Source organism: Adiantum capillus-veneris, chromosome 1, assembly GCF_014529385.1.
Source record: "Adiantum capillus-veneris isolate H3 chromosome 1, ASM1452938v2, whole genome shotgun sequence".
Taxonomy (NCBI): domain Eukaryota; kingdom Viridiplantae; phylum Streptophyta; class Polypodiopsida; order Polypodiales; family Pteridaceae; genus Adiantum; species Adiantum capillus-veneris.
Genome location: NC_140931.1, coordinates 140,427,656 through 140,499,744, shown reverse-complemented (window position 1 = coordinate 140,499,744; position 72,089 = coordinate 140,427,656). Strand labels below are relative to the sequence as shown.

General features: G+C 40.9%; 1 protein-coding gene and 1 pseudogene across 1 annotated transcript; one reads left to right on the top strand and one right to left on the bottom strand.

Moving 5' to 3' along the window:
- Positions 1-12,895: 12,895 nt before the first annotated feature.
- On the top strand, positions 12,896-13,301 carry LOC147465691 (large ribosomal subunit protein eL42 pseudogene; annotated as a pseudogene).
- A 16,688-nt stretch (positions 13,302-29,989) lies between these two features.
- Positions 29,990-30,997, bottom strand: LOC147465690 (uncharacterized). Its single transcript, XM_086512131.1, has 2 exons — positions 30,690-30,997; positions 29,990-30,583 (listed from the first exon to the last, which is right to left on the bottom strand). Exons 1-2 carry the CDS (start codon positions 30,720-30,722, stop codon positions 30,101-30,103), a joined length of 516 nt encoding a protein of 171 aa, XP_086368257.1. The 5' UTR covers positions 30,723-30,997; the 3' UTR covers positions 29,990-30,100.
- Positions 30,998-72,089: the final 41,092 nt, after the last annotated feature.

The window sequence follows — 72,089 nt, the reverse complement described above, 5'->3', positions numbered from 1 at the left end:
TACACTGAGCATCTATCTTCACAAAAATTGATCTTAAGTCAGGGTATTACCAAATCCAAATCAAGGAGAAGGACATACCAAAGGTAGGATTTAATACTTGTTTTGGACAATATGAAGTTACAGTTATGCCTTTTGGACTTGCCAATGCTCCTGTAACTTTTAATCATCTCATGGCCGATTTGTTTTGAGAGCATCTTGATGATTTTGTTCTTGTCTTCTTTGATGATATCCTGGTTAAGTCAAGAAACAGAGAAGAATACGAACACCATGTGTGACGAGTACTTGAACTTCTTTGTCAAGATCAACTTTATGCTAAACGTAGCAAATGCACTCTGTTCACTGACAAGGTGGAATATTTGGAATTTATTATATCTAAGGATGGTGTTTCTACTGATCCAAATAAGATTGAAGCTGTTATAGCTTGTCTTACACCAAAAGTAGTACGAGAAGTACGTGGCTTTCTTGGTTTAACACGATGGTATCGTACATTTATTCAAGGCTACGCCAAGATTGCATCTCCATTGACTAATACACTTAAGAAGGCTAAAGTGTTTACTTGGAATGAACGTGCTCAAGCTAGTTTTGAGAAACTCAAAGAAGCTTTGGTGAATGCTTCAATACTACAACTTCCAGACTTCTCAAAGACATTCACTATGCTCACTGATACAAGTGGACAAGCAATCGGTGGTGTTCTATATCAAGAAGGAAAACTAGTAGCTTATGAATCTCGTCGGTTATGTATACATGAGTTAAATTATCCTATGTATGACATGGAATTATTGGCCATTGTACGTGCTCTTAAAGTATGGCACCATTATCTTCTTGGAAGGAGATTTAAACTACATACCGATCATAAAAGTCTGAAGTGGATCTACACCCAACCTGAACTTAATATATGGTAACAAATATGGATGGAATTATTATGAAAACATGATTTTGGAATCAAATATAAACATGGGAAGGAAAATTTTGTGGCCGATATCTTAAGCAGGAAGAGTATTGTAGCTGCTGTCACAACTTCTACTACCTCCTTATTTGACCTCATTCGAGAAGGTATGTCTGAGAACCCATATTACATAGAAATCCAGTATTTGATGAATTTAAATAATCGCATGGAGAAGCAAGAGAGGAAAATCAAAGGCTTCCACGTTGAAGACGATGACCTCTACTTTAGAAACCATCTTTGTATCCCAAATCAAGGAGGGATCAAACTTAAGATACTACAGGAAGCTCATGATATACCTATAGTAGGACACCCAAGATACATTAAGACTTACTCTACTAGAAGGAAGAGTTTATTTTGGCCAGGACTAAAGCGTGATGTGTTGAACTATGTTACAAGATGTTTAACATGTCAACATATTAAAGATGAACGAGTTCGATACCCCGGTAAGCTTCAACCTATTGATGCACTACAAATGCAATGGGAATGCATATCTATGGATTTTATTATAGGTTTTCCTACATCTCTGGGATATGACTCTATTTTTGTGGTTGTTGATATGCTTACAAAAATTAGCCATTTATTTCTAGTCAAGACAACGTTTACGGCTAAGGATATAGCTCAAGTCTTCATGAAAGGTGTCTTCATGTATCATGGTTTACCTCGCCGGATAAATATTTATCGCGATGAAAAATTCACCTCAAAATTTTGGAAAGACTTATTCTTAGCTAGAGAAACCCAGTTGTCCTTTAGTAGTGCTTATCTCCCTCAAATTGGTGGGCAGACAGAAAGAACCAATCAAATCATTGAAGACATGTTAAGAGCTTATTGTATGTATGAGCAGAGTAAATGGACTAGATATTTGTATTAGGTTGAATTTGCGTATAATTACTTATTCCAATGCTCAATTGGGATGTCTCCTTTTCAAACATTGTATGGACAAGAGTGTCTCAACTCCCAACGACCTGGTTCTATCACTGAAGTAATCCACCACACTATGGTTGTTTTGCGCATCAATTTCCAACAAGGGGCTAGAAGGAATGTCAAGCCCATGGAAAGCAAAGACAAAAGTGATGCAAAGGAAAAAACAAATGCCCAAAATTCTTCCCAATCCAATTCCAACAACAACAACAACAACGACAACAACAATCGGTCCAAGGAGAAAAGAGTTTATAAAGGTAAAAAAAACTCTCTCCTAAAGAGCTTGAAGCTTTTCACAAGGATCATAAATGCTTGAAGTGTGGGGAGCAAGGACATCGTTCTTGCCCCAAGAGAAATGTCCACAATGAGACTCCTAGAGCTTCCACCATCGAAGCTCCAAAAGAGGATGTTGTTTGCAAAGGATTACCTTTATCCTACGCTTGGAGAAAGGTAAGGGAACATGATGCCTTCATCTTGTTCGATTCTCACTCTACTCACAACTTCATACCAATGGAGTTGGCCACGAAGTTGGGAATTCAAGCTTTCGAGATGAGAGATACTGTAACGGCCGACACAGCTTTCAAGGGACAACAAGCCTCCGATACTCCCTTGGTTGGGAAATTGAGACTTACTTTTCAAAGCTACATCGGCAAAGAAGACTTTTTCATCTCTCGTCTGCAACATGAGGATGCTATCCTAGGGGCACAATGGTTCAACCGCATGGCTGCCAGCATGAAGTTCCCTGAAAGCAGAATCTACTTCATCTACAGGGAAAAGAGCACGTATATAGATGCTAGTGATTCAAGTCGTACTATACCATTAGTAAATCTTCCTACTTTTGATAAATCAATGAGGAGCTTAGTTTCTATGTACATGATTTTTGTCAAAGAGTCCCTAAAAAGTACTAATGTTTCATCAAATGTAAATGGTAGGAATCAAGAAGAGTTAGAGTTGTCTAATTTTCTAAAAGGATTCCAAGATGTGTTCATCGATGATATCCCTATGGATTTACCTCCAAAACGAGGGGATAATGACCATTGAATTGAGCTCCTACGAGGAAGCTCACCGCCTAACAAGCCTCCTTATCGAGTTTCCCAAGCTCAACAAGAGGAGATCATGAGGCAACTAGAAGAATTGGTAGACAAAGGGATGGTGAGGCCTAGATCCTCTCCCTTTTGTTCTCCAGCCCTTTTAGTGCAAAAGAAAGATGGTACATACCGTATGTGTGTGGACTATCAAGCACTAAACCATATCACTATTAAAACTACATATCTCGTACCTTGGGTAGAAGATCGGTTTGATAAGCTACAAGGCTCTACCTACTTCATGTAAGATCCCCAATCTTTGGGTCTCTTTTAAAAATAAAAAAATAGCTTTCAATATCTATTTTGTCAAATTTTGATTTAAGATGCTTGATTAAAAGCATTGTAGGGGTCTAAAGTAAAAAGCAAGGTTGTATGTTCCAGTAGGTCAGACGGATGTTTGGTTCAGTTTTGGAAAAATCTGCTATTTTTAGCTTTTTCATGCTTTTTACGCTTTTAGGTGCTTTGTTGCAAAAACCACGGTCGGATCCTTAATCTACGTGTTCGGGCGAAGCTATGGTTCTATTTTGTAAAAAATTGCTTTTCAAGTGCTTTTAACACTATTTTTAGCTTTTCATATTTTTTGTGCTTTTTAGTGTAACATTCTGCAAGATGCTAACATGGGTGAGAAAATTCACAATGGAGTTGCATGGCGCTATCACAAAAGCATAAGGAGTTCTTGATAGGCATCGTCATCGAAGTGTACTCACTTGGATGTGTTGATTCTTCAAGAATGAGGTACATGGCACTAATTTGGTTGATATGTATGCCAAATGTGGTGTCATCAAAAACACAAATTTTATTGATGTTACTCTTCTCTTGAATGTCAACACTTGGAACGTGTTGATTGGAAGACATGCCCAACATAAATGTAGCAAGGAAGTAAGGTATGAGCTAGTTTAGCATGCAGGGGGGAAGTCTTTTATCCAAATGAATTCACCCATTCATGCACCAAGTAAGCATTGGGATTCTTTAACCAAATGCAAAGGATAGTTATTTCTCCAATTACAATCATCTATGCTTGCACCTTATGCAAGAATCACAACTACTATAGGTCCAAATCCTCATTAGAGGGTGTTACTATTGTATTGATGAATAAAATTATGAATCTAAATGTCATGAGATATTCTCAAACAAAAGAGTAGATGATTCATTCCTCCTCCACAAATTTGACTAAGAATTCTTATTCACATTCTAGATAAATGCTTTCATTATGTTGGCCACCCTAGCACTCACCGCAACCTAACAACAACAACCCAAGTGATGATTGACCCATCAAATATATATCATTCTAGACAGCACGTGGGATGTAGAGGTACTCGATGACATACAAAAAAGGATTGCTAAAAGGTCTAATGAATATGCAATCCCACTCAATTCACATATGTACCATGCTCTTCTTATCCCTAGCATACCCACAACCTACAAGATATTAACAAAATTATTGCATACACAAGCTCTTTTATATCAAGAAAATCGAAGCCAATGTTGTCTCAACTCTTAATGATTGATTGAAGATTCAAGCTAAGAGGATGTAAGCTCAACAAGCCCTTGGCTTACATCTTTTAATTCATTCTCTCAAACAACAATACCAAGCTTTATCACCACAAAAAATTTAGATAATTTTTGTTGTTACTGGCAATCAACTCCCTCAAGACTCCACCTTCCTTTCCCAACTCATCATGATCAACTACCGATTCCTTCTCGATAGGAGACATACCAAAGAACTCCACAATCATTTCCAATGAAATGTCTGTTTCTAGAAATTTCACTAGCACAAATATCCACGCTATGAAGTAGAAAATTGCAAAGAATGCTACGGTTGGTGCGATGTCAAGTGATGAATCTAGTTTAGGGAAACACTCTATCACCAAGACATTTGTTATCCACATAGCTCCTAGGAAAATTCCTGGGCCAAACCCCCTTACTCTTGTGGGGAAGATATTTGCACAAATCATGTTGGAAATGGGTCCAAGGCCCGTAACAAAGATCACAAAGGCAAACATTCAACACATACATTGTAGCAAAGAGAACATCGCTTGTAACGGAGGATCGATGATGATAAGAAACAAAAGACCGATAACTAGGATTTTAAGTATAGTTGAAAGAATTCTCCTGCAACTAGCATGTGTTAGTCAAAGGCAAGAGAAACTTCAAAGACATAAGGAGGAGCTACTGTCACTCTGCTAGTCCAACCCCAACACCACCTAAAATGCGAGCAACTAAGAGCATGTACACATTAGGAGACCAGAACGCGAGTAGAGCACCCCAGCATGTACAGATTAGGAGACCAAAGCATGAGTAGAGCACCTAGGTAGTAATTATTGTAGAAATGCATATTGTTCATAGACATCTAGGTGAGTATGCTCCCGACCCTGCAAAGGGGGTACTTAAAGTAGCTGCAACAAAACCTTCCAAAATTGGCTGTGTATCAAGCCAAAACTCTAGCTCAATATATAGTAGAGCACATGCATATTAAAAATGAAGGGTCATATTTTGAGATAAGCTTACGTCATGGTTGTCTTTCTTGACTGCCACATTCAAAACATGTCTTCTGAAATCGGCTTGTAACCCTTCCTTACTGGGTGATCAATAGTTATTTCTGCCCGAAACACTTTGTATATGCAAGTTTCAAACTCCTACAAAATGCAAAACCAACAAAGATGTAAATGATCAGCCATTAGATAGGAAAAATTGTCTTATTTTGCATTCTTCAATATGCAGAGTAAGAGAGTGTTTTTGACTTTGAGAGAAATCACTTTTGCTCCACCCATGTTGTATCAATAATTAATGAATTGCATGATCATTAAACTTTTGAATGCAAATATTATCCCATTATACTTGTCATAATTTGCAACTCTCACCACAAGCATGGGAGATGTGGGTGTGGGACAGGTGTCTAACCTCACTCCTATCTTATTGCAGACATAGCAAGAACCACGAATATAATTGTCAATCCATGGGACGAAGCTGACTCGACTAGTGCATAGAGGCTACAAAAGGTTGTCAATCTCTTGGAAAACAACAAACAACTCGCATCTAACTCGGGCTACACTCAAATGACTGAAATCACCAAAAGCTAATCGCTCATCGGCAAACAAATCACATCCGTTACAGCATCAAACGACATCCAAACATGACAAAACTTCTAGGACATGTTTATAAGACCTAAGAACACATGCTTATGGTCTCAAATCTCAATTTAGGTCAAGTGCAAAAATCACGATTATTAACAGCAGCAAGTTTTTGACCTAGTCGTTTTCGACCCAGAATGCATCGAAATGCTTTGCAATGATGCCCCAATACCCCGCCTATACTTAGTTTTTGATTTTATAACTTAAATTTCTACTTATAATGAAATTAGTCCATGGGTCAGCGATGCCAAAAGCTACAAAATACCATGAAATGCTTATGTCAATGTGTAGAGCTCTTACTTGCGGTTGCAACGCAACAGATGCGACTGCAATGTGACAACCGGGGAGGGAGTAGGAAGCGCGAGAAGGAGAGAAGTGAGTGTCATTAGCTCACACTGTATTTCATTATCCAAAACTTAATCAAAACTTTACAAAGTTGGCTTTTATACCTTAGCCAAGGTCTAAAATGTGTAATGTCCGATGCCCAAGACCTTTGAGGCTCCACACTTATTGTATCTGCAACCTAGGTACACTAAGTGACCTATGCTTTACATCTTGGAACTCTAATTGAGCCCGTAACACGTTAAAATTATCACAATGGCTAAATAAATCGGAAAATTACAATACATGGACATTTTGGAAAAAAATGTGAAAAGTGTGTAACTCCAATCTTCACTGCTTCTTCATATTCATCTTCGATGTGCATTCATAAGGCTTTGATCTTTAGCAGCTCCTTCTAATAAACGTCGGCTCAGTTAACATTCCCACCTTTCGATTTTAGTGCCCGTCCTCGGGTACTGTTGAGAAGTGTCCATGGAGACTGTGGAAGGTTTTTGATTGGTTATTGATGGGCTGATTGTCTTCATCTGTCGTTGAATTTGTTGATGAGATTCAATTTGCTGCAACATCTTGATTGGTCCGAATATGTCTGATGTGAGAGATGATGTTGCATTTGCCTGTTGTAATAGCATAATGATGAGGCTGCTATTTATTTATGAAAAGTATGTACAAGAGAAGTAAAATGATGAGGATCTAAATCAGGGTCTAATAGCTAGATGACCAAAGGGAAAAAACCCAGTGGGAAAAAAGTACCTTTGGGATACGCACATTATTGGAGTACTTATTAGCATGGGAAATATTAATAAAGTACTCAAGGGATTATTTGCTGATAGATATGGAATTAAAAAGGTAGCAAATATGAGAGGGTGGTTTGCCTGTTATAGTCCACTCAAGGTGCATAGGTGGAAGCAAAAAAGAGTGTCTAATGCATACATCCAATGGTGGACATCCTATAGATGCATAGACAGAAATGCATGGAAAACAATATGCTGCACCCAGAAGGATTTTGAGGTGTTCTTCAGAAAGATGTTGTAGCTATAAAAGCATATGACATGGCTTTGCAAGTTGGCACCCCTTTAAGAATGGTTTTAGTTGACGAGGATATGTGCTCTTATCTTACTATGCGCTATGCGTAAGTGTTGGGCTGTATGACACTCCACCAATTGTAAGTTAATAGACTTCGACTCTTATACTCATCTCATCCAGCATGAGAGACATGACTTTAGATATGCTCAACTCTTCTAGCTTGAGCGTAAGCCTAATAACTACGACTCTTAGTACAAAGTTTATTATGACTTGAAGCTTTGGGAGTAATGCTTTGCTCATTTTATGGCTCAATAGCCCGCCGACTCTGATTATGCCAAGGAGTGTTTTTTGCACCCTGGCGACTTGACTTTGTACAGTCTTGTGCTTACTACAAACATTTCTTCAGGCAAAAATATCAAGAAGATCTCAAAGGCGCATACATGTGGTTTGATGGCATTGTGACAGACCAGGACACATGAGGAGACGTTGTTTCAGGTGTTGGAGACAACGGAGGATTCCCTTGGTCGTTGCTTATAGTACGCGTGTGGTAGACATTCCTACTTTTGCAGGTTCACCTAGACATGCATGGACTTTGTCTCATGATTGGAAACTGGACATTAGTGCTTTACACCATGTTACTCCTTGTAGGGAGTGGTTTAGCACGTATTCAGCTCTGAGACATGATGGTGTTCATGGTGTGGGTGACATTCATTTGCGCTTTTCCAGTCGGAGTATGCTTGTGATCCATGATGTTCAATATGTGCCTGATGCTCATAGGATTTTGATCTCCATTTTGCAGCTTAGAGATCATGGGTGTCATGTTCAGTTGACTGATGAGTCTTACTTGTTGAGGAGAGGCTCGCTTGTGATAGCGCAAGGTCATCGTGATTCTCCTTCAACTCTTCTATATGTTCTTGGTGTCAAAGACGCCATAATCTCTGTGAGTCTATTGCCATATAGACATTTCTAGTCTAGGCGAGTACACTTTGCTGATGAGTAGCATGACACTTTGCTCGTTGTGCATGCAAGGTCTGAGGATAGACATGTGGAGCAGAATAGCCCCTTGAGTGCACAACTAGAGGAGTCATTGGTGGTGGTAATGGATTTTGATGCTTTGCAAGTTAGAGAGCAGAGCAGGGAGTCACATGTGCAAGACAATTCCATCTCCGTGACTTTGCAGACATGTTCTTTTGGGGATGAGCTCCAGAGTGTTGTGCATGACATGTCTATAGATGTAGAGTTAGAGCGGCCATGCTCTAGCAAGACACAGTGGATTGATCCTCTTACGATAGAGATGCCTCCTACCATGGAGATGAGTGATATGGAGTTCTGTGACATGCTCATGCTAGAGGTTGATATGGTGATGCCAGGATATGAGGATACAGTCCCTATGGATGATGAGGGAGTGACAACTACCTTGGAGTCAGGATTGACGCGTTCATATGTGACTAGTTCTGGTGGTGATCCAGTGAGGGTTGAGATACCTACTACAGATAGACTGGCAGAGGTCACTACTCATGGCGTTGATGCAATTGGCATGGATATGCTGGCAGAGATTACGCGTTTGTCATCAGTCTTTGGAACTCTCATGTATGACCTCTTAGTGTCGAGACCCAACATAGCAACTGCAATCAGAGCGTTTGTAGTTGGGCTTGTTAGTCGTGCTATGACTCACACTAGCATGATGCATCATGGAGCAGTGCAGGTCATTACAGAATACCTACAGGATATGCATGTTGATTCTAGTAGAGATATACGCTTTCGCACACCACTAAAGTCTACATGAGGGCATGCATTGGCTTTGAGAGAGCCAATGGGCATAGGTTGAGACGAGCTTCCTCCTTACCTACTGTACATACTACTAGATCCTATAGTAGTACCAATTATCGACACATTCCCATTTAAGTGGGAGGTTGTTGGGGTAAAGGCGTTGTGCCTTTAACCTTGGTCGGACACGTCAGAGACAGTCGACCGCCCATTACTTGTACACATCTTTTCTTTACTAGATAGAAGAATAAGGGGCTCTCTCACACACATAGCGTTGAGTTGCTCCACCCACATACTACTCTCTCTCTCTCTCTCTCTCTCTCTCTCTCTCTCTCTCTCTCTCTCTCTCTGCACATTCACCGCATTCACGCACTCACAGGGAAAAGTTAAAAGATTCACGTTGAAGAGGGGGAATGGGGGAACACACCCATTACACACACAAATGCCTATCTATAGGGTATCCACAATACCCCTATCCTCTCATAAACACCTTCAAAATATATAATTTGCACTAGAAGGCCACTGCCTACACACTTCACAATGCTCACACTCTTGCAAACCACAATGCAACTCACACCCACTGCCATAGTCCATCGCTACCCTCACACGTGCACACAACCGATCAATCTCACTCTCTTACACAAAGCACCACTAGTCTGGTGGGGCACACACATCCAATCTACCGGCACTGTGGGATAACGCAAGAGCAGGAGAAAGAGAAGGGGGGAAGGGAAAACGACAACAAGACTGGAAACATCGGCTTGATTATGCTTCAAAAGCACACTGACAAATATTTTGAGGTCATCAGCATGGCAATTTTTGTGACAAAACACAAAAAGGGGTTTGACATGCACACTTCTCTATCAAAAACTGAGGAATCCCAATCCTCGAGCGAGTACTTCCGAGCGAACAAGTAACCGAGCGAGTATATAAAATTAAAAAAATCAAGATCAAGACCTCAATAGTGACTCTATAGAGGATAATGTAGCAAAGTAAATGCAAAACCAAACATAACCCTCCACAACCCCCATGGGGTTCAAACGGGATGGGATGTATTTTTTGCAACCCCAAAAACATGGTGTGACAACTCGGTGCTTAATATCATGTAAGCCATCATTAATTAATTGCACACATATGCTTGTTTGATTTTGTAGAATCCCAAAACATGTCATCTTACATTGACTTTGCAAACCCATTTTTGTCATCGACTTCGTAAACCCTTTTTTGCCATTGATGAATTGTTGAGACTGACCAAATTTCTAGCATCCAAGGCAACAGATCATTGCTTTAATAATCTCTAGGCAAGGACTTGCATACCACGGGCATTGCTCGTCTTTGCCCCTTTAAGGTAGAAATTACACTTAACACTCGGAAGCATGACCATTGCCACGTCTGCTGCAGCAAATTCATATAAATAAGCTTGTGGCCATGCTCTGGTCCATAAATGGTTATGTCCCTAATCATTCTTGACTTCAGGCTCAATCAAGATGGATTATTGGAGTTCTAAATCGTCCAAAACACTAAAATGCTTTACAGATCCTAAATTTTAAAGACACTAAAATATATAAAAATATAAACCAATTTTTAAAATGCAAGATCCTTAATTTTGAAGACGCTAAAATATTTTATTTTTTAAAAAAATAAATAAATTATGTCCAATCAATTAACACAATTTTGATTGAAACTACTTTGACCCAATAAAATGTCTCAATTGTGAATTTTGTTTCCTTAGGGTTGTGGAGCACTTGGTTCATGTAAAAGGAAAAGAGTACCTTGAGAGTGGGCAAGATTTGTGAGAGATCTTCAGTTTGCACAGGACATAAGATGACTCATTTATAGTTAATGCTCAGAAAACCTAGGTTAAGTGTGATCCCACCTAAAATTTTAAGATTTACCTCTAAATTTTAGATTTGAGGGTAAGAAAACCTACAAATTTTGGAGAAATTTAGTGTAATTTAGTGTGAAAACCTTCAAAAGGTGCACGTCAGTGTCGTGCACTGTGAGAGAGAGAGAGAGAGAGAGAGAGAGAGAGAGAGAGAGAGAGAGAGAGAGAGAGAGAGAGATGTTGAAGCATCTAATCAAGGTAAAGATCGAGTTCAACGCCTTTGATGTGAGGTCTGCATTAGTCATGGAATTTCTAGCGCAACTCCAGCAACCCCAAGTGCCAAATTCTCATCAAGCACCGTACAGACAAGACCCCTCCCCTTGTGTCTACTACTTACACTAACAACAAGGAGGAGATCCGCCTTGATGGCTTAGTCCTCCATGCTCAAGACATCCACAAATCCATCCTTAAGCAGTTGTTGCAGGCCATTGAAACCGAGGAAATGTTCAAGGAGGTTGTCATCCCTTGACTTGTCATCATCCCTCTTGAAGAGGTTGTACTCGTCAAGAATACTCCATACGTAGGCCAAATCGCCAATTCTATTTTGTGCTATGTAAGACATGAATGTCTCTAATGCAACCTTTGGGAGAGAGAGAGAGAGAGAGAGAGAGAGAGAGAGAGAGAGAGAGAGAGAGAGAGAGAGAGAGAGAGAGAGAGAGAGAGAGAGAGGGAACCAGTTCATTTGAACAGGGCTTTGGACTGCCTTCACAAGTGTACGCCGGTGCGAGGAGAGAGAGAGTGAGAGAGAGAGAGCGAAAGAGAGAGAGGGAGGGAGGGAGAAAGAGGAGAAGAACAAGAAGTTTTAACTTCGCAGGAAACTATTCTAAGAGACTGTAAAGATCGAGGAGAGTCGTGTGTTTTCTCAAGACTTGAACTCGAGTGCTCGAAAAAAACCTAGGTTTAGTGTAATCCCACCTACAAATTTTTAAATTTACCTCTAAATTTTATTTTTGAAGGTGAGAAAACCTACAAAATTTGAAAAAAATATTGTAATTGGGTGTAAAAACCTTCAAATTTTATCAATTTACCTTTGTTGTTTCACAATATGTCGGTTTGTTTTTTTCGTGGTTAACTCCCTTTAAGGGCGCGCGCCGACGCGCGGTGCTAGAGAGAGATCATGGTTGCTCACAACATTGAACGATGCTTATAGTAAGAATGTAGCCTTTGATGCACATTTGCAGAGAGATTTTCTCCCACAGCATTTATTGATTGAGCAAGTTCTCGTGGATTTGTCATGTTTTGCCTAGGGGATAATTGTATGGTGTATTCTCATTACTTGGCTCTCAAACTTCAATACAAGTACGTGGGCATTGCATGTGTGGTTGTTAGGCAGGGGTGATGGCAATGACATGCTAAAGTTTCTAGCAATGTGGGGTCTTGTAGATGATGATGATGACAATGATGATAAATGGCTGCAATTCCTCACAAAATGAATGTGTGAAGGTTTGCCAATTCATAAAATAGCGAATATATAAAGGCAATGTTCTGATTTTTGAAGAGTTTTGAAGGAAAGATCTTACTTTCCACCCTCTTAGAAACTTAGAAGTCAAATTTGGAATAATATGATCCTTAGTTGATCTGGAAGTTGAAACCTTAGCCGTGATTGTGATGGTTTCCAATATCTTGTCAGTCACGTATGTCGGTTTGCCAAGTTTTTGGCAAAAAGTTTTTTTCGAACTCCCTTTAAGGGCGTGCGGTGCTAGAGAGAGAGAGAGAGAGAGAGAGAGAGAGAGAGAGAGAGAGAGAGAGAGAGAGAGAGAGAGAGAGAGAGAGAGAGAGAGCGCTCTTCTCATCTCCTTCCGATCGTCAATGCTGCTTCAGCAAACCAACGGCCATGGTGAACGTTCAAAAGACGAAGAAGTCCTTTTGCAAGGGCAAGGACTGCAAGAAGCACACCTTGCATAAGGTGACTCAATACAAGAAGGGCAAGGACATTCTCTATGTGCAAGGAAAGAGGTGTTATGACAGGTAGCAATCTAGCTATGGTGGCCAAACAAAGCCGGTCTTCCACAAGAAGGCTAAGACTACAAAGAAAATTGTGTTAAGGTTGCAATGTCAGAGCTGCAAGCATGTAACTGAGCATCCAATCAATCGATGCAAGCACTTTGAGATTGGTGGTGACAAGAAGCGCAAGGGTGCCATGTACTAGGTCAATTTTTGCAGCATCATGATGAATCGAAGAGTTTTGCTCAAGACCTTTGCACTGTTTTAAGAGAGAGAGAGAGAGAGAGAGAGAGAGAGAGAGAGAGAGAGAGAGAGAGAGAGAGAGAGAGAGAGAGAGAGAGAGAGAGAGAGAGAGAGAGAACCGCACCAACTTGACGAAGCGCCCGTCGATCATGGCAGTTACGGAGACCAAGCTGGCCATCAGCCGCAACCGTCACCTTCGTCAAATGGTATTACAACGGTTGCCAGCAGAACCCAGGAAACAGACCCCCTTTTGGGCTAGCCGAAAATTTTATGTCGCACCTCTTGCTCCAGTCGTGATGCATGATCTGTGTGTGTGGAAAAAAAAACACTCCCCAGTTGGTCAAGCGATGGCCCGTACCTTTACATAGACGCTGCTTAGTAAATGGAGCATTGCGATGTACTCCATTGATGTTCGATCGTAGACGCAATTGCATGTGTGTGTGTGTTTGTTGTGTGAGTGTGTGTGTGTGTACGTGGAGGGTGCCAACGAGGCTCAGAAGTCAACACGCGTATGTAAGGCTAGCGTGGGCGGTTATTGCGCAACCTCTCGGCTACAGTGCCAACTTCTTGTGTGTAGGCCTTTTGAGAAGGCAGAAGCGGGCGTGGCTACGTAGGGTACGAGCATGGGTACGGGTACAAGCGAGCGTATGGGTATAACAGTAGGGGTACGAGCATGTTTTTAGTTTGACACAACGACTGCTATTGGACCACATGATTGCTATTGGACCGCACGTCCTTCCTGTAAATTTAAATTTTTTTATTTTCTTAAAGGCAAGTTTGAAATCTAACGATTAAAAAACATTGGACCCGTGAACAATATTTTCATGTTTTGAAAACAAAAATCCCCAGTGTTGTTCATAGTGGACCGCACACCGGCGTGTGGTCCTTGGTGTAGGAGGTGATGTCGTAAAATACATCCCAAAAGCACGCTAGAGCACCGACAGGTTCTAGAGACCCACATTAACGCTGCCACTGTCATGTGCTTTGTACAGCTTCCCCATCGCTCTCCTCTTTCCCCTGCTCGGCCTATGGCCTATGATGTGTTGCGTTCACAAATCCACAAATCAAGACATATAGGATTCCTATACAAATCCACAAGAGTTCAAGACATGTAGTCTTCTTTCATGCACTCACTTATTGTAGTTGGCCGCTTCACTCACAAGTTGACCGGCCTCTCTTGCTCGGGTTTTAGTTCGCTCGAGAAATCTCGCTCGGGCTATGGTAAGACTCGCGATTAGGCCTCAAACGATTCCAAAAAATCCCCTAAAATGATTAAAAAATGACTTTTATACATGGGCCCCTACTGCTTTGGAAACTGCCTTTGATTGGGCCACTTGGCACTTCATTTTGGGAAATTTTTGGATAAGTGGTTACTCTCTCGCTTGCTCTCTCCAGGTGCTCCTCTTTGCTTTGAGGGGGGGGGGGGGGGGGGGGGCGGGGGGCACTAGCGATGTCACTTGTGCCCCTTGCTTTTTTCAAATTTTTATATTATTATTATTATCATCTTTTTATTTTTATTTTCTATAGATATTTTTATATTTTATCTCTCGTCTTCTACCTTTTTGCCACCTTGCATCCTTGGGATTTCTCCCTCTCGCTGCACACTTTGGAGCTTCCTCTTTGACCAGCCTTTACCTTACCCTTTGAACCCACCTTGGAGCTACCCTTTCTGTCCAGCTTGCTTTGAAGCTCCTGTGACACACACACACACACACACACACACACACACACACACACACACACACACACACACACACACACACAATCTCTCCCTCGTCGAGCACTAGCGAGGTCACGGGGGGGGGGGGGGGGGGGGGGGGGGGGGGGAGGGGAGCTAACTACTTGATTTTCACCTTGAAAAAGTAGGGCCTTGAAGGCTGTGGGAACAGGCCCGTATAGGGGCACACTTTGCCACATCAATACCAATGACGAATGCCAACACCAAGAGCCACCATCAACAGTGCTCCTAGCGGCCAAAACCACCACCAACATAACCAAGATCGCTGCCCACAACAGCGCAACACGCATGCACATGGGGGAGGGAAGGAGAGCTCCATGAGCCTTGTCCTTCTCCTCTTACATCAAATGAAGGTGTGGAGACTTGGGATATATCTCATGAACTCCTAGCCCTCTACAATGCATATTGTATTTTTGCTTGCCACATGGCATTTCCACAGTGCACCAATTCCTCAAACTAAAAAAAAAACCCCCAAAGCCTTAGAAAACCTTCCTTCCTTCCATTCCCTGATCACCCCTGAGCTGCAAAGCCCAGCTAGTAGTCTTGGCTGCCATCCACAGACTCCACAATCCCCGCTGCAATCCAAAACATCCAAGCCTATAAACCGAGGCCACCAAAACAACAAACTTCATATGGCGCCTCCTCTGAGAAAATGCACTTAACTCACTCTCTCTCAACACTCTTCTTATTCTTCTTCTTCCTCTCTCTCTCTCTCTCCTTTCCCCCTATCTCTCTGTACAAGGCAACATTGTTGCACCATCCCCTCTTGAAACCGGGCCCGCCATACGGTTGTGAAGGACGGTGGCTATCTGCTCCAAACCCTATAAAAAGGTGATCTTACATGCTCACTTAGCATTGGTTGTGTGTGTTCTTGGGAGTTGTTGTCTGTACATTGAAACTATGAAGGTTTTACCTGCAAGAGATAATGTTAAGTGTCGGATCTATGGCAAAGGGCATGGATAAGCAAGCTATTGTGGAGTTGGCTGCTCCAACTCAATCTCAGGTGACATTTTGGATTTGAAATGGACTGTTGTCCAAACTAATTGATGGGTTGTAATTCACGTGTTGGTATAGGAAAACTCTCATGCATATGACAATAGAGGTACTTTAATGGCAACTTCTATTGAGATGTTTTTGTATTTACAACACTTGTTTTTTACTCACATTGTGAGTTAGGAATCGCTTTTTCCTATCATATGCATGTATATGAATACCCTTTCGGTGTCTATGACTTTGAGTTAAAGTTCACTTTTGAGTTTAGGGATATTTGTCAATACATTTTTGCGGTTTGTTATAAGCATGTAAAGAAGCATTGATAGGTTGTATCTTCTTAAATGTGACCTTGAAATGCGGTTTTGTTTTTTAAGAAGGGGTGTACTGATAGAGGCTTTGCCTAAATATCTGATGTATGACCCTATATAGTGGGGTTGACACACTTGTGGGGCTTAAAACAGCGGCCTATATGGTCTGGCCTTATCTCATGAGAGCTTGCAAAGCTAAAGAGGCTTGTTTATGAAAACATCTCTGAATATATGACTAGATTCTCATTTCTTATTATTTATCTTTGAAAAAAAATTAGTTGGGTGACATCTATAACATGTGGGATACCCATGAATCACCTGCATACGTTACCAATGCTAACTAAAAGTTGTGTTGTTTCCATGGGTGCAGGTGAGGGTTACCTTCTCAACTATGGTTTTCAAAGTTCCTTGGGTTGAAGATGACGGACTATTATATCTTTTGGCCCTTCATTTTAGCACGTGTATAAATACTGTTCTGTACTATGAATGGGAATTATACCACCTTTCATTGACATAGTTTCTAGTGTCTTTTGTAATTCGAAAGGATTCTTTGGTGTATTTGTTATATTGATATTGGAACACACACATGCACATATGCCTCGACCCATGCGATGAGGTAGTCAATGGCTACCACAATGTATTTCTTACCACCCGTAGACTTAGGAAGTGGAGAGACGGCATCCAAACTCCACTTCTCAAAAGCAACTTGTGTAATAATAGCCCCCTGCAACTCGGCTACTAGTCGTCTTTCACCCATGTCTTGCACTCATGATAGGTCTTGCACCAATAGTGCACATGCCTTAGCGTTGAAGGCCACTAGGAACCTACTCTTAGCACTCAAAATAGCACCTGGTCCTTAACTTGATGTCCGCTCTCTTCATGGCATTGCTCTAGCACCATATCTTTATACAACACCCTCCTTAGAACTGCATCTCACCCATAATTCCTCAGATATTTACCTACCAATGTGAACTTGCAAGACTTTTGCACAATTCTTCTTCTCTACAACTTGGACAAACCCTCTGGACACTAGCTCTCCCTCCCTACATAAGTGGTTGGGGACACATATAGGCCTGCAACATGCACATGTACCCTGCTACTTGCTAGCTTTTTTGCCTCTTGGTTCTGCTCTCTCTTGACATGCTTAAACTGAATTGCTTCAAAGAATTTCAGCTGCTTCTTAATGGAAAATAACCAATGCTTCAAAGAATCCCGGTTTACTTGCCATTGGCCTAACAATTGTTTGATGACCAATAATGCATCTCCTTTCACCATTAACCTAGAAATGCCAAACTTTATATGCTACTTTAAATCCAAATGAGGAGTAAGGTACTCTCCTTCATTATTGGCATGGACATCCTCCAGATCATAAGCCCTCGAAAAAATAACTTTGTCATGTGGGTCTTGTATCACCACACCACCACCTACTTTCTGAACCACCCTCCGATATGCTCCATCAAACCACATGCTAAAACAATTCTCCAAGGTTGTGGCTCCTCTCTAGCTTCATCCCGTACTAGCAAATCAATGCCCTTATTGACCAAAATATTGGCCAAGTGAGACCGACTAGTGTGGCAAATCATGAACTAGAACTCAAACTCTTGTAGGTCTAATACCCACTTCATAATCCGCTTCCCTGGATTTAAATGCAGCACCACTTTGGGCAACAAATTGTTAGACATCAACACAAAAAATTTACATACAATCAAGGCAATTTGAACTTTCTACAAGCAAAGACTAAACCCGACACCCACTACTTTGAGATTTTACTGGCAATGTGCAAGGAAAGATGAGGTGGGGATTCCTTTGAGTTTGAAATCTATCTTCTTGGCTAAGAATTGAGAGAGACTATCTTTTCCATCCGCTAGCTTTACCCTTAATTTCTTGATTAGGAACTAACTTAACTTTAGATTCCTTAAGTATTATGGAAAAAGAAAATATTATATACTATTACAATATACAAGTAACTCAAATTTTTAGTGTTTCATAGTGGTTCAGATAACTAGCTACTATTGTTGAGCTCTAGGATTACTAACTCTGGCCAAACAAATGGTTTTCATCTTCCTCATTCATTAAGGTTCGTTCTCCCATGGCTTGCTCCTCTTTCTCTTCCTCTGTCATGTCCTCCATTTCTACCTCCTCTTATATTGTCCCCTTCATTTATTTGAGGTTGACGAATGGTTCTGGTGGTAAATCTAGTATTTTTCTCTTCTCAACGTTTGTTTTTATAGTCCCATCTGATTTCATCCATAATACTTTGACTTTTGGGAAGGTGTGCTCCAAGTTTACTACAACAATCCTACTCCACGATGTTGATACCCTTGCTTGGAAGCTCCCCTAGCTCTTCCCTTGAAGTTGTTAAAACTATTAAAGCTCCTTGTAGGGGTGATTCCTTTTGTTGCAAGAGATTTGGCTTTGAGAAGGTCATTCTGAATCGATGTAGGCCTCATAGATTTAAGGCACGTGCTCAAGGGTTTGTTAAGGCCCTGACAAAAACGGACAATCTATTGCTCCATTGTTATCTGGGTAGCATAGCATCATAAAGACACAAACTTGGTGTATTATTCCTCCAATGAAAGCCCTTGTTGGCGTAGACCAAAAAATTCATTCATCTTAATAGCATGATGTGCAAGATGAAGATAGTGTTCTTTAACTACCTGCTTCATCTTCTCCAAAGATGGGCTACTTGTGGGATTGTTGCTACAATGTTTTTTCCACCATGTCTCCATTAAGAAGAAACATACCTAGCATCACTCGGTTATCCTGAGTAGTCCCTACTGCCAGAAAGTAGTCATCCATAGCATCCAACCATGCTTCAACATCACGCTCAAGGTTGGGTCCTTCTCCCTTGAAGATGGGGAGCTGGACTTGCTTTAGTAATAGTTTCTTTGCTTGTGTAATTATGAAAGGCTATTCATGCGAGTGTTATCTTGGGGTTGAATAGTGGAATTTAATACCAAATGGAGATCTATCTTGTTTATGCCTTCAAACTTATCTCATACTCAAAACAATTGCACACTAAATGAAACAATGGCCAAACCATAAACAAAATAGCCTATAGCATCCCCATGAAAACAATAGTATGTACAAGAGCTGATAAAATCCATGAAGATCCTACTATGTACAATAATCCTATACTAGAATCATGTGGAATATGGGTGGGTCAGATATAGGATCAAAACATACATCATTTGTTGTACCTCTAAAACAAGGGCCTGTACCATGGGCCTAATCCTACCTGAGTAGATTAATTTAGACACCTTATCAAACACCCATTGATTCTATGATACTTAAACATTATCTACTATAATGGTTTCATCTGGACTCTCTATTCCAATGAAGAAGTAGACTTCAATAACCCAAAGTTCTTCAACCCACTTGAGCCTCTTCAAATTTTGTGCAAGGCCTTCTAACTCTCCCCCATCAATGAAAGAGATTCCACAACAATGAAAGAGATTCTCCTTCAAATGGGAGGAGAAAACATATTTTTTAACAATTTCATCACAATTTTTGCATTGAATAGCGTTGGGATGTGCATGCTCCCATAAATGTGAGACTGAGGGGACTAGAGCTTGCAACTCTCCACCCAAAAATGCCCTATATAAGACCTCCCTTGCTAATAATAGGGCCCCCTTGACCGCGTGGCTTTGTCCTAGCCCTTGGCTTGCCCGATCTTACCCTATGCCTGACATTACTTCCCCTTGGAGAAGCGTTTTTTTCCTCAAAAACAAAAGTGGTTGTATCTTCCTAAGAACACTAATGTTTTCCGCAGTGGCATCCTTCATGGATCCAACTATTCGTTTTATCGGAACATGGTTCAATAGGAGGTTCAATGAAATCAAGAATAACAGCTTGGGTTTCCACAGTTGTCCCTTTGCAATCATCTTGTGTAACCACCCCATGTATAAAATAGCCTATAAACTCCATTTAGAAGGCAAATGAGCATGCTAAATGAGTTATCACAACAAAGATGTATCGCAAAGAGTACCTCTTTTCATTTTCCATGGAAGGAACTGGCTGACGTAACTCATCAAAAAAACTTAAGTCCTTGACTTGGTATCTCATCAAATCGTAAACAAACCCATCATAACTAGTATTCAAGGTTGAGAACCTAACTTACATATGAAGAGACTAAATCTAGTTGCAAACATGCTTGACATTATGGTTAGCATCAACTACTCATCTCCCCTTGATGCTAGCTGGCATGCACTCACTACCCTTAGTCAAGCTGTCTCGTCTTTTATCAAACCCTTCTGCTCCATGACTTGTGCATGAACTGCATGAGCATGCAAAGGGAGACCACACCCTCCTCCTTTCCTAAAATAGCATGAGGCTCTGATACCAGTGTCTGACTAAGGGGACTAGAGCATGCAACTCTCCACCTAGCCATGCCCTATATAGGCCCTACCTTGCTAATAATAGGGGCCCCTTGATCATATGGCTCCATCCTGGCCCTTGACCTGCCCGGTCTTACCCTAAGCCTGACAATCAACATGACATTGAAAACCATGAACTTGTGATAGGCCTAATGGGGATCCTCCTCCAAAGATGGAAAAAAATTATCTCTCTTTCTTCCTCTATTTCTCAATTGAAATTTTCAAAAACCACTTATTTTACATACCTCAAACTTTTCCTAAGTTCAAGATCTCCATTAACACATGCTATGATACCAAGTGTGAGGTCCCCAAGGGTCCTTGACAAGTCTCTAGGTCTAATAAAAACTAAAGACTTTAAGTAAGAAAAATTTGGGGAATAGACCTTTTCCATTGGCAATGGAAGGGGACTAAAGCCATAGAAAAATACCTAGTCCTATCCTACAAGCAAAAACGGAACAAAATCTTTAAAAATCCAAAACTTTTTTGACCCTAAAACTTTTGCAGATGGGGTAAGGTATCCTTGTCCAACCTTCTTTTTCCTCTATGTGTGTGAGGACATAGCCGTTGACAAACTCCTCTTCCACTGTAGAAGTCTTCTAACGTTAGTGCACACGGATGGATAGTTACCCGACTAATCCGGTCCACCTAGTCAATCCCCACTTACCACACCGCACTCACTCATGCTTTATTACTTTCTAATTACCACCACATTGTTTTGACACTTAAAATAACAATTCCGTTTAATTTTTTGTCACAGTGATTCGTTAGAACAAGTATTGAAAACAATTTCAAACTGAAGGCAGGGGTACTATCAACCAAAACATTGACCATACTAACCATGGCCGGTACTCTTCTAAAAAACGACACCCATTTCTTATTCATAATTCAGTGTGACAATTTTCGGGGTTCCCAAGCCCCATATACTAAAACTAGTTTCCTATACAGTCGAGCGGCTCCCTTAGGATAAGAAAATGGTATTCTAACTTATGTAGAAACATCAAGACATGAAGAAGTAGAGACTCATCATTCATGGGGGTGGCCGACTTGGGGGGGGGCTTGCTTGATTTTCACCTTCAAAAAGTAGGGCCTTGAAGGCCGTGGATGATGGGCCCGTAAAGGGGCGCCCTTTGCCACATCAACACCAACAGTGAATGCCAATACCGACAGCCACCATCAGTAACGCTGCTAGAGGACCCGATCGCTGCGTGACTGCGATTGATATGTTGTCAATTTCTATTGATTTAACCTAATGCGCACTCCCTTCTTGGACCTAGTCAAACAAAAAAAACCTCCAGATGGCACGTTTACCAAGTCAATCAAGTTGGGCCATAAGTGGCCCCCGACAAACTTTCAACTAGCCACCATAGCTTGCACTCTAGAGCTTTGATTGATGATCCACAAAAACCTGCATGCTCCACAAGACCAGTACTCCACATCTATTTACTCACATCATCTTTGGCCACATTTCTCCACTTGCCTCATTAGGATGAGAATGGGGTCTAGGAAGGCCTCTTGATTTGGCAGTTTAAGGGAGTCAAAGCTCAAGTATTAAGAAAGAAATCAAAGAACAGCTTCTGAATTCAAACAGGCAAAACGGCTAGTTTATTTGAATTCAAATTTTCCCCCCAAAATGAAATTCAAAATCTAGCGGGCGAAACTATATAATGTAACATATCTACGAAAAGAACTCGGCATGTAGATTACAAATCTGTAATCTTCGCTCAAATCAAAGATCATATGTAGGAGTTATGGAAGCCAAAAATCATAATGTTGTCCCCCCATTTTGGGGGGAAAAAGTGCATCCTTTGACCGTTCTTACACCTCTCTTACACACCCACCATTCTTGCACACATGGCATGCACCTATTCGTCAAAATGTTAATCACCTCCATAATCTCATGGCAAATAAAGAGGCCCTCCTAGCCTCATCCTCTCCCTAATGTGATTGTCTTGGCGGGGATTTGCAAAACCTTTCAACTTTGAACAACCAGATCTTTTACATCGGCCATCAAGACCAACTTATAGAGCATCTCAAATAGTACATTTCAGAGCATAATTCCAACACTTCAGACACCTTCACCCCATCCCAATTGGCCATTTTTGGAGTCCTTTTTGACCTCAAAAACCACATTAACTATACTCTTCACCTATCACCTACCTGCCTAGGGCTTCCACATTTGCTCCTCCACTATTCCATGCACCGGTTGGCACCCTTAGAATTGCATAACATAGTTCACAACACAGACCAACTTTAATTGCACCAACATTTCACACATTACACCACACATGTTTCCCCAACTACAAAACCATCTTCTTTGCCAAACGATTGAATGCCACCAATCCTTATATGCTTCAATTCATCCCCTTGTTTGTGATCCAAACCATCCCATCCATTTGGCTAAGATCTCACTCACTCAAATGCGAGATAGGGAGTTGGGGAACTAGAAAGCAATCCCATTGACTATGCACTTAACACCACACATGTTGTCCCAACTACAAAACCATCTTATTTGCCACAATGAGGGGATGACATCAACCCTAATTACTTGAGCTCAGCCCTTTGTGTGTCTCACTCCTTTCAATATGAGATAGGGCGTTGGGTTACTAGCAAGCAATCCCATCAACTTTACACCCCGAGCAAGTTCATGAGACCAATCACCTCACACTACTTGAATGCTCATCTTTTGTTCATATTAAAACTTGTTTCCTCCACATTTTCAAGCATGATCTATGTCTACACAATTTCCTCTCCCAATCGTAATATGGAGTCTCCATTGCAATGCTCATTGCCATAGTTTTGGCGTGTCAAGAATATTTCATCACCCCTACACACACCCCTTGATATGTAGTTTTTGCTCCCATAAGTTGTATTTGACCTACACATATATGTGTATTGTTGTATAATTCTAATTACTTAAACACAAAGAACACTTTTTACAGAAAACAGATCACTTCGGACTTCAAGACATATAAGTACAAAAATGTTTTTTGTATTTCAAGGTCCTATTCATCATGACATTGTGTAAATCAAAAGAAGATGACTTATGTCTTAGTCACGAGTGTTAAAAGAAACCAATCTCAACTCCTTTAAAAGGGATAGAACTCTTACTTGCATCCATGTCAATTAATTAGTTATTCATATGTTTTAGCAAGACCTATCAATTGTTATTCATGTCAAACTTAAGAAAGCAAATGATTAGTTATTGTCTTGAAGGTGAATTGAAAAGTAAAGAAGTGTAGAATATTTGAAAATAGAAAGTCTTCTTCTCCTTGCAGACAGAGGCAATGGCCTTCTCTATCCGTCTTTTTTGATAATTCACATTTCCGTAAAGGTCTCTTCTCAATATTATTGAAAAAAAGCAGCCAATAGGTGGTGAAATCCTCTATGGACCTTTTAATGCGTTCCTTTTAATAATAAAATTCCGAAAAGGTTTGAATCCCATAGAGCTAGCTTGCATATCTTGAGCACACACCCATCAACATTAATCAATGCCTTATAAAAATCAGCAATTATAGATCCAAAGCACTGTTTGTATGTTTAGAGTAGCAATCTTAACAAGGCTCCGAATACCAAAGACATAGTTGTTTCTTAGGTCATAAGTACTCTTTAAGTCATGATAGTGAGTATAATCTTAAAAAAGCTCCTGATACCAAAGACATCGTTGTTTTTCAGGTCATAAGTCCTCTTTAAGTCATGATAGTGTTCTTAATAGGTCGGCACGCATGTCTGATTAAGGGGAATCAAGCGAGATACCTCGCTTGAAAAGGCAAAAGAGGAAAAAGACAAAAGAAAAGGCCTTTCCACGTGCAGGCATGGGAAAATTACCAAAATATCTCTCGAATTTCAAAAATTCCCAAAATAACCTTGTAAATTTATGAGAAAATATTGGGGACTCTCTCTCTCTCTCTCTCTCTCTCTCTCTCTCTCTCTCTGTGTCCATCGTGACGCCTGGATCTGTGTCCGCACTGCAGGAGAGAGATGATGTGCGTCAAGAGCAACATGAGACATGAGTTTTAGAGGGATTCTCTCTTTCTCTTGTTCTACCCCTCTCTCTCTCTCTCCCTCCCTCTCTCTCTCCCTCTCTCTCTCTCTCTCTCTCTCTCTCGCGCGTGTGCGGCCACTGAGGACGTATGTCTTTTCTTACTGCCCTGCATGGTTGAGGACGTCCCTCCTTTGCTGTTGTTGCTGCTGTGGTGCACATCCCTCGTTCCGTACTACCATGCGCAATACAGAGGAGGCGTTTGTGTGGAGGCGGGCTGCAGAACGCAAAGCAACGGGAACACTCATCGAATAGCCTTGGAGAGGGGAGGGATGTGACACATGGGGATCTTTTCTGACGCACAGACATAGCCATGCCGATTGAGGAGGTGGGAGTAGAAGATGATCAATCACGTCTGCAATTTTCTGTGATCTCTCTCTCTCTCTCTCTCTCTCTCACACACACACACACACACACACACAGCGCGTGCAGCGTGTGGCCATGTCCGTAGCGGGTGGATAATCTGCTGTGCTAGGCTCAAGACTCGAGATCAAGCACGTAGGGCAGGGCTTGGACCTACGACGATGCAGTAGGAGATTCTTCTGACGAGGGTGTTAAAGAGAGCAGTCAACGCACAATGTTGCAGGTGAGCATGGCAAGGAAAAGCTATGCATCATCGCCATGGCAACAGGGGCAGGAGATCAACGAGGTGCGTGAGAACAGGAAAAGACATAGATGTTTCGAGTGGTGTGTCCCCTTTTGCGAGGGAAATTGACTTGACGAAAACAGAATCTTCAAAGATTCTATCCAATGAAGAGGAACCCAGTAGGAGTCAAAGCATATAGGAGTTAATAGAGCACAAGAAGGCTAATCTCTAGGTAAGTGCAAAGTGAACATAAAGAACGAGTGACTAGTTTGGCGTAAAGAATAGTCCTCTTGAGGGGAATCAAACTCATAAAAAAAAGTATCGATCGTTTGCGGTGCCAAGCGACATGGTGACAATGCCATTCTGGCGACTATTCTCGCGGTCCAAAGGGGTGCGTGGTGCCGTGACAACAAGGGAGGCCTTCCCATGTGCCTTGGGGCTCAAAGATTGCCAAGAATAAGGGCGTTGCACATGCAAAATTTGAGCTAAAAAAAATAAAAGCTGTCGACCAAAATAATAGTTGGTCACACGCCTTGCAGATTTGACAGCAGTCTTTGTTGAAGAGGAGTTTCTTGGAAAAGCTTGGGGCCAATGAGGGCACCAAATATTAGCAAGTTTTATTTCCTTTCTTATTCTTTCACAAGCCTTAAGCTTCCAACCTCAACCCCCCCCCCCCCCCCCCCCCCTCCCTCGCCCTTCCCTTTCACAGCTCAACTAAGCTCTTTTGTAAGCCGCCATAGCCATCTCTCTCTCTCTCTCTCTCTCTCTCTCTCTCTCTCTCTCTCTGTGTGTGTGTGTGTGTGTGTGTGTGTGTGTGTGTGTGTGTGTGTGTGCGCTCGTTCATAGAGAATATAGTGATTGATTATGCATTATCTTCATCATCATCATCTTCAGAAGGAGTAGGAGGCGGCATAGGGCTTGTAAGGAACCCTCTTCTACAATTGATTCCCGTTTATCGCAAAGGCTGTGGACAAGAGGGGGAAGGAGGGGTTCAGGGGCAGGAAGAAGCATGCATCAAAAGGGAAGAAGGCTCCAATTCAAGTCCAATTCCCTCCTCAACCAAAGCATTTCGCAAAATCCCTCTTCTTACCCAAGTACGCCCATCTCCCAAAGAAGCTATGATGGTCCCTACTCTTCTCTTTTGCAGTGGCCAGACATGACTCCCATAATCTAGGACTTTAGTAGAAGAGTGGTGATGCACCTTCAGGATTCCTTCCGTTTGCAGGTATTCAAGAAGTTGGTCTCTTGTGTTAAATGTTGAAGCATTGTATAAATTTATCTTCCCTTATAATAGTTGTGTATGGCTCATTGATTCCTTTTGAGGATTCCATTTGTATTGATTTCTTTATAAGTCCATTGATTGAAATAGGAATCCTCTAATTTTAGTGGAATTTGAGGATTCCTTTTGTGTTTGCTGCTTTTGGGCTACTGTTGTAGCTTTCCCCCCTTCACAATTGTCGTCAATCGATGTGCATCATTCTCTGGCTCGAACGGTGTACACATTTGGCAATATTGTATCGAACACAATACATGTTTGGCAATATTGCACTGAACGCAGTGCATATACACTTTGTATGTTGAACCTTATATTATATGCAAATTTATATAAATTGCCATTTTTAGCACTCGTACACGAAAATCTTCAAAGTTTTAATACACCCAGTTTTGTGCTAGGTGTACTATACACTATGCATGCTCACAACTATGCTATGAGGGAGACACAAATTATGTAGGATTCTTCATGTTCCAACCTTGCTTTGTCACCAATGGCTGACGTGGCAATAGACCCTGCACACACACACACTGCGCGGATAGTGACACATGGTAGGCTAGTATGAAAATCTCAGAAAAAGCAACGCATAACACACTGATAGATTGACGTGTCCGCAAATTACGGAGGCTGCTTTTTGTGCTGGCTGAATTTTCTCGCTGATTTTAGCAGTGCTTTTGGGCTATTGCTTTTGAATATTAAAAGCTTTTTACTTACTGCTTTTGGGCATCACTTGTACCAATAAATAAGTGGGCAGGGCCTCACTTCTCAGAGCATCTAGACGTAGAGTCTGAAGTGAGCACCTACCCACTCTCTTGTACTTTGAACACATATTAATACAGAAATAAAAACCGAAAGGGGCACCAGTCTTTGGGGACAATATCTCTAGGCATGGAACCATGCCGCAGTCCGTAACGAATCAAGTCAAAATTGTGAACTGTTTTGAAGTGAATCTATGCTGTGTTGTGGTAGAATCTTGACTTAGGGTGTCCAAGTTTGTTATAGTGGTATCAGAGCACAAAAAGATTCTTCTTCAACGGAGGACCAATCCTTTTTGCAGCCCACACAGATTTTGGGAAAGAATTTGTGTCCCAACCCTGGACTTATTAGCCACTCCCACCCTTCATACATTGCACATCTAGCGCGCTCCCGTCTTTATTGCTCTGTCTTACAGGGCATAAAGCCATAAAGAATCCAAGAACACATAGGTTCTAATGAAGAATCGGATAGAGATAACACCTCTCAATGGGAAGGCAAAGAAAAATTAAAAGTCCGACGCGGGAACTCAAGAAAAGAATGAAGATTTGGGCAAATTTTTTTGGACAAGTTTGCAAGAAAGGAGTACAAACGTCAATTGTAGATTGGCATATGTGTGAACAGATTGATTAAGTACTCCAAGGACCCGAGATTGGCAAAACACCTGAAGAATTACCCGATTGTTAAGATTTACTCGAGATGGCGTGTGGCCATCGCTTCTCTCAGGTAGGGAGGAAAGCTGAAAAGACAGACGAGTGCAAAAAAACAGAACCTGTACTTGCAGAAAGACATGGACAAGCACTCTTGAAAATAAGCACTTCTATAGAGCCAACCAATATGACTTCCTCGAAGACAAGAGCAAGAAAACAAAATAATTTAAAGAAGGTGGACAGTCAATTACATTTGAATCCTTTTCTGGGTTGCGAGATGCTCGAACATGGTGGTCCACTCTTCTTCTGAGGAAGGAAGCTCCAGTTACATGGCTGAAATTCAAAAGTCTCGTTATTTTCTTCTTGGCTCACTCGGGCATACAAACGAGATATACCAATCGCTTGGAATCATCTTCGGATGACCAAGGGAGATTCTTTGGACGCTTATTACGAGATATTTTGAAACTCTTTTCTACCAACCTCTTCATTTATAAATGTTTCTTTTAAGGAACAGATTGAGATATAGAGATCCGAGACTACTGCCTGGAACAAAAGTCAAATTCTATTCAAGAATTGATGGATCATGCAAAATGGGGTTTTGCGATACATTCAGGAAATTTGGCTTACCGCACTTATGAGATCTTTACTCAGAGAACCCAACAGACCTCTCACAATGAAATTAGAAAGAGAAAGAGTTCCTACAGTAAAGAAAAGAAAGATACACGCCCCCTACTGACTCTTAGAGAAAGGGCTATCTATCTCAAAGAGGGAAAGTGTTTTGGTTGCGGGGTATTTGGACACATCTCTGTAAAGTGCCCCAAAAGGCATAGCAAGAACAGATTGAAGATAGGCCAGAGAATTCTACAGCAACAAAGGAACGTGGAAGAAAAGGCAGATAAAGCAAAACTGGTACCACATTGCGTGGGGCCCTAACTGAATCAGATGAATGAAAGTACAAAACCTTGCCACACTTAGGGAAAAGTGAAAGATCAGGAAGCCCTCATTTTTCTTTGATGGAGGAGCCAAGTCCAAATTCTTGAATTAGTGGATTGAATTGGAATTACGCTTGGCAGGCTAAGGCCACAGGGGGAGACAGTTCTAGCGGCACCCGGATGGGATGTTTCCATTACACCAATCATTGGAAAACTTTGTTTGCAATGTCAGGGGTATGTAGGGCACAAGGACTTATACGTAATGCCCTTAGGAAGGTTGTGAAATCCTCCTCAAAATCCCTTGGTACCACAAGAACAACGCCCTGGTTGACTATCAGGCTGAGAAAGCGACTTTGACAAATGAAGAGCAAAGAGATTTTACTTGATGAAATTCAGTTTCTTTACTCAATCTTTTGGAAGATAATTGAATGATGATTGAAGGCTGAATATGTTTTGACCTTGATAAAGAACGCCAAGATTTTCTTCACACTCATGCCGATTGCTTTTCTGAGGGCCTACCAGGCGAGTTGCCACTAGCTCATCCTGAGGATCATACTATTGATCTGATACCTGGAAGCACATCACCAAACCAGCCACCTTACCGTGTGAGCCGAGCCTAGGATGAAGAGATTATGAACCAAGTGAAAGACCTCTCGGAAAAGGGTCTTGTCCAGCCGAGTACTTCACCCTACTGCTCGCCGGTATTGTTGGTTTAAAAGAAAGACGGATCTTGAGTGCAGATGGACCTGACCAAGATTGAGACTATACATGATTGGCCTGAATTGAAGAATGTCCATGAAGTTATAAGCTTCTTGGGCTTATGTTCTTACTACTGGAGGTTCATTAGAAATTTTTTAGAGGTTGCTTCCCCTTTGCATATCTTGACACAGGAAGGAGTTCCTTTCTTGTGGGGATCCACAAAGGTACAATTTGGAAGGGGGAAAGTTGCAACTATAGCCCATAAGCAGCAAACACAAAAGGAATCCTCAAATTCCAGCAAAAGTAGAGGATTCCTATTTCAATCAATGGACTTATAAAGAAATCAATACAAAAAGAATCAAGAACCATATACAATTATTATAAGGGAAGATAAATTCATACAATGCTTCAACGTTTAACACAAGAGACCAACTTCTTGGATACCTGCAAACGAAAGAAATCCTTACCCTTAGCCCATGAGTTGGGAGTGCTTGAAGCCCAGGTTGAGTTGCAGAAAGACCTGTAGCCACACTCTCGTGTACTCATGTAAGAACTTTGTGTAGAGATCATATCTAGTAGCCGGAATCTTAAAGAGAGAAAGGCATCTGGGTGGGCTGTACATGATTTTATGAGCATCATTATGCGACAACACAACCAGACCACCGTCCCTATAACTCAACTCCAGGCCGATGTTGTTGACTCCCAACTTTAAAGAACTTACTGCATCTGCGTACTCCTCTGATGAAGGATTACCTTCCATAAAGATGATATTCTCTCGTGGGAATGGAAACTGGTCTGGATAGGCTAGGTTGAGGAGGCGTTCTTCTCTGAGGAAGAGATTGAGCTGAAATTTTCCACGTTGAAACCAATGCTCAAAGAAAGAAACCTTCCCTTGAAGGTGCATCACCACTCTTCTACCAAAGTCCTGGATTATGGGAGTCATTTCTGGCCACTGCAAAAGAGAAGAGAAGGGACCATTAGAGCTTCTTTGGGAGACGGGCGTACTTGGGTAAGAAGAGGGATCCTGCGAGATGCTTTGGTTGAGGAGGGCATTGGACCTGGAATTGGAGCCTTCTTCCCCTTTGATGCATGCTTCTTCCTGCACATGAACCCCTCCTTCCCCCTCTTGTCCACGGCCTTTGTGATAACCGGGAATCAATTGTAGAAGAGGGTTCCTTACGAGCCCTGTGCCGCCTCCTACTCCTTCTGAAGATGATGATGATGATGAAGATGCCGCATAGTCAATCACTATGTTCTCCATGAATGAGGCAATGAAAAACGATCTTGCTGGCTGAGGTGGCCGCACCTTTTGGGTGGTAAACTCACCTTAGATAGTCCTCACACGAGGCTTTTCAAGGACGGTTCATTGTGCGGATCTCGTAGGCGGTTCAGGAATCAACAAATGATTCGTGGGTTTTTCATGCCAAGGGTTTAAACGCGTCCTCATGAAACGGTCCACCTTAAGTGACCAAGTTTTAAAGTGTGAAACGACCTAGTTTAAAATGGATAATCAATCCAAGCGACTGGCAAAGGACTGTGGAACAGAAAATTTTAACTCTCTTATAGAATGAGAGCAAAATTGCTTTTCTGAATGCAATTTTCTAAGAAGCTTCCCTTTCCTCTTGAGGTGGTTAACTTCTATAGGCGGTTAGGCTCTCCACTTGCTCTATTTAACCATGCCAACAAGTTTGGCATGACTTTAATTAGTCACCGAAAGCGCTCTCATGCACAAGACCTTCTCTTCACGAGAAGGGTGTTGCTAGCACATGTCAGCCTATGGAGGAGACGTCTCTTTCTGCTCCCAACTCCACATGCGCATGGACATTGTCCCAAGGGTGCTTCTTCTTTGTCTCCCGTCCTTGGTATATTCCTTGTCGCAATGCTCCAACACTAGCTCGAGGAGATGCAACGTGTCACAAGATGGGCACCACGTGCCAATAGAAAAGAACAGACTGAAAAACTTTAAGCACTTCAAATAACAACTGAACTAAAAAAGATGCACGACACGAGACGGGGAGTGGCGAAGTTCTATCCCAAAAGAGCACTGGCCCCAAATGTTGGCGCCCCTTTCAGTATTTCTTTATTATTGTTGATTCGCAAAAGAATAGCAATTGGGAGCACTTTTTCTGCAATTTGTGCGCTGAAGAGTGCTAGAGAGGGCCCTCAAGGCTCATATTTAAAGGCCCAAAGCCTAAAAGCATCAAATATGAAAAGTTGATTCCAAAAAAACATTTTCCTAAAATTTTGGGATTTTCCTCAAAATCCATCGCAAATTGCGGAAGGTCCATACAGATGCCATGTCATCATATTTTGTTGTGCAAAGTCTTTTGAGTGTGTTTTTCTTTCTTTTTAATGCCTTTATGTCACTTGGGCCCCATCGGACGGGGTCCCTTAAGTTGGTGGGACCTCTTCTTTAAAAATAGGCCACTCGTCAAGACTTTGTAAGTCTGTAAAACTTCTTCTTCTTCTTCTGCGGCTTCTTCTTAGGGTGTTGGCCCCTTGGCCTAGATCTGAAGGTTGCCTTCGTTCTTCAGTGGCTTGACACGTTAGAGTTTGTGACATGCCCCCTTCAAAGAAAGTAATCGTCGACGATTACAACATATCTGCAAAACAACTCAAGTTAACTGAAATTTTTTTGAGGATCATTCAGAGGGACAATCAATTTGCTCTTTTTTTTTGTTAAGGAGTTGGCTTCTCCTTTCGGCTCTTTTGTTAAGGAGTTGGCTTCCCTTTTCGTCCAGATCGGTACTCTTGATATTCCGGCGTAGTAAAATTAGCCATCACACCTAAACTGCACTGATCTTCCACGGGTGTCTTGATGCACTAATATTACTTACCTAGGCAATCTCATCCAACTAGGAATATTCAGTGGTTGGCACATCACAATGCAACACAAATGCTCACATATGCATGTTACAAGACATAGAAACATAAAGCCGCTGATGAACACTCCCCCCGCAAATAACCATCCAGGTTCGGGCCATGAGCCGTTCAATGACTCCCTCATCACTCCTCCCACAAACAACCCAAAAAGGTCCGGGCCATGAGATATAGAGGCCTTTTACAACCAAACGCCCCTCAGATCGCAACCTGCATTGTTTTGAGGTGCTGAGAGTAACTACTCCTCCCATAAATAACCACAAGGGTCCGGGCCATGAGTAACAACAACAATAATCCCCTCGTAAATAGCCACAAGGGTTCGGGCCATGAGTAAAAACAACACTTTTCAATCATTCAATACTCCCCCCGCAAATAACCTGTTGCTAAATTGGCTTTATCTGGCAGAAAAATAATTCTAAATGAATTATTGGATTTAAAAGTGAGAGGGTTTTCTCGCTTAGAACACCAGAAAAATTTCTAAATGAATTATTGGAATTTTAAGTGAGAGCGTTTTTCTCACTAGAGACATCCGAGTACAGAGTTTTCCTAGTGTGTCATTCAGAGTAATGACAGGAGCACTGTGAAAAGAAATATCTGTAAGGCCACCAGGAACGAGTACTTCTAATGCGTCACATCGGATGGGTGACAGGGAGCATCGGGAAGATGTATCTGACCATCCGGGAACCGACATCTCTAATGCATCATAGGACGGGTGACATAGAGCATCACAAAGGAGATTGTATCGTAAGTTTGGTAGGAAAGGACAAGGTGATGGGTATTCCTGATGCGTCACAAGGTGGGTGACAGGTGCATCGGAAAGGGGATATCCATAGTCGGGAGGAAATTCCGTCATGTGTAAGAATTGTCCACAAGGAAAAGCAAGCACTTGAATGAAGATGGCTTCAAAGGAAACTTTAAGGAAAAACAAATGCTTTCTAAGAAAATGGGATTGCTTTTCGAAAAAGCAGATGCTTTCTCGCGAGGAAGTCTATGTCTACATGGCAATTGTGCATGTGATTGCATCTAGGGACGCTTGGGAAGTGTTGTGAAAGTATTTTTTTAAGTTATAAGGTTTTATTGAGTTTTTGGGCAGATTCAGACCATTTTTAAAGGTGACTAGCCGCCCACTTAATAAGTGGGCAGCCTACGACTAAATAAAACAGTAAAAACCAACCATCAATTTTTCTCTCTTTTTCTAGCAGAAGAGCAAAAAAAAAAATTTTGTCATGATCTCTACGCGAGTAGACAACGCTCAGCTATTCTTGCCATGGCCAGAGAGATATAAAAGCATCACACACCCTCTCTCAGAGGACAGGTTGCCAGCGTCAGCAAGAGGAGACTCCAGTGGCCGCCAGAAGATGCAAGGGATCGCGAGACTACGAAGCACGGAGGTCGCTTTTCTCGTGCAAAGAGTGAGAGGTATCAATTGTGGATTCACCACACGAATTGTTGTACCGTTTTTGTGTGTGTTTGCAGTTGTACTTCCTCTTCACGAGGGAGTAGGAGCAGAGGAAGGCATGAGCCTCTGCTCTGCCTCTGCAAGAGAAAAGCACTCTGAGGAATTAGAGCCAGATCAGCCCAATGGTTTTGTACCCGAGTTTGGGAAGTAGATTCACGGATCTAAGAGTGGTGGTCTCTCGAGTTATGATCCGGAAGTGGGGTTTTCCAAGTAAGGACTCCGTGTCCGGGAAAGCAGAGTTGTTCTGCAAGAAGATGACTCTGGAAACAGAGTCGAAAAAGAGTTGCAGGGATACCATGCCCTGAGTCTGGAAGGTGAAATCTTGAGGGGAGAACCTTGATTCTTGAGAATTTGTAATAAGGAATGAAAGTTCCTTGGAATAGGGTTTTGCCCTTGGAATAGGAAACTGAGGCTTCCAGGAACCATCAAGTCTTATTCTATAATGAACGTGGTAATACGTTCGGTTCAATTGCTTGTATAGACTTCTCTTCAGTAAATAAAGATACTATTACGGGGGAGGGACTAGCCCATCTTCTGGTCCCCATTATTGTGTCAATCTTCTCACTCTCTATCTCTATTTCTCTCTATATACTTTGGCTTTAGTATTAAGTGATAAATTGTATTTATCCGAGTATATTCTATATTGCTATGCGCTCCCAATTGTGACAGAGGTATCAAAGCATGATATCCTCTCTTTCTCTATAAAGGAGGACAACTCTGGGAAGATACGGGAAGAAGCCATGACAAGCCAAGAGAGAAGTAAGTAGGTGGAACCCGAAGCCTTGTAGGAAAAGCTTGCAGAGTTGGGAAATCTTTTTCTCTTTGTAGAAGTCGACACAAGACTTGGGATTCTCTGAGAAGGTGACAAGAGCATGATGCTCAAGAACCTAGAGAATCCAAGAAGCGGAATGCTCAAGATCCTTTAGAATCCAGAAAATATCCATGAACATCAATCCATAACCATAGCCAAGAGATCCCATCATTCCGGGAAGGATATGAAGAGGTCTTTAGACCTCAGAACACTCAGTCAAGTCTGACACTTTTGACAAAGGAAAGATGCCCCAAAAGCTACTGCATTTTAAAGTTTCCTTTGCAAATGGCAATTTCTCAAAAGCGTCGAAGGTGATGCATGTGACCAAACACCTCAAGGGGAATTGCAAGTACTCGGTGGTATACCAAAGCTCCGCAAGTAGCTTATAAGAAGACTTGGATTCAATTCAAGGCTGAATTTTCCGACGAATTGTTTTCCTCTACGCTTTGAGGAAGGCATCCAAGAAGATTGGGATCGGTTTGCCCAATAGGAAGACGAGCGAGTCAAAGCAAGTAGTGGTTCACTCTTGCCAAGGTAGCTCCACTCTTGATCCTCTCTAAGGAAGGAAAGATAAAGAAACTCAATGAAGGACTTTTGCCCAAATTTTGTAGATGCATCTGCAAGATACTTTGCAGCAGATGGTGGAGTCAACAATAAAAGCTAAAAGTGTACACCTTAGTGTACATAGAATCTAGTCCCCGCAATGGGACGAGAACCATTGAAAACAAAAACATCAAATTTTTGTTATCTCTCCTCAAAGGATTTGTTGCTATCGGGAGTTTGGAGTAAGGGAATTCAATCTAACTCCTAAGTTTTTGAATAGAAGACCCTCAAACTTTAAGTGAGAGGGAAGGTCTTTGATCAAAGTTAAATCTTTAAGGGATTCTAAAACTGCATATTGCTCTTATGCACGAGGTATATAAATGTGCCACCAAGACGGATCACTCTCGAGTGTTTATGAGAGTAGAATTGAGTTAAAACATTGCTTTATGCAATGAATTGGTTTGCTCAACCATCCGGAAGGTTATTGATTGATCTAGTACCCCATAGTTTCCTAACAAATTACTTGCTTTTGCGGGTAGGACATTATGAAGGAACCATTCCGAGTTTTCAAGCAAAGCAAATCTTTTATCAAACTTGAGTACCCTATGAGCCTACACCCCTTATCCAGTAAGGAAAGATCTGGTAGTGCTTTTTGTACAAGTGAATGAACAATAACTTTATGAGGGAAGAAGCAAGAGCTAGCTACGACATGTGCCCGGGGAATTCGAGATTTGAAATCCCAGATTCTCTGATGAGCAGGTTTTCTCTGGAACCAAGTTGAGAAATCATCTGGTTAAGCGTCTTCATTCTAAGGATCTCACAAAGGGAAGGTAATTTCCTAGGTTCAACAAACTTAAGAACTATGTACACCTTTTGGCACATGGATAACACACGAAGATGAAGACCTATAGCAAGGAACTGGATGGGAGGTTGTTATACTCTCTAGAGCGCCTTTTTTCACGAAAGGATATTCCAACACGAGAATCTCTATTTGAGGTGTGTTAGGTAGAAGGAATTTGAGTTTCTCTACGGAGAAGAGGTTTTCTGATGTCCATTGATCATTGAGTACGCTATGTGCTTCTACCATTACAATAGCAACTTTTGGTTGTGGTAATGTCAAGTAGCATTTACACGCTGTCGACAAGAATTGTGCACAAAGAAAAGCAAGCACTTGAATGAAGATGGGTTTAGAGGAGACTTAAAGGAAAAATAGATGCTTTCTGAGAACACGGGTTTGCTTTTTGGGAAAGCAAATGCTTTCCCATGCAAGGAAGTCTATGTTTGCCTTGCAACTGTGCATGTGATTGCATCTAGGGATGCTTGGGAAGTGTTGTGAAAGCATTGTTTTTAAGTTATAAGGTTTTATTGACTTTTTGGGCAAATTGGGATCATTTTTAAACGTGACTGGCCACCCACTTAATAAGTGGGCATCCTATGATTAAATAAAGCAATAAAAACCAGCCAGCAATTTTCTCTCTTTTTCTGGTAGAAGAGCAAAAAATAAAAATCTACACGGGCAGCTAGTGCTCAGCTATTCTTGCAGTGGCCAGGGAGATATAAAAGCTTCACACACCCTCTCTCAGAGGAGGGGTTGCCAGCGTCACCAAGAGGAGACTCTACCGCCAGAAGATGCAAGGGATTGTAAGAAGCATGGAGGTCAATTTTCTCACGCAAAGAGCGAAAGGTATCAATTGTGGATTCGCCACACGAATTGTTGTCCCGGGGTTTGTGTTTGTGTTTGCAGATGTACTTCCTCTTCACGAGGGAGTAGGAGCATAGGAAGGCATGTCAAGCCTCTACAAGAGAAAAGTGCTATGAGGAATTAGAGCTAGATCAGCCCAAGGATTTCGTACCCAAGTTTGGGAAGTAGATCATAGATCCGAGAGTGGTAGTCTCTTGAGTTGTGATCCGAAGGTGGGGATTCTATTTATCCGAGTATATTTTATAACTCTATGCGCTCCCGTTTGTGACATAACCACAAGGGTCCGGGCCATGAGTATGAAGAATCATTCTCAAACATCATTTCTTAGTACTCCACTCGAGAGTAAAATCACCAATCATTGAAACCAGTATTAAAACGAGAGTCAAACATTTCAAATCGGCACAAAGACAGGTTCAAAACAGATACCATAAATTTCAAAAAAAATCCAAACAAGTTCTCAGACATAACTCAAACTTAAAAAGAAATCTTGACATTAGCCGAGCTCAAAAAGTTGACTGACTTTCCTCTTGGACAGATAGTGTTCCTGTGGCGGTGATGGTAGTCCAAGACATAGCAGTCACACTAGATCCCGAGGTTATCAACAAGTGACACCTGTTGAGAGATGGCTAGAAATTTCAAGTTATAATCTGCTAGGGTTTCCATGGCAAGCATTTCAAAATACCCCACTTCGCCAAAAGTTGCACTCCGAAGGAATATGTCAAAAACCATATAACTTCAAGCAAAATTCATATCAAAAGCTTTCCAAGTCCTTTGAGTGTGCGACTTGGTACCTATAGACATCAACATCTGCATGGCACTGCTTTTGAGAAAAACAATGACTCAATACAAATCTTGGCTCCTTTTCTTGCAAGTGAACTTTTTGGCTTATGCCATGTAAGACATGAGCGATGAAGACGGGAGCGCGCCCGATGCGTGATCAAGCAAGGGTGGGAGTCCGTAATGAGTCCGGGGTCAGGACCAGAAAATACTTCAAATAAAATTCCAGTAGTCTCTGGTTTGCTCTATCTGCTCTTTTGTAGGACTGGTATGCTTTCAAAAAAGAACACGCCTAATGCTCTGATACCACTATCACAAGACAAGTTCCACATGCCAATATAAAAGAGTAGATTGAACAACTTTGAGCACTTCAAATAACAAGTGATCTAAAAAAGATGCACGACACGAGACGAGGAGTGGCAAAGTTCCACCCCAAGAGAGCACATGCCCCAAATGCTGGTGCCCCTTTTAAGTATTTCTTTATTATTGCAGATTCGCAAAGTACAACAATCGGGGAGCACTTTCTCTACAATCTGCGCACTAAAGAGTGCTAGAGAGGCCCCCCAAGGCTCATATTTAAAGGCCCAAAGCCTAAAAGCATCAAATATGAAAAGCCGATTTCAAAAAAACACTTTCCTAAAATTTTGAGATTCTCCTAAAAATCCACCACAAATTGTGGAACGTCCGTACAAGTGCCACTTCATCACATTTTGTTGTGCAAAGTCTTCTGAGTGTGTTTTGCTTTCTTTTTAATGCCTTTATGTCGCTTGGGCCCCATCAGGTCCCATACGTTGGTGGGAACTCTTCTTTAAAAATAGGCCACTTGTCAAGCCTTTGTAAGTCTGTAAAACTTCTTCTTCTGCTGTGCTGCTGCTTCTTCTTCTTCTTAGGGTGTTGGCTGCTGTGCTGCTGCTGCTTCTTCTTCTTCTTAGGGTGTTGGCCCCATTGTCGTGATCTGAAGGTTGGCCCCGTTCTTTAGTGGCTTGACACGTCAACAATTTTTGACACAATGGCAGCTCATCGAGTTGTGTGTCATGCAAGTCTCATTTTTGCTCATAGCTATGTGTAACAGGCTTGGACACTCCAAGCGAGAAATCAATAGCAACACAAGAACATAATCTTCAAAATCTCTGAAGAGGTATTGGCCCCAAAGACTGGCACCCCTTTCAATATTTATTTTTGTATTAATGCTTGAGAAAAGTTACAAGGCTTGAGGGTCCTCTTTGCTCGATTGTTGGTCAACCAACCTCGCTAGAGAGTAGCCCTGGGTGTATATCTAAAGGCCCATGGACTCTTCAAAAGCAGTACAAGAAAAAGCTTCAAACTCAAAAGCTCTAGGCCCAAAAGCTGGTGCTAAATTCAACAATTGTAAATCACACAATTCTATATGGCTGCTACGTAAGCAGAATTAGCACGTTTTTAGAGCGTCCGTATAGTTATTCAGATAGTGTTTTTTAATCTAGTGTCCCTTGGTTTGTGTTGGCAGGTACCCATAAGTTGGGACAACTTTTAAAGTGACTTTGGTGTTTAGGTAGTGATGCCACATCATCAGTTTGTGACATATCCCCCTCTTGAAATAATTGTAATCGCCCTCGATTATGCCTGCAAAAATAGACTTAAGTCATAAACCAGTTCAGGAGACATTGACTCTAAGTATCGACGCACTAGACGACACCAATCCAGCACTTGCAAAAAGATGACATTCACGAAAAATTCACATCACATTCAAATCAGATCACATAGAATCCATGGAGATCTAGGACCATGATTCCTGGCAATGTATTTAGCAATCACAGTTAGATCCACACAGGACCTCACTGATGTCGGATTAAATAATCCTGATTGCGATCATGTCCATAGACTCTCAAGATGAAATGTTGTAATCATTTTGTCTCTCAAACCTGCACTGAAACTTAGTCACCTGATGTTAGAGTATTCCTCAATCATAATCATTTCGGGAATTTTCATGTCGAAGTACTTCTTTCATAAAGTCATCCAACGGAATACAATTAGCCCATCAAAAATCCTTGAAATCAAAAGGAAAATCGATGACTTTATTCCATCTAGTAATCTGTGACAAAGGAGTGGAGTGACTCCCCTCTTGTGCAGTCCCGTCTACACTAGATTCAACCCTCTTGATCCACAGGATCTTTTGGAATAGTCGAAGCTACCAAAAACCTCAAGGTAAGTTCTGAGGAGTATCTGTTAGGTCCTCCTCCTCCATCAACTTCACATCCAAGGCCAAATAGTTCTTGACTAAGAACCGCCGTTCACTTTACCTTTCTCTTTCCTTTCGTGAGCCACTATCTGTTCCAGTACGAGAATATCCTCGCTCCTCAAGCTCCCCGTCAACTGGCACCTCACCCTTGAAATGTTTCAAGAGACTCACATAAAAAGCATTGTGAATCTTCAAAGTATTAAGAAACTTCATTGTGAATGTGGAAGGGGCCATAGTATCTTATACTTAGCTTTGGAAAAAGTCACTCTTTTCTCTTTCTTTTTCTGAGGTGTGCCTTCTCAAATTGGAAGAGCACCTAATCATCTTACTTCAGCTGCAAGTCACATCGATTCTCATCGGCTACCTTCTTAGGCCGTGCTTGAGACTTCAAAAGAGCCTCATGCACCTTGGCAAAAGCAGTATCCAGATCTAGATCATGTTGATGTGCTCAAAAAAATCTTATCCTGGTTTTGGGGAATTCTCTGATGTACTAGTTGATTCCCTTTTTGTTTCTTTCCTTGTGCCCCCAGACCTATGGGTAGCTTTGCTAGCTTCCCCTGTCCATTGGCACTTAACTCTCAATCATTGGAACTCTGAGATGCACTATGATTTGATCCCCTTTCTTCTCCGGAATCCTTTGATGAACGTCCATCTGGTTCCTTTAGTTCGTTGGAACCTTCAGATGTGCTACCATCTGATTTTCTAGAATTGTGTGATGAGCTGTCATCCAGTTCCTCTGATGCATTCTCTTCAATTTGGCGGACTCTTGCCTTGTTGAGGTGGATATTGTCCTATCCATAAGATAAGTCAATGAGCCAACGTGCATTCCAAATTGTTGCTTAGCATGTTCTATAAGTCTCTGAATAGAGTTAGACTTAAGATTTAGACAATAGTGTCAGGTGCAAAGAAAGAGTATAAGGAATTTTCTCGTATCTAGTACTCTGCATACAAACACAAGGGTTTCTTTGATTCACTTGAAAGAATTGAATCGGACTGAAAGAAAGAGAGAGAAAAGAGAGAGAAAGAGAGAGAGAGAGAGAGAGAGAGAGAGAGAGAGAGAAATGAGGCGATATAGGGATGTCGGGTCCCAACCCTCAAGGGGCCTCTTGCTCTGTTGCCAGAGCAAGTATTTTCTTTATTCTTGCACAATGTTGGTATAGTGACTAAATGCTGAGATGATGATCCTAATGGGTAATGATGCTAGTCGTGCTGGGTACTGGGTACTAAGAGATTAAAGGGGTACTGAGGTAATGAGGTTCTATGTCAATGACAATGATGTCCACGATGAGATGTTGATGGTCTATGTCAAAGATGATGATGTCTACGACGAGGTGCTCATGGTCTACCTCGAAGACAATGATGTCGACAACGGGTATTGATGGTCTATGTCAAAGACAGGGAGGTCGACAATGGATTCTATGTCGAAGATGGTGAAGTCGACCATGAGTTCTATGTCGGAGATGGTGAAGTCAAGGACGGGTTCTATGTCAAAAATGGTGAAGTCCACGATGGGTTCTATGTCAAAGACAATGAAGTCAACGATGGCTTCTATGTCAAAGAGGATGATGTCAATGATAAAGATGGCGACTACGGACGAGGATAACAATGGTGTCGTCGTCACCAATTGCGGGACTATGATGACGATGTCAAAGACGACGATGATTTTGACAATGACGAGGAAGGGCTGAGAATGAAAAATGCTAGAGATGTTGCTGGCTGAAAACTGAAATCTGATCTGCTATGAAAATGTCAGTGACAACAACTGTGGTGACGACAACTAGAAAAACGCTAGGTGCTAAAATCTGAAAACGCTGGCTGAAATAAAAAATATTGGCTATTCTGACGATACAGTGAGGATGTGCTAGCAGAAGGGTGTGATCTACGAGGCTAAGGGGGTGATCTGCAAACGCTGAGGCTGAAAACCAAAACATTGGTTGTGCTTGAGGTTGAATCCAAAAACGCTAGGACTGATCTTGGCTGAAATTGAAAATGCTAGGGTGATGCTTTTGAGGGTACTGCTGAGAGAGAGACCACCTGCCACGTGCAACACTTGGTGTGTCATAAAATCTAATATCTAACCAACCCAAATGATTTTCTCATATTAAATTGATCACTTAATGTGGGAGAATAAACGGGAACAAGTGTTAAGATATAGATAGGTGCTTATAGATCTATCTCAACACGGGGCCAATAGTAAAGGGGCCCAAATGGGAGATGGTCTATCAAGAGAAAGGCTAACCAATGGAGCATAAGACCTTAGGGTTAGCTTCATTGAAGACCTCCAATAATGTGTGTAAAAGTCCTTTGACCTTAGGTAAGCTAGGGCTGAGCTTGAGGTGGGAACCCGGCCCAAGCTCGAGGTGCTTGTCGTGCTTGAGGTGCTTGTCCTGCTTGAGGTGCTTGTCATGCTTGAGGTGCTTGATTAAGATGCCTGAGGTGCTTGACTGGCTCCATGCTTGAGGTGCTTGACTTGGTGCATGATTAAGGTGCTTGAGGTGCCTTGACATGCTTGCCTGAGATGCTTGTGGGAATACCCCCTAGTCCAAGTGCTTTGTCATGCTTGATGACTAAGGTGCTTGAGCTCCTAAAGTCAAAAGCATCCCTACAAGAGGGGGGGCGAGCCCTTTTCCTAGGGATTAGAGAGAGAACACACACTCACACTCACACTCACAAGGGAAGCCCCAGCTTGAAGAGGCAGCAAGGACACATGTCAGGTCCCTACCCATGTTACCTTCATGTGTTGCTTGAAGCCTATTGGCTAGGCTTCAAAGGGGTCCAATGATAAATTACTTGAATTATCTAATTGTTTTTGCATTTATCAAGTCCTCTCTCTCAAAGGGGAAAGGGGGACACTTGTCCCAAGGCTATCCCTGTTGCTTGTAATGGCTCCTGCTTGTGATTGGCTAGGCCTGGAGGGGTCCAATGAGCTTCAAGAATGAGCTACAAGGGGGGGTCGACCCAAGCAAGCTAGGGGGGTGCTTAGGGGGTATACTCACCCACACACACTCACAAACACTCTCATTGTGTACTATGCAAAGTGCAAGAGCTCCCTCTCCTTCTCCAAGCAAGTAGAGGTTGAGAGCCTACACCAACACTCTTGGCTATGGAGTGCAAATCCATCCAAGAGCCATGCTTCAATGCTTGAGCTTGCCATCTATTTCTTCTTCATTACTATGCTATTATGTATGCTAGCACAAGAGTTATGATAAGTGAGGAACTAGCTCTTTCTCGTATGAAATGTTTCTTCTTCCTCTTCCCTACCCTCATTCCCTGCTAGCTCTCTCCACCTTCGAAGGTGTTTGAGGTCTTGGGACTGAGGCTTGGTATAGTTAAAGCTTTCTTCAAGTTTAGGTTATGCTATGATGGTGATGCATGAAGCTTTCCATCTTCATTGCTTCACCTAGGTCACAAGGAACACAAAGAATGTATTGTAACAAGTCTCTCTTTATGGGAGAAATCATAATACAAATGCCTATTGGAGGGGGGACCGGCTCCACATAAATCCGGTCCTCAACTGTTGTCATGTTCTCTAAATTCTCTCTCTTGCAAAAGTATTGTCCATGCCAAGTTAACTAATTGCTATAATTATGTTGCTATCTTCAATTATGTCTACCCGCTATGCTCACAAAATCATTTCTTGAAAGTACTCTAATTAAATTCCGCTAATCTCAAATTGAATAGGCAAATTCCATTACATGGTGCACCACCTTCTGCTGCCTCTTCTCCTTCTACTGAGTACTGAATGAGTTTCTTTTAGAGTTTCTTAGCTATTTGCCCTACCTACTTTTCCAACAAAAGTCACTGATTAATAAAGGGTTCTATGATCTGGAAAATGAAATAAGTGAAAAATGTGTTCTTTGGAGAAAAGGGTTCTATGATTTGGAAAATGCTCATGCTAAAATGAATGTACTGTGCAAGAGAGGGTATGCAACTATGACCGGCTTGGACATGCACGTCCTGCTAGAGGCTCACAACGGTGCCAGGCTAGGTCTTAGGCTAAGACTGACGCTAGAATATGGCAAAAGCATGTTCACGTGGTGCAAGTAAAGTACGCACATGACGGCCCCCCTGTTAAAAGTGAGTCACAATTGTCGAGCTTCTATTTTTACTTTTGATGCAGACTGATGAATGCTTCTGATGTTGTGGATGCACAAACCAATGCAAACTCCTCCGCCGAAACCACGGACTGATGGTACTCCGGGTGCTGTGGATACTGCAGACGATGAAAACACCTTGTAAGGGTCATTGTCCAACCTTACTACAATTTTTGAATATTAGCTTGGGCTCTATAGCAGATAGTACTGACTCTCCCTATTGTAGCAAGAGTTGTTCCTCGAACACTGACTATGGTGAAAACATTACTAGTGCTGATGGATTGAGGTTTGGCTTTGGACTCCTTTCCAAAGGTTCAATGACGAGGGAAATGGATGCATGCTACATGTAGATGCATAAGAGGTTAGGGATCTTGTCTCTAACTCCTTCCATATCCGCATATAAGGCTAGGAGATCCTGGTACTCAAGATCTGGGTTCTTGTTGTTGGACGCATTTCTGACACGCCGTTTTTTATAAATTTGTACATACGAAAATGACACCCGGTGTCAAAATTGTGTGTGAGCTTTCTTTTTGTAGGGTTTTCAGCTTGCTTTAGCAAGCACATGCACATGCACATGCAGAGCAAGTCACTAGTATAGCGCCAGCTGCTGTTGGGCTGTTGTAAGTGTCCGTGAGTGAGTTTTTTGAAGGCAGACTTGTATATAACTTAAACTCATGGGCAAACTTAAAAAATTCATCCAAACTCCAAAAAAATTCAGGTTTGATCTCGATGTGCCTTCTTGATGGTTTCTATTGTAGTTTTTGCCCTCGCCTTGTCTACCCTACGTGTAGTCGTGTTGGGACAGCTCCCTATTCACATCAATTTTTCATGTAGCGGTGTGTAGATTCAAATTTGGTAATCTTTAGCTTTCTTGCTAGTCATTTTTCAAGCTTTCACTCAAGCTTTAAAGTGCCCCAATTGGAATTGTGCTCATCAGGTTACAACTAGTTCCCTGTAGGGTTATGGCTATGGCAGCCTAGTGGCAAATTGTGTGCAGACATATTGGGAGGGCATGTATCTATCAATTGTGGAATTTATGTTGAAGTTATGGGTTTGTGATGTTAAATTATGAAAGGGGAGGCCCTTGTCTTCATATGCATTGGTCGGCGTGTGCTGTAAATCCATGCTTTGGTAGGGTTTTTCTACTATGTGACATAGTCTCTTGGGTGGGCAACGGCCAGTAATTCCCAAGAGGACTACTCTTGTTGGACTTTTGTGGTGTTTCAAAGGGATTTCCAAAGCTTTCTGTGTTCGTAGTTCTCTTTCAACTCTCTTGGGTGACATCGCTATAGAGGTGTTCGAGTTTACTTGTTTCCCAATAGTGTTTTGGTGCCTGCCACCGAGGAATCGCTTCAAGTTACCTTCAGTTTACAGGTTTTGGAAGACATGGCGTTTAGTTTTTGGATTTTAGTGGGAAATGAAATGAAAGTTCCAAAGGTTTCATTGACAGAATGGAGCTTTCTTGCCTTCTTGCTGACAAGCAAGACCCAGCATTGGTGCTACGAATCTTCTACTTCTGTTTGAAGGGAGATGCTAGGGAATGGTTGGAAGGCTACAAAAAGGAGCTACAATCAGCCCAACCTCCTCAAGTTATGACTTATGAATGATGTTGAAGTGCTGGTCAATTGCCATGTTATGCCCGTGGGTATTGGTGCTTTCCCTCTCATCCTTGGAAGACCATGGTTACAAGCAACCAAAGCTGTACAGGATTGGGGGACATGGTACCATCACTCTCCACAATAGAAGGGGTGATAAGAAGAGGTTTGATATGGTTAGCAAGAAATATTTGGATGCTGATTTTGATGAGAAAATTGATGAAGAAGAGTACTCAATTGAAGAAGAAGAAAATGGGGATGATGGCAGTGAAGTGGAAGATAGCAGGGATAGCAATCTAGACGTTTCCTCCTTGTTTCTTGAAGAAGAGCATGATGAGAAACAAAGATTTCTTGGCCTTATGGAGAATGAGGATATCTATGGTCCTTATGAGAAAATTGAAGAGCTGATGCAACCCAAAGTTCAACCTAATGTCAAACAAGAGCTGATACAAGGTATGTTGTCTCCCCACTTGACTAGTCATGAGAAGGGTGAGTACCTACATATGATACATCAATTTTCCCATTTATTCATCACCTCTTATGAGGAAATTAGAGGCTTTAAGGGAGAGGAAAATCACATTCCAATCAAGGAAGGATCTCAGCCCATATGCCAAAAGCTAAGGAGAATGGGACAGATACAACTTAATACTTTAAAGGAAGAAGTAGACAAGCTTCTTGAAGCAGGTTTTATATGTCCTGTGAGTACTACAGAATGGCTGAGTCCTGTTGTTGTCACACCCAAGAAGGATGGAAAGTGGAGGATATTTGTTAATTTTAAGCCTCTAAACCCAACCATGAAGAGGGGTCCATATCCTCTTCCTTTCATAGATGACATACTTGATTCTATTGTCGGGCATGAGAGGTATAGTGTATGTGATGGATTCTATGGATCTTTTTAGCTCACCTTGGCTTTAGAAGATCAAACAAGACCATATTTATCACACCATGGGTATGCTTTTTTTATTTTGTGCTTCCTTTTGGTCTTATGAATGGCTTTGCATGGTATCAAAAGCGTGTCAATAAGGTGTTGTCTACTTTTCTTGGAAAGTTTGTGAAGGATCTTATTGATGACTTTTGTGTTTATAGCTCTAGAAAGGATCATTGTGAAAATCTTGGAATGGCATTGAAGCAATATGATGAAAGTGTAGGCCAACTCAACCCAAAGAAGTGTCATCTTGCTCACCAAGAGTGAAGTTTTTGGGGCATATGATCTCAGAGAATGGGATTGAAGCAGATCCTGACAAAGAGAAGGCTTTGGTTCTCCTTCCATCACCTAAGGATACAAAGCAACTTGCTACTTTCATTCAAAAAGTGAAGTATATATCAAGGTTCATTCCTTTGTCCTCTAAACTTCTTTATCCTTTACAGCAAGTAGCAAGGTTGGATCCTCTACAATGGACAAATGAATGTGAAGTTTTCAAGGTATCAAAGAGCTTCTTGGTTTTGTTCCTACTATGAAAGCTCCTAATTGGGATAAGGAGTTTTATGTGAATCCATCAGTAGGTGAGGATGCCATTGGAGCTATGCTTCTTCAAAGAGGTAACAACTCCCACTACATGAAGCCTATCTGTTGTGCTAGAAGGTTGAAGCTAGAGGTGGAAAGAGGCTATACTGAGGTGGATCTCATTATGGTGAGTGTGATTTATGCATGTAGAAGGTTTAGGCACTACCTTCTCCCTAAACCATTCACATTCCTCACTAGCACACTCTTCTACCTCAATTGGTGAATAGCCCCACTTTGTCAAAAAGGCTCATGAAGTGGATTGTGAAGTTATAGGAATTCCAATTCTCTTTTCTTGTTGAGGAGAGTACAAGGGCTACATTGACTAATTTGCTTACTTATAAGGAAATCCCTCTTCTTCTTATTAAGGAGGACACGTTGAAGAAGCAACACATGGAAGCTCCTGATATAGACAATGCCTATCTATTTTTTTTATGGCTCTTACAGGAAAGCACCTGGTGAAGCTTCAGGAGGTGTTGTAATTTATGATCCTAAAGGTGATTTGGTAACTAAAAGGAGTTTGAAGCGTACAACACAATGCAACAATGAAGCCGAGTATGCTACTTTTGAGAAAGGACTCAACCTTTGCCTTGAGCTTAGCATCCATTATGTGAGGGTAAGAGGTGATGCTCTTTTGGTGGTTAAGCAAGTACTTGGGGTGTGGCAAAGTAAGAATCCAAGGATGAAAAATATGTGTTTTCAAGTGAAGAATATGCTTAAGCATTTTGAAGCTTAAAGTTTAAGGCATGTGGACATGTCTCAAAATGAAGAAGCACATGGTGCAGCATAGGCTTCAATTGGACAATTTTATGTGATAAGAGTTGATTCTCGTCTTTATTTGGGAAGGAAAGCTTTAGAGAGGGAGGAAGGGTTTCTACAAACAGGTATGCTTCCATCAGAGTTGGAGAAGTAAAAAAAGTATGCCTTCCTATGTGGTGCCAAAAGGTATGCCTTCCTATGTCGTGCCAAAAAGTATGCCTTCCTATGCCGTGCCAAAAGGTATGCCTTCATATGCCGTGCCAAAAAGTATGCCTTCCTATTCCGTGCCAAAAGGTATGCCTTCATATGCCGTGCCAAAAAGTATGTCTTCATATGCCGTGCCAAAAGGTATGTGCTACTTGTTGATGCCTTATATATGAAGGGGGTTAATCTTGTGATGAGAAAAAATTTAGAGGAGAATCATGAGGTTTTTTGTGGTGGTCACTTTGCTTCAAAGATCGCTTTGCATAAAGTCTTGCAAGAGGGGTATGTGTGGCCAAGCATTCAGCGTGATGTTCATCATTGGTGCAAGTCCTGTAAAGAGTGTAAAAGCATGGAAAATAGGGTTTTCAAATTAGAAATTAGAGGCACCATTGTGGCTTATGATGTGTTTTAGAAGTGGGGTATTGATGCAATAGGTCCTCTACCTATGACAACTAGAGGCAAATGTTACATACTTACTGCTGTTGACTATCTATCCAGGTGGGCCGAAGCCAAAACTGTTAAGCACGTCATGAGCAAAGATGTTTCCCAATTTATATATGAAGATATTTTTTGCAAATTTGGCATGCCATTGGAGTTACTTTCTGACAAGGGTCCAGGTTTCAGGGGAGAGCTGGTGGATTATCTATGTGAGAAGCTTCATGTGCATCGCAGGTTTACTACTCCATATTATCTCCAATGCAATGACATGAATGAAAGTTTTAATGGAGAGCTCATAAGGATTCTTACAAAGATGACAAGAAACAATGTGAAGAATTGGGATTTAGAGCTACCTTGTTCTCTATGGGCTTACAGGACTGCCATCAAATCAGGTACTGGTTTCTCTCCCTTCCATCTAGTTTTTGGCAAAGAGGCTTTACTCTTATTGAGGCGGAGATACCAGCTTAAGCTTGAAGAAGAGCCCAATGATGCATTCAAGGAAAGGCTTCTATAAATTTGCAATGTGTACAGTTGGATAGGTTGTTGGCTTTTGAGCATTATGAGTAGCAGGCCTTGAAGAACAATCAAGCAAAGGCAAATGAGAAGGTGAAGGACAAAGACATCAAGAAGGGTGACATGGTGCTTGATAGCACTTTTTAAAAGAAGTTTTAAATCAAGTGGCAAGGTCCTTTTTGGTCTTAAACAGGTTTCCAAATGGCATATATGAGCTTGCTGACTTGGATGGTACCCCACATAAAGCACGTGTGAATGGCTACAGGTTGAAGAAGTATATTGCAAGGTTGATGACTGTGATTGAGGAATGAGCTTTCTTTTGAAGAATTTTTTGATCATGTGGCTAAGGATAAAGATGAAGTGAAGACTCCCTCAGGTGGTTTACAGGATCTCTTTTGTGTTGCTGATCATGAATGATCTAGCAGGCTGGGGTATGGCAAAGTATGTTGGGTGCATTTTTTATGTTACCATATACATGTGGTAGTGATGTGTGTGAACACACTAGGACCGCCGGGGCATTTTTTCCCACTTTACAAGGTTTTTTCCCCTTGTGTGCATTCGCAACTCATTTTGGTTGGCATGTACATCAATAAGACATTGTTACTGCTTTCATGAATGGTGACATATTTGAGGAAGTTTATGTAACGCAGCGTCGTAGTTTTGTCAAGAAAGGACAAGAGGACAAAGTGTGCAAATGTAACAAGGCTTTGTATGGGTTGAAGCAATCTCCTCATGCTTGGTATGAGAAAGTTGACACTCATTTGGTCAAACAAGGCTTTCGTAATAGTCCAACAGAAATCACATTGTATGTAAAGCATGAGGATGATGTACTTCTCATTATGGTTCTTTATCTAGATGATTTGCTGATCACTGGACCAAATGAGAGACATATTGCTGAATTTAAGGCTGATTTGAATGCTACTTTCAAGATGAAAGATTTGGGGTTGTTGCATCATTATTTGGGCATACAGTTTAAGCAGTGTGATGGTGGTATTGCCTTGTGTTAGAAAAGTTACATAGAGACATTGCTATGTAAGTTTGAACTTGAGGATTGCAAACCTATTGCCACTCCCATGGAAACAGGTTTGAAGTTGAGTCTACATGATGCTAGCAATCCTGCTGATGTCACTCTTTACCAAACTGTTGTCGGTTGCCTCATTTATGTATGAAACACGAGGCCAGATATTCAGTTTGCAGTCTCACAGGTCATCAGATTTATGCATAGCCCAGGGTCTAAGCATTGGCAGGCTTTCAAGAGGAGTTTTTGCTACCTTAGTGGCACTTTACATCTTGGCTTGTTTTATCCCAAGGGGGGATCATTGCCGCCAGATTTACATGCTTTTTCGGACTCAAATTGGGCTGGTTGTTTTGACACGCGAGTGTCCACAAGTGGTTTTTGTTTCATTCTTGGCAGTTCATGTATATCATGGTTGATCAAGAAGCAACCTACTATGGCCACTTTGAGTTGTGAGGCTGAGTACAGGGCAGTCTTCACAGCTATCGTTGAGTGTGTATGGCTCAGACGCCTTATGGCTAATTTGGGTGTTGGATAGGACACTGCCAACACTATCTACACTGGCAGTGAGAGCGCATTGGCAGTTGCAAGGAACCCAGTTTTTCATGCTCGCACAAAGAACATTGAGGTGCATTACCACTATGTCAGGGAGAGGCTCTCAGCAAAAGAGATTAGGTTGGCTTATGTGCCAACACAGGGCAACCTTGCATATCTTTTCATAAAGGCATTGTCTCGTGAGAAGCTCGAAGCTTTCCGCGAAGCTTTGGGCTTACTCCCCTTTGTGGACTGATCATGTCCTCAGGTCCTGGAACTTCCCTTTACTCATGTGCCAGCTCGCGTTCACCGCATCACTCCAGGGGGGGATTTGTTACCATATACATGTGGTAGTGATGTGTGTGAGCACACTAGGACCGTCGGGGCATTTTTTCCCTCTTTTCCCCCGTGCATTGTATATATGCCCATCACTCTATGGCTATCTATCTTTCCATTTCACACCAAGTAAAACACTCTCTATTGTGTGCCTTGAGCTTCCTTCGTCTTCTCCAAGCTATGTGTGTTTCTGTGCAACCCTAATTCCAACGTCTGACACCCCGTCTTTTGTAAATTTTTACATACGGACATGACACCCAATGTTAAAAGTTTGTGTGGGCTTTGTTTTGGTGGGGTTTTTAGCTTGATTTAGCAAGCACATGTATATGCAGGGCAAGTCACTAGTATAGCGCTAATTGTTGGGCTGCTGTAAAAGTGCCCGTGAGTGAGTTTTTTGAACGGAGACTTGTATATAACTTAAACTCGTGTACAAAATTAAAAAAGTTCATCCAAACTCCAAAAAATTACAATTTTTAGCTCGTTGTTCCTTCTTGATGGTTTCTGTTTGCAGGTTTTGCCCTCGCCTTGCCTACCCTACGTGTAGTCGTGTTGGGACAACTCCTTGTTCGCATCAATTCTACATGTAGCGGTGTGTAGATTCAAATTTGGTCATCTGCAGATTTCTTGCCATTCATTTTTCAAGCTTTCTCTCAAGCTTTGAAGTTCCCCAATTGGAGTTGTGCTCATCAGGTTACGACTAGTTCTCTGCAGGGTTATGGCTATGGCAACCTAGTGGCAAATTGTGGCAAACAGATTGGGAGGGCATGTATCTATGAATTTTTGAATTGATGTTGAAGTTTTGGGTTTTTGATGTTCAACTATGAAAGGGGAGGCCCTTGTCTTCATATGCATTGGTTGGCGTGTGTTGTAAATCCATGCTTTGGTAGGGTTTTGCTCTTATATGACATAGTCTCTTGGCTGGGCGACGGCCAGTAAATTCTCAAGGGGACTACTCTTGTTGAGCTTGTGGTGTTTCAAAGGGATTTTTTGAAGCTTTTTGTGTTCTTTTAGTGCTCTTTCAACTCTCTTGGGTGACATCGCTATAAAGGTGTTCTAGTTTGCTTGTTTTCCAACATCATGTATCCGATGTCGATCTTCCTTTAAACACATGGCAATGAAAATAAGATTTGGTAAGTCTATGGTTGAGACATAAAGTTTCTTGCAGAAAAATGAAAACCTCAAATTTTGGAACTTTACCTTGAAGCATTTGGTTTAGCATAGTCTACTCCGATAGAGCCCTGAACTCAGCAAGGATGAATCTAGTGCAGCGGGTTTGCAGAAGAGGGGAGTCACTCTACTCCTTTGTCAACAAAGTACCTTGAATGAATAAGGTCACTGATGTGTTTCACAAATTTGAAAGCTTTTGTGCTTTTGGGCATCCCTTGTACCTTTAATAAGTGGGCAAGGCCTCACTTCTCAAAGCATCTCAATGTAGAGTCTGAGAGTGAGCACCTACCCGCTCTCTTGTACTTTGAACAAAAATTAATACAAAAAGAAATACCAAAGTCTTTGGGGTCAATATCTCTAGGCACGGAACTATGTCGGGCCATGTCGATCTAATTGTGAATCGCGAACTAATTTGAAGTGAATCTCTGTTGTGTCATGGTAGAATCTTGACTTGGGGTGTCCAACTTTGTTATAGTGGTATTAGAGTGCGGCCGATTCTCTTCTACTCGGAAATCCGACCTTTTCTTCCTGCACTTATGGATTCTAACAAAAATCAATCGACTTCTTCTGCATCTCCGAATGCGAGAGGAGATCATGGAGAAGATTCTCATGAGCAATCAGAAGAGTACGGCCCACTTTGGCCTACTTAGTCTAAGATTGAAGAGATGGAATGTCGACAATTGGTTGACAAGGCAACAAAGCAGATGATTAAAATTGGAAGGATCTAAAATTTGCAAGCAAGAAATTTTATTCGGCAATCCCTCGCAGAAGGGCACACCCAGTGGGGGCAGAAGGCCACATAGCCACCCATCAAACTGGCACTCAAGAGACCTCCTTCTTCGAGGATGTTTACAGAGTAAGAATTAGAAGAGGTGGTTCAAACACAGACTAGCCAGCTTTTGGATGCAAACAACAAATCCAAAAAGCACGATAAAAAGTATAAGATAGGAACTTACTTCCCGGGTTTTTTGGGTTCTCAGTCTACTTTTGCATCGGCAAGAAAGCAGAAGAAGTGTGTACGATTTGAAGGAATACCTAGATCTTCTTCTTCTTCTGACAGTTCTTCTAGCTAAGAAGACAGAAAAGGCAAAAAGAAAAGCTTTGGAAAGGACAGGAAAAGGCAAAGAAGCCTAAATTTTGCCCAGTTTCTAACAGTTCTACAGAGGACTCATCCTCCGACAGTTTGGACTCCAACGATCACATATTTTATGCAAAGAAGAATCATTTTTATAAAACCAACCAATATGACTTCCTCAAATGTAATGTCCTCCTCTTAGCCCTTACTCTTGACGACATACCTAAGCCATTGACTTTTCAAATATGATCGAGTAAACTTGGGCTATAGTCAAGCACCCTAGCTACCCACGAGACACTTTTGGCTTTCACCATGGGAACGTGGATATAAACAATGCAAAGCTCCCCATGAGACATTTTCAGTTTTAACCATGAGAACGTGGATATAATCAATGCATGGGATATTAGTTTTGTCTCAAGAAAAAAAAAGCGTAAGAAAACAAAGAAAGAATAAGGGTAAGGTGAAAAAGTAACTTGTTGGAAAAGTAGCTTGTTGCATAAGCCACTTGTTGAAAAAGTAGTTTGTTGCATAAGCCACTTGTTGGGAAAATAGCTTGTTGCATAAGTAGCTTGTTGAAGAAGCTTTGAAAAGAAAGAAAAGATATCAAGATATGCAAAATTAACTCATCAAGATAAGTTAAGGGTCTTATAAAATTAAGCTTAAAAGGAGGCCTTCCCTACTCATTAAACACTTCTCTTCACATTTTTTAAAGTGCAAGCTTGATAGTGAGTTGTGAAAGCCAAAGCTAATCCTCCTTCACACCTACCCCTACACACAACACCTCTCCTCAAAAGAAGCCATGCCTATAATCATAATCAAAATTACCATTACACTCTCCACATTCTCTCTCCTAATCTTCAAGCTTTCCATAGCTTGAACCTTCTTAACCTCTCTTTTCCCAAAGCCAAATTGGTGGTCTTCAAGCAAAGTGAAGAGGGAAAGAACCAGCTACGTCAACACACTTCGTTGTTACTCTTCCAAAGCAAGAAGAAGACCCTACCATATACACATTAAGATAGTTATTTCTTATTCTTGAAAGAGATTTACTTTCATGCTTACTTAAATTCTTGCTTAAACTCTTCAATTTTCATAAACAATCCTTTTGCTTAGGAAGAAGACATAACTTCTAAGTTGGTTGTATATGTGCAAGGTTTTGTTTAATAATGCAAATTAGGTCAATATTTAATTTTCTTTAGGGAAAGTTGAGATTTTGAAGGTTAATTTAGTATAATCAAAGGAAGTTAATTGAAAAAGAGTATTTTCCATAAAGTCATTCCCTCCTTTCTCTCTTACCAAATAAAAAGTTCCAAAACCATAAGCCTCTTATAGCGACATAATTAATCCTCTCCATGGCAGTAAAGGCATTCTTAAATCCCTTCTTAAAGAATAAATTTTTAATCATTCATACACCATTACGTGCGTATTTTAGGATACACTAGCATGTCCATTCTTAAGAACTTCACTTTTTTTTTTAACACTACCATGCATAGAAGGGTTCACTCTTGCATAAATCACTCTTGCATAAGCACTCAAAGTAAGTCTCTGATTATTTGTTTCAAGATTGCAAGTTGGTGCATTCCAAACTTTTGTATGTACCACTCATAGACACACTAAAGAAAAACTCATTATAAAAAGCTTATGCATTGTTCATTTCAAGTTTGTTTACTTTCAAGTTTGTTTACAAATTTGAAGGGGAGAGTAAGGGGATAGCTTCACGGATGTCGTGATCATGTTATTTGAATATAAAACTCCCATCGCTTCCATGGAGATGCCCCATGGATGGAAAATGATGCAAAGGGACCAAAAAGGGATTCATCGAAGTGGAGGTTAATTCAAAACCTACGTCAAGACAAAACCTTAAACTTCCAAGAGATTCGTTGTTTTCTTAAGGTCTTGTTTGAGTAGAAAATTAAAAAGAAATCGAAAAAGAGATTATAACTCAAGGAGCTTAATCTAAATTTAAACTAGGATTAAAAAACTTTACCGAGAAGATTGACATGGATAGACCTAGCATAACATAAGGATTTATGTGTGAACTTGTCTTCATGTTTGGAAAGAGGTTGGCACGGGTGTTTACTTGTGGAATACAACGGGGGATGGTCCTTTTTAGATAGGACTGATAACCATTGGTCTATGTTTTGAGCTCGAGTTCATTCACTGCCCTAGAAATGGGATTGAATGGGAGTGTGTCTCGGCCGAGTGAATGGGACCCACGGATGCGTCTAGAAATCGACCTAGTTCGGGTAGGCCTAATGCCGACGAGATCCATGAAGGGATCAAGATAAGGTAGGAGGATGTGATTTAATTAATGAACCCTTTAAATTGTTTGGTAAACAAGAACCTTGGAAAGGCTAGGAGCCTAAATGGGCTACTCCGCAATTGTCCTCATCAGTCGGACCTTTGCTCTGCTTCTCAGGATTACTGATTTAAAAGAAACCTAAAGTAGATTATCTTTGAAGCCTTTTCCACACAAGATAAAGAAAAACAAGAATTAGAATCTGTGTAAAGGCGCCGCCTCCACACGTGGTGGAGGAGAGAGGATACCCGAGTCCTGCGGCGACGAGGATAGGGATATGCCTCAAGGAGTCTATGTGATTGCTTAAAAGATAACTAAATGATTTTACTAATATTACAGGAAAAAGGAAGTAAAAACATTCTAGAAAGGAGAAAGGTGGGAACAACTTGATAAATGCATATTTACAAAAGCATGCAATAGTTTGCATGCTGCTTTCAAATGCTTGAAATGTATTCTTGGTTCGACATGATTGGGATATTGTTTTCTACTATCATAGTATTACCTTGAGAAGGTGCATTTATCAAAGGGTTCGGTGGGTGGGAGGATTCTGGAGGGTTAATTTGTTGTCCAAAAAGTTGAACCCAATTTTATGTTGCGGGGAAACGAGATTCCGATCTACAAAGCGGGAGAAAAAAATGGGACAAGATTCGTGTAGATTATAAATACACTCACCTTAGGGGAACACATTGATGGTTTTGCTCGGTCATAACCGATAAAAAAGCGTCGATGACCTTGAACCAAGGGTGAATTAGAGAACTCCCACCAGTTGACACCGAAAGGCTGAGTTCAAAGTTAGTCTGATGACTTCGATTGGAAAGTTGGACTGGTAAGCAAAGATGCTTCGGGGCTAAGGGGTCCATATGAGAGAAAGTGAATGTTATCACCCCCTTGAGTTGGCATCAAAGAGCATGAAGAGTCCTGTCTTGGTGTCGGTCTCAAACAAGAGGGATGTGGGAGATCATAGTGTATCCATTTGGAGATGGTACAGTCAGTGGTCCTCGGGCATGGCCCTCACAAGTGGTATCAGAGTGCGGTTTTTGTCCTTGGATAGATAAAGGTTTTAACTGACTCTTGTAGAAAAGAGTGAGATAATGAAAACTAAATTCTCAAATTGCATCAAATATTTCAGATGATGTGGGTCTCTCAAGAAGAGGAAGTGCTCGAAATTGTTGAAAAGCAAATGGAAGAAGCAACTATGGAACAAACGGAGGCCATGTTGGAACACTTTGTTCACCTCCTCTTTCCTGCCAAAAGAACAACTGGAGCTCAACAAATGTGGGAGACCCAATTCAACATAATTGAAGTAACTCTTTGGGGCCATGACCACATTCTAAATAATCTTTGCCTACCCATGATGAGGGAGAAATTGGGACTAGGTCCCAATCGCTATTGTATTATTAGTTCTCATGCCATAAAATACGAAAGCAAGATTTCTCTGTTAATAACCAATCTCCCCCATGATAAGATGTTTATCTACCCATGACAATGAACAACACCTACTGGACCATTTACACATAACCCTTGGAAACAAGTTGGTGAGGCTATATGTGCTTGCAAGTTACTTTCTTCTCGAGTCCACTAACTTGTATTTTTTGTGATGGTAACCTTAGGGATTTAAAGTCTATACTGTCAAAGCAAGAAATGGAAGAACTTGATGTCTAGAAATTACTAAAGAAGTGTAAGCCTATATCGGTAATATTTCCCCGAGATGTAAAATTTTTTGGCATAATAGAAAAAAACAGTTTTGAAAGAGAGAAATAACAAAGAGTCTACCTTTTTGAAAGGTCTATCTTTAAAAGAATCTAACTAGTCTTGTATATCTGAGAGGTTTTTCAACTTGATCGCTAAGAGAAAGGATTTCTTTTTGTCACAGCCATAAAAATATGCCACATAAACTCACAAGAATTCAGGCTGCTCCTTTCAACTAGAAGGTCACTCAACCCAACAAAGATTTAGAATCCTAAAGATGGGCTGATTTGAAGGAATCCTAGGGATGGATTGGCTGAGCAAAAATAAAGCAAACATCCATTGTAGTGAAGGAAGCATCTCTTTTTCAAACTCAAAGGGTGAACAAGCCTTAGTGCAAGATAGAACAGGGAAATCTCCCCTGAAGGTAGTCAAAGCGAGTCGTTTGGTTAAGGGGTTAAAGAAAGGACTATCAATTTATGTTATAAGACTCAATAAACCAGAGACCGAATCAAAATAATCACAGCCTGAATGGCTAAATGAATTTCAAGATATTTTTCTAGAGGATTTGATGAATCTTCCACCGCCTAGGGAATTAGTGCACGAGATCGAGCTCATTCCTGGTGCCCAACCAATAGCAAGGACTCCCTACAAGATGTCACCTTCCGAATCTATAGAGCTGAAGAATCAACTGACTCGGCTTTTTGGAACAAGGTTTCATCAAAACCTAGTGTCTCTCCCTGGGGTTCTCATGTGCTCTTCCAAAAGGAAAAAGATGGAATGTTCAGACTTTGCATAGATTTTTGAGACCTAAATCAGTGCACTCTCAAGAACAAGTATCCCTTGCCTCACATAGATGAGCTACTTGATCAACTCGATGGTGCTAAATATTTCACCAACTAGATTGATCTCAGGTCAAGCCATTACCAAGTTGGGATAAAAAGGGAGGATATTCCAAAAATAGCTTTCAACACAAGGTTTGGGCATGATGAGTTCATCGTCATGCCGTTTGGCCTAGCTAATGCCCCTGCCACATTTAGTTGTCTCATGACTGACCTTTTCAAGATAGAGTTAGATGATTTTTTTCTAGTCCTCTTTGATGACATCCTTATATATTCAAAGACTAGAGAAGATCATGAGTGGCATGTACGCCATGTCTTGGAGATTCTCAAAAAATCCCAACTCTATGCCAAGCGGAGCAAATTCTCTTTCTTTGTAGAGGAGGTGGCCTATTTGCGATACATAGTTTCAAAGGATGGTCTTTCTTCCGACCGAGCTAAGGTGGAAGCTGTAGTTTAGTGGCCCATTCCCAAGACTGTTTCAGAAGTATGGGGATTCCTTGGACTCACAAGATGGTGTAGAGTGTTTATCAAAAACTATGCACTCATTGCAGGTTCTCTCACTGAACTCACTAAGAAAGAGGAACCCTTTATCTGGTTTGATACAAGAGATAGAGCCTTCAGCAAAGTAAAAGAGATCTTGGCCAGTGAATCTGTTCTCAAACTTCCAGATTTTCAAAAAACCTTTGAGGAGATAGTGGATGCTTGCATACAAGGTATAGGTGGAATCCTACAGCAAGAAGGCCATCCCATAGCTTATGAATCACGATAGCTCAACATTTATGAGAAGAATTAACCCACTCACGACCTCAAACTACTATCTGTGGTGCATGCCCTCAAAAAGTGGAGACACTATCTTTTAGGTCGTATGTTTGAGCTTGCTACTGACCACAAAAGTCTCAAGTGGATTTTCACCCAGCCAGATCTCAATATGCGACAAAGGCGATGGGTTGAATTCCTACAAGAGTTCACTTTTGAGATCAAATTTAGACCAATCAAGGAAAATCAAGATGTCGATGCTCTGAGCTGACGAGTAGTGGCCCTTGCAATTATGCTAGTCCACTCAACCCTACCCAAGGAAGTTCAAAATTCCCTCCAAACTGATGAGCAATTTGGTCCATTGATTCAAGAACTCCAAGCTCAAGTCCAGAAAAGATATTTGGAAGACTACTCTATTCAAGATGGGCTCTTATTCTTCAAGAATCGATTGTGCATACCTACATTCTTAAGGATGAAAATTCAAAAGGAAGCTCATGAAACTCCCCTTGCAACTCACCCAGGTTATCACAAAATGTTTGCTTCTCTTAAATAAAATTTCTATTGGCCTAAGATGGAAAAGGATACCTTAGAATATGTTAAGAAGTGTTTGGTATGCCAAAAGGTGAAGGCTAAAAGTGTTAAGATTCCTGGGAAGCTACAACCATTGGATATACGTGCAATGAAGTGGGAGTGCATTAGTATGGATTTTGTGACAGGGTTACCCAAGACTGTTGAAAATTTTGATCTAATTTTTGTGGTTGTGGATAAACTCACCAAAGTAGCTCACCTTGTCCCAGTAAAAATCATTGCCTCTGCAGCAAATATTGCTCAAATGTTTGTAAAAGAAATTATCAAATTACATGGAATACCTGCTAGGATAATCAGTGATCGTGATGCCAAGTTTACCTCTAAGTTTTGGAAGGCCGTGTTCCAATCCTTAGGCACTCAATTAAACCTGAGTTCAGCCTATTATCCAAAGACAGATGGACAATCCAAAAGAGTTAATCAAGTCATAGAAGATATCTTGAGATCATATTGCAGTCAGCAACCTCATCTTTGGATCAATATTTACCCTTAGTGGAATTTGCTTATAATTCTTCCTACCATAGAATCCTAGGAATGTCCCCATTCAAAGCTCTTTATGGACAAGACTGTATCATTCCTGTCAAACTTGACCGACCCAAGTCTCCCAGTGCCTGCAGCAAAGAATACACTTGAAGAAATGGATCACCAAATAAAAATAATAAGGAAGAATCTTAAGAGAGCAAGTGACAGGAAAAAGAGTTATGCTGATTTACATAGATCTCCAAGGATCTTTAAGGTAGGAGATAGATTTTTCCTTAGGGTCAAACCTAAGAGAAGTTCACTCAAATTGGGAAAATACAGGAAGTTAGCATATAGATATTTTGGACCCTTTGAGATTCAGACCAGGATAGGGGACCAATCTTACAAACTCGCTTTACCCCCTCACTTGCATGTGCACAATGTTTTTCATGTTAGCTTGCTAAAAAGATATGTTGCGGATCCCCTTCACATCCTAAATGATGAGGATGCTATTCTTAACATAGAGAAATAATTCTAGATGGAGCCAGAGAAATTTTTAGACATGAAGGAGCGGAAGCTACGACACTGAACAATTTGGGAGGCTCTAGTCCAATGGAAGGACTATCCCATTGAAGATGCCTCTTGGGAAGATTGGGAACTCCGCACTTCTCAGTTTCCTCATCTTTTTTTATCAAGATTCTCCTCTTTTTTTTGGACTCAAACTAAACCATGTTAGCCCATGTAACTACACATCTAAATTCTATCTTACTGAACCTTTGTAACCTAACCTTTGCTAAATTATAACAAGATTACCATTATCCTTTACATCTTGTGACTCGGATCTCTGTATGGAATTACAAAATCAAAAAATAAATTTAGCTATGTTTGAAATTCTCTCAAGGACTTCTACTATCAAATACAAGATATAAGAACTAAGAATCGGTTTCATTATATCCATCAAGAAAAATCACAGAAAGAAGGACTTAAGATAGGCACCAAGATCTTAGAACATGGTGAACATGTTAAGGGATATAATGAATAGAAACTTTCTAGAGGTCAATAAGCCCATCCATTACATGATCACAAAAGAAACTATCACAAGCAAGGCACATATTAGGCCTCTCATCAATAGGAAGGATTCGCTGTGAAATTGTTGCACTGCTCTCTCTAGTATGAGGTGTGAAGTTAAAGGGCCCTCTAACTGGTAAACCAAAGTGAGGGTAAATATATATCTTTGATGAGGAAGGAATTGAGTAATAAAAAAGACTCGTTCTTAAAAACCTCGATGCATTGACCTCATCACTCAGTTGTATCGAGGACCCAAACCCATAACTTCAGTAACCATAGCCAAACAGACATTATTATGAAAGTGATCCCAACCCCAAAGGGTCACCCTTGTTATACTTTGAAATGTCCGCCATTTGGTTTGAGCTATTGAAGTTCCCAAGTGAAAAAATATCACGCACCCATATCGCTCCACAAAATCTCTCCTCACGGATTCACTTGTTTGTTGCATATAAGGAATGGCCATAGATCAACCTAGCTCTTGCCAGCGATCCATAAAGTAACATAATGAGAAAAGAGACAAACTTAAGAAATTTTGACAACGGATGTGAAGAAAAGTGAAAGACAAAGGGAATAATACGGTAAGAAATGAAAATATATTGCACTTTATATAGGCGATCCAGCCAACGAAGGCTAGATCAACGTTACCTAGAAGTTCAAAGTGTAACTTACGAATGAAGATGTACCACCTTCCTTATTTGTTTTGATATGAGGACAACTTTTTTTTTGTGGGGAAGTTTGTAAGGTCCTCCTCTTAGCTCTTCCTCTTGAGCATATATCTAAGCCGTCAACTTTTTGAATACGATAGAGTAAATTTGCGCTATAGTCAAGCACCCTAGCTACCCACGACACACTTTTGATTTTCACCATGGGAACATGGATATAACCAATGCAAAGCTATCCATGAGACACATTCAGTTTTAACCATGGGAATGTGGATATAACCAATGCATGGGATATTAGTTTTATCTCAAGAAAAAAAAAATGCATAAGAAAACAAAGAAAGAATAAGGGTAAGGCGAAAAAGTAACTTGCTAGAAAAGTAGCTTGTTGCATCAGCCACTTGTTGAAAATCTCCACGGTAGTAAAGGTATGCCTACATCCCTTCTTAAAGAAGAATTTTTTAATAATTCATACACTATTACATGCGTATTTTACGATACACAAGCATGTCCAGTCTTAGGAACTTCACTTTTTTTTTTTACCACTACCATGCATAGAAGGGTTCACTCTTGCATAAGCACTCAAAGGAAGTCTCTGATAATTTGTCTCAAGATTGCAAGTTGGTGCATTCCAAAGTTTTGTGTCTACCACGCATAGACACACCAAAGAAAAACTCATTATAAAAAGTATATGCATTGTTCATTTCAAGTTTGTCTACTTGCAAGTCTGTTTTGCAAATTCGAAGGGGGGAGTAAGGGGATACCTTCACTGATGTTGTGACTGTCTTGCTTGAACATAAAACTCCCATCGCTTCCATGGAGATGCCCCATGGATGGCAAATGATGCAAAGGGACCAAAATGGGATTCATCGAGGTCGGATTAACTCGAACTTACGTCGAGACAAAACCTTAAACTTCCAAGAGATTCATTGTTTTCTTAAGGTCTTGTTTGAGTACAAAATTAAAAGGAAATAGGAATTAAGGGATTATAAATCAAGGATCTTAATCTAAATTTAAACTAGGATTAAAAACTTTATCAACAAGATTGACATAGATAGCCCTAGTATAACATAAAGATTTATGTGTGAACTTGTATTCGTGTTTGGAAAAAGGCTTGGCAAAAGGCTAGCATAGGTGTTTACCTATGGGATACAACGAGGGATGGTCCTTTTTAGCTAGGACTGATAACCATCGGTCTATGTTTTGAGCTCGTGTGCATTCACTGTCTTAGAAATGGGATTGAATGGGAGTGTGTCCCGCAACCGGGTGAATGGGACCCGCGGATGCGTCTAGAAATTGGCCTAGTCCACGTAGGCCTTATGCGAACGAAAAAAGGAAAAAGGATCCATGAAGAGATCATGATAAGGGAGGAGAATGTGATTTAACTAAGGAACTCTTTAATTTGTTTGGTAAAAAGCAACGTTGGAAAGGCTAGGAGCCTAAATGGGCTATTCCGCAATTGTCCTCATCATCCAGACCTTTGCTCTGCTTCTTGGGATTATTGATTTGAAAGAAACCTAAAGTAGATTATCTTTGAAGCCTTCCCACACAAGATAAAGAAAAATAAGAATTGGAATCTATGTAAAGATGCTGCCTCCACACGTGGCGGAGGAGACAGGATACCCGAGTCCTAGGACGAGGATAGGGATATGCCTAGACGAGTATATGTGATTTCTTGAAAGATAACTTTATAATTTTACTAATATTAGAGGAACAAGGAAGTAAAAATATTATATAAAGGATAAAGGTGGGAACGACCTGATAATTGCATATTTGCAGGGTATGCAACAGTTTGCATGCTGCTTTCAAATGCTTGAAATGTAGTCTTGGTTTGACATGATTCGAATATTGTTTTCTAGTATCATAGTATTACCTTGGGAAGGTGCATTTATCAAAGGGTTTGGTGGGTGAGCAGATTTTGGAGGGTTAATTTGTTGGCCAAAAAGATGAACCCAATTTTATGTTGCAGGGAAACGGGATCCGATCTACGGAGCGGGAGCAAAACTTGGGATCAATGGATTTGTGTACATTATAAATACACTCACCTTAGGGGAACGCATTGACGGTTGTGCTCGGTCATAACCGGGAAAAAAGCGTCAGTGACCTTGAACCAAGGGTGAATTAGAGAACTCCCACCAGTTGACCCTGGAAGGCTTAGTTCAAAGTTAGTCTGATGACTTCGATTGGAAAGTTGGACCAGTAAGCAAAGATTCTTCGGAGGTAAGAGATCTATATGAGAGAAAGTGAATGTTATCACTCCCTTGAGTTGGCATCGAAGAGCATGAGGAGTCATGTCTTGGTGTCGGTGAAGCAGGAGGGATGTCGGAGATCACGATGTATCCATTTGGAGATGGTACAGTCGGTGGTCCCCAGGCATTGCCCTCACATCAAAGATAAAAACAAGAAATTAAAATAATTCAAAGAAGGTGGATAGTCAATTAAGTTTGGCTCTTTTTTTGAATTTTGAGATTCTCCGAGGGCTTTGGCCTTCATATAGCAGTTTTACATAGCTTTCTCTGGAGGGAATTACTCAGAGCACTCTAAGATTCAGAGGGCTACATCTTTCTTCAAGGGAAATGCTCAACCATGGTGGTCCACCCTTCTACTAAGAAAGGAAGCTCCAATTAAATGGTTGAAATTCAAAAGGATTTTTAGGTTTTCTTGGCTGACTCAAGAATACGAACGAGATATACGAACTGCTTGGAATCATCTTCAGATGACCAAGGGAGATTATTTGGCCACTTATTTGCAAAAGATTTTGGAGAACTTTTCTATTAGCCTCTTCATTTGAGAAGGTCTCATTTAAGGAACAAATTGGGTGGTTTTGCTGCGGACTTCCTACAAAGATCCAAGACTACTGCTTGGAACAAAAGTCAAACTCTATTGAAGAATTGATGGATCATGCGAAATGGGGTTTTGCCATACACTCGGGCAATCTGACTTACCCCACTGATGAGATCTTGACTCAAAGAACTCAACAAACTTTTAACAATGAAAGTAGAAAGAGAAAGAGTTCCCAATAAAAAGAAAGACAAGGATTCACGACCCCGGCTCACTCTTCGAGAGAGGGTCAACTACATCAAAGAGGGGAAGTGTTTTGGATGCAGGGAACATGGGCACGTCTCTGTGAAGTGCCCTAAAAAGGCACAGCAAGAACAGAATGTAGACAATCCAAAGACTTCAAGAGCAGTTGAGGAACGTGGTAGAAAAGGCAAGATGAAAGCATTAAAAAGAGTATGAGGTCTAAGAGGGCCTCTTTATTTGCCATGAGATTATGGAGGTGCTTAACATTTTGACAAATAGGTGCATGCCATGTGTGCAAGAATGGTGGGTGTGTAAGAGAGATGTAAAAATGGTCAAAGGATGCATTTTTCCACCCCAAAAAGGCGCCAGGGGGGGATAACTTTCTAATTTTTGGCTTCCATAACTCTTACATACAATCTCCGATTTGAGCGGAGATTATAGATCTATAATCTACACACCGAGCTCTTTCGGTAGATATGTTACTTGATATAGTTTTGCCCGCTAGATTTTAAATTTCATTTTGAGGGGAAAATTTGAATTCAAATAAACTAGCCGTTTTGCTTGTTTGAATTCAAAAGCTCTCTTTTGGTTACTTTCTTAATACTAGAGCTTTGACTTCCTTAAATTGCCAAATAAAGAGGCCCTTCTAGACTCCATTCTCTTCCTAATGCATGACTAGTTCTAGATTGCATGGGTACTGGCCCAAGCACGATTGATGAAAGTACAAAACTTTGACGAGCTTTGGGCAAAGTGAAAGATCAAGAAGCCCCAATTTTCTTTGACGGAGGATCCAAAGCCAGCTTTATCACTCTTAACAAGGAAATAAAGAAGTGTCATTCTGCTTGTTTGATATCTATCAAAGATAGAGAGATGAGTGCTGAAAATCACTTGTCAAATTTAGATAAAAATTGGCTAATTTTCCTTTATCAGTATAAGGCTTGTTTTACTCACACTCTTTCGGATGGCTTACCTCTTGAAAGATGAAAGATCATAGTATTGATCTAATTTCACGCAGTTCACTCAAAATCAGCCACCTTACCAAGTTAGTCTTTTACAACAAGAAGAAATTTTTATACAAGTAAATGAACTTCTTGAGAAGGGTCTTCTTTGACCTAGCACTTCTCCTTATTGTTCACCAGTCTTGCTTGTTCAGAAGAAAGACGACACATTTTGAATGTGCATCGATTAGTGTTCTTAAAATAAGATTACAATTAAGAACAGATTCTAGATTCCCTTAACCAATGATATCTACAAGGGGCTCAAATTTTCAGCCACATAGATCTTAAGAGTAGCGACCACCAGATTTGTATTGCTTCTAAAGACAAACATAAGACTACATTCTAACATCTTTCAGATTGTACGAGTTTTTAATAATGCCTTTTGGCATCTTGCATAAGTATCATGAAGCCCTACAATTGAGGACAACCATTTAGAAGACAGCAGTATATAGTATTTTTAGCTAGCTAGGCCAACCGATAAATTAAAAATGATTAGCTACGACTATAGATAAATAAATAAAAATTTTGCGCACATAGAATGAAAATATGAATTAATTGGTACCAACCATGAACGTGTTACTTAACATTATAAGTAAACTGTGATATTTAGCTTTTGGTCCAAAAAGTAATCTAGCTATTTAATTAAGCCAAAACAGACTAATTTTAGCTAAAAATAAAAGACAAAAATTAGCTAATCAAGTTAGATAATTACAAGAGTTAGTAAACATGATAAATAAGCAGTAATAATTAGCTTATGGTCTAAAAGATAATTTAGCTATTTGATGAAGCCAAAATAGACTTATTTTAGTTGAAAATAAAAGGGGAAATTAGTTAATCAAGTTAGATAATTATCAAAGTTAGTAAACATCATATGTAAGTCTTGAATCTTATGGTCAAAAAGTTAATCTAGCTATTAAATTAAGCCAAAACAGACTGATTTTAGCTGAAGCTAGACACAGTGGAAATACGACTCGATGGGAGCCGACAAATTGCGTTGGATGAGATATGAAATCGGTCGGGTTAATAATGCCCCAGATTGGCTAGAAAACTTGGTCTTAAGACTCATATTTAAGAAAAAGGTTCAAACCTTTAAAACTAAGCAATCGGGCCAGTTTGAATGCAGCCCCATTTAATAAACAATACAAAAGGACAAATTCAGCGCGAGAAAACTCTAGTAGCGAGCGTTTTCTATTTTGCTCTCTCTCCATCTCTCTCTCTCTCTCTCTCTCTCTCTCTCTCTCTCTCTCTCTCTCTCTCTCTCTCTCTCTCTCTCTCTCTCTCTCTCTCTCTCTCTCTCTCTCATGCAAAAAGAATCATATGCAAGGCATATAAACAAATAGAGCTACCTATTGAGGGCATACTACAACAATTTTTTATTTACGCAGAGCTCCTCTTTTCTCAGCTCTTAGTCCTCTCTCTCTACGATTTTCTTGCTCTTGTGTCCGTGAAGGCCGTGCAGAGGCTGTGAAGCTCATGGCAATGCATCCATAGGGGCTTGACTTGTGGAGAATAGTCGCACTCAGACAAGGGTAGTACTGGCTGCCCACAAAAATTTCAGCACTCTTGACGCTTCCCATTAGTAGAATTCAACCTAGAAGAACTCGTGTGAGCATCTACTACGCAAGGGAAGCCTCTTTCACGCTAAAATTCCCAATACAAAGTAGGCTTATCCATTCATGGCTATAGGTATGAAAAATCTCAGCCTTCGGGCTTCTCAATCCATGCATGTTTATGCAATCTGGAAAATATTTGGGCAATGAACAGTGAATTGTGTTTCTGGTTCACGTGCTTATAACAATTAGAAATCAATGAAAATACCCTTCTAGGGGGGAGGGGGGACCAAACCATCTTTTGGTCCCTAGGTTGTGTCGATTTTTTGTGTTGTTTTCCAAATTTTTATGTCGTGTAGAATTCCATGTGAAAAATTAAATTAGTCTTAAAGTTATACGTTCTTGCTTCCATTTTTGCAACAAAGTGGACTCTAAATCTTGAACAAAACATACAGCTCTCAAAGCATGTCACGACTCTTTCTCAACACGAACCTGTTGGTTCACAAATACACAGAGCCTTCGACTTTTGTGTGAGAAAATAGACCCGCATAAACCTGCTTCAATTATCAACAAACAATAGAAAATGTTTGGAGTCACCAAGAGCCTTTGGGCATAGGACCACACAAGTCAATATGAACCAACTCTAGAGGATGAGTAGCTCGTCTAGAAGCCTTTTTGGGGAAGGCCTCTCAATCATGTTTCCCGCGGATACAAGGGATACACTAGCATTTGGGTGTTCATACATCTGGCAAGTCAGCCACAATCTACTGAAAAAAGGCTCCCCGAAAAGCATCTGCATGTGATGTCCATAGTGATAATGCCACAAATCACCTCCATCACCGGTAAAAGATGTGAGAGTATGGATTCTATGCAGACCATCAGAGGAATAGCCCTCTCTCATTTTCTGTCTTGTCTCCTTATGCCGTAAAGAGATTGCGTGTTGTCAAACACAACCTACTCCCCCAACTTATATTTCTTTAAAATGGAGAGTAAATGAAAACCAAGCTGGGCCAATAAATTACTCGGGGAGGAGTGCACACTTCTCTAACCATCTAGCATAAGGCTCATGATCCTCACACTGGTATAGGGATCTAAAACTTGTCTCCAATGCAACAGCCCCCTCTCAAGGAGAGAAGTCATTCAAATCATGAATGAACGTAGTCATGTGTTGAAATGCACCGCTATGAATGATCCACTTGTTCTGGCAAAGGATGGATTCATCCACTATAACTGCAATAGGAGAGGGAATTACCTCCAACAAAAGTAATTTTTGTTATAAAAACACTCGTTTGTCTCATTTTGGTATATTTTTGCTTGATTGCACACCGCTGAAAAGCTCTTCGTAAATTAACTACTTGTGGTGGTTGTTGTTGTAAGTTTCGATTTTTTTGATAGCTTTGGTTTATTCTTCTAATCACTTTCTTGACCAATTGATCAACATTTGGTCACTCCACTTCATCGATGGTTTGCTTGTGGCACTACTAGTGGTTGAGTCCACATCTTCTGATACCTCTTCATAAACCTTGCAATTGTCAACAAGATATAATGCTTCTCTAGTGACCTACTCAAGTATGGATTGTGCCTAGAGCTTCATTGCCCCAATGTGGTCATTGGAACCCTTGAACTTAAGGATCCCATTGGTCTTGGTACTAAAAATTGTAGTCGATTAAATTAATCTTCCACCCTGATTCTAACAGGACTCGCTCTTCCTACTTTTGGCCTTATCTCCAAGATAGTTGGTCTAAACGTACTAGGAGTGACATCATACTTATAGAGTGGTCCCCCAATGCATGCATGTCCCCCCAAAGTATGCATTTCTCTCCAGCTCTTTACAGTCTACAATAGAGTTTCTTCACCCATACTTATCAAGCATGATTACATGGGTATCTCTGCCTTCTACGTATGTAATAACAGATAAACTTTTTTGCTTTGACAACTCTCTTATGTTGGGTTCTTTCCACTAATAATAGAGCATCTACTCCTTGTTGTTGTACTTGTACAACCCCACATGAGTGTTATCTGTGTTGGCTCGAGTCACCTCACTCACTCTCCTTAGCTTCACATTTGGAATGTCTAGCTTTTGGGGCTTCTCTTCAAGCTCAACAAGAGCTCAATATCAACTTTCTCCTTAGTGCCCATGAATCCCCATTTTTCCACATTGTAGGGATTTTGTGCAACTAGATAATGATACCCTTGTCATCCAACTATCAATCACCATTGTAGTCCACATGCACTATGTCATTGAATTCACTAGGTCTTTCTTTTAACCTTACACACTAGTGATCCATACCGTCTTTGTAGATTTTTTCACTTTTCTCATTTTCAAATTGATATTTCAAGTGCAATAATTTCATGGTTGGTGTGGGTTGGGTGTTAAGTATGGAGCCTGATTCACCCCTTGTAACTTTTAGTCTTAAAAACGCACATTTGTAAGGTCCCCATCTTGAGGTGCAACCATCACACATGAGAAAAATCACTCTAAAACCAAAAATTCACAGCCAAAAATATTCTTTTTCGCCAGAATATTATGACCAGACGGCGGCCAAAAAGTGGTCGAAAAAAGGTCGGCCGGTTGGCCGATAGTCAATGGTCGGTGGTCGGAGGTCGGAAGTCAATGGCTGGTGGCCAATGGCCGAATTCAATGGCCGGTGGGGCTGCTCTCAAGGCGCACTTGTCTTCTCAAGGGCAGCCACACATGGGTGCATTGGAGAGTCCAACTTGGACCTGTCTACACAAGGGTGGCTACACATGGCTGCCTCTCATGAGAGAGGACATCCCTTTTGGCCTATAAAAGAAGGCCTCTCCTACACACAAAATGTATTGTGGTGTATTGTGAAGTTGATGCAACAAGGTGGGTGTGAGATGGTGAGAGTGAAGCAAGGCAAGAGCTTTATTAAGGGTATAATCCCTTTGTAACCTACTTCTTGTTTAAAGTACTAAAGCCATTAAGTGGTTGCCTTCTCGTGGATGTAGCCCACATTGGGTGAGCCACGTATATCGTGTTCTCTCTCTCTCTCTCTCTCTCTCTCTCTCTCTCTCTCTATAATCTCTCGTATGTGAGAATTTGTCTCTCTCCATTGCATAAGCTACTCTACTATCTATTTAGCTACGTCCTATTTCCTAACATTGGGATGGTCCTTCCCCCATGTGGATCCCTCTTTGAAACTCACACTCTTGAAACCCTCAACCATGTAGGTATAAGATCTCTTTGAAGAAGTATCAGACATATTTTCCTCAAGAATTGGTTCTAAGGTCGGCAATGGACCCTAATTAACCCTCTCTTATGTGGAAGTGTGGCTAAGTTGGTCTCCTTTATCAATGTTTCTCTCTGATATAATCTGCCACATCACAAATACACCAAGAAAAACACTATTGAAAAACCCTGACTTGTTATCTCTTTGGTTGCTTCTGAATCCTCAAAATGGAGTCAGTTTGAGTTGCTTACTCTAGCCCTTGCAATCTATACAATGAGTCTATAGCCGCTTTGTTAGTCAATAATTGAAGTTGACAAAATTTTATCGTGCTTTTGGTAAGAAATTCAATCTTGCTTGCAAATTCCTCAAATATTATCAAAATTCAATTTTAAAAAGACCACTAGGTTCCTTATGACTAGCTCTAGCTATGGTGCAAGTTTGGTCTCAATCTGTGTCAAAAGGAACATGGATCGTGATCCATGAATCTATGTGACAGATTGTGATAAAACTTGACACACAGTTTATCCTTGGCACCTTGATCCTAGATATATACTTTTTGTGTAATTTGGACTAGTTTAGGTCAATCAAAAGTCAAACCCTAGGTTTGTATTGGCAATTTTTGGTCTTGAAGTGTTTTTTGCCGTTTTGACCCACTTTTTGAACTCTTTTGGCTTCCTTGCTTTTGGAAGTATTTCTCACACTGATCTTTGCTACATGTTGGTATGATTTCCATCCAAAAACTTAGAAAAGATACATAGATCGCAATCCATGTTCCATTAGATCTGAACTTAGAATTTGGCATGCTAGCTACTTATGTTGCCAATAATCTACTCCCAAAAACTTTTTGGATTTGGGATCACTTTTTGCCAATCAAAAGAGAAATTTTGTGTTTGCTTTGCAATTTTTGACTAGTTTCTGATGATTTGCTCTTTTGACTGATCTTTTTTAACTTTTTGCTAATGTGCCTTTTGGGAAAGATGTTTCAAATACTCTCAAGTACCTGCTGCTCAAATATCAGTCAAAAATCATGAAAAGGAACATGGATCATCACAACATTTTGACATGGAACTTGGTTAGCTAGTTGTCTATGTCCTGTAGATACTAATTCCCAACCTTTTTGAATTTGGATCACTAAAAGTTGAAAACCCCCAAATTTTGGTCAATTTTCAAAGCTTTTACAGGTTTTATCTAATTTCTTTGTTTTGAGTGTGTTTTTAAAATCAATTTCATTCCAGGTTTTGGCTTCTATTGCTTGGAAGCAATCTCTATTAAATGGTTGCAGTTTTTGGTCAAACAGACTCAAAGTTACATGGATTATGATCCATGTTCCTCCACAAAAATGGTTTAAAATTATCAATTTGCTTTCTATGAGTTTGATGATCCTGTTTTGTACCAATTTTTTGGGCTTTAATCCGCTTCTATACTCTGAGCATCAAATTTTCTATTTTTTAGAGCTATGGTCTCTTTTGCCAAAATATGGTTTTTCGTATTTTTTGCCCTAACCTTTTAGCCCAAATTTGATGGTGGTATCGCTACTTACCCTACTTCTAAGTACTAAAATGAATCAATGAACAAAAAAAACACAAAACAATGCAAATTGAAGGTGAAATGGATTGTGGAAAAGCACTTTCAAAGCATCAATAAAACTAAAGAATGAAATGCTTCTTGTATCTCTTTCACAACTCACTTTGCCTATCAAGAGTAGTTCTAGCAAGTCCTC

Bases quoted from the DNA above. Each gene is read 5' to 3' on its own strand.
- LOC147465690 (XM_086512131.1), bottom strand. From the start codon at position 30,722: ATGCATCAAAGGGGAAGAAGGCTCCAATTCCAG. The intron at 30,584-30,689 runs GTCCAATGCCCT...TCTCTTTTGCAG, and splicing joins GAAGAAGGCTCCAATTCCAG to TGGCCAGAAATGACTCCCAT.